General features: G+C 25.5%; 1 protein-coding gene and 2 long non-coding RNA genes across 3 annotated transcripts; 2 read left to right on the forward strand and 1 right to left on the reverse strand.

Annotated features, from left to right (window-relative positions):
• The first annotated feature begins 9,427 nt into the window (after positions 1 to 9,427).
• LOC132927876 (uncharacterized) lies at positions 9,428 to 24,089 on the forward strand. The gene is made up of 9 exons (XR_009661875.1): positions 9,428 to 9,873; positions 10,096 to 10,156; positions 12,745 to 13,672; positions 17,286 to 17,492; positions 17,588 to 17,683; positions 17,761 to 17,837; positions 23,353 to 23,507; positions 23,572 to 23,764; positions 23,954 to 24,089. It is a non-coding gene; the product is annotated as an uncharacterized LOC132927876 (long non-coding RNA).
• Positions 24,090 to 24,857: 768 nt separating this feature from the next.
• Positions 24,858 to 25,588, reverse strand: LOC132923881 (uncharacterized). The gene is made up of 3 exons (XM_060987865.1): positions 25,375 to 25,588; positions 25,086 to 25,245; positions 24,858 to 25,020 (listed from the first exon to the last, which is right to left on the reverse strand). Exons 1-3 carry the CDS (start codon positions 25,573 to 25,575, stop codon positions 24,890 to 24,892), a joined length of 492 nt encoding a protein of 163 aa, XP_060843848.1. The 5' UTR covers positions 25,576 to 25,588; the 3' UTR covers positions 24,858 to 24,889.
• Positions 25,589 to 33,018: 7,430 nt separating this feature from the next.
• LOC132927896 (uncharacterized) lies at positions 33,019 to 46,447 on the forward strand. Its single transcript, XR_009661881.1, has 3 exons — positions 33,019 to 33,200; positions 34,672 to 34,859; positions 46,135 to 46,447. It is a non-coding gene; the product is annotated as an uncharacterized LOC132927896 (long non-coding RNA).
• Positions 46,448 to 72,089: the final 25,642 nt, after the last annotated feature.

The following is a 72,089-nucleotide window of genomic DNA, read 5'->3' on the forward strand; positions in this document are numbered from 1 at the left end:
AGTCGTGGTAAATTATTAATTTATTTTTGAAAATCATTTACAAATGACAAAATTATCAATATACTATTATGGTAATTGCTTAGTAGTCAGTGGAGAGTAGACAATTTGTTGTCATACTACAAATTATATTGTTATTTTTCTGTATTGAAGAGAGTAAAAAATTATTTAAGATCATCATTAGCAAATAAAAATTTGTCAACACTATTCATTTGAATTTTTATGTATTGAAAAAAATAATATTTAGAAAGAAATTGATTGAGAAAACGATATTTATAAATTCACTACAAAAAAAGTTATGAGAAAAAGATAATTTAAAAAAAAATAGTTTGAATTCCTAAAAGGCTTGAAAATTTGTATACATATTATTATTTATTTCTACGGTTTATGTTTTATATTATTTTTTATTATAAAATGTAATAATTTGTTGCTTTTATGTTAAATTTTATTAATTTATCGTAGTGCTTTAAATTTTATATTTAATTTATTAGAAATTTTTCGAAATAATCAATTGTTTTATTTATTAAATATATAGCCTTTATAGCACATTTTTTGTAACGAGTCGTTTTTATTAGTTTTCATAACAACCTATCAAAATATAGATTATATTTTATATGATTGATTTAATTATATAGTATGTAAGTACGTAATTGATTACATAGATATATAAATTCTAAATATCACCTCCCAACACCTATATTGTGTCCAAGGAGAAAAAGTATCTTTACTGTATTCATTTAATCAGTATATTATTATACCAGTTTTTTTTTAATGATTGATATAGTGGAGAGGCTAGTTATGAGGTGGCAAAATATGTGTGTCCCTGCCAGGGGCGGAGGGGGATCTAATTTCAGGTCTGGAAAATAAATTTTTCCGGCCCATTTGTTCATCAGCTGATTGTTTCAGAGGCTAACATGTAGATATAAAATTGAAAAAAATTATATAGTATACCTTGATCTATAAAATATAACTTATAAAATTAACAAATACATTTTTTGTTTTAATATTTTATAAATAAAAGAAATATATACATGGAAATGTCACAAAGTGTACTTAAATATTTAAAAACTATAAGAGTAATTTAGAAAATAATTTGGATTTTTCACCAACTGTATTTATAATCATATTATTATTATCCAAACTTTTGTTTTTCAATCGCCATCAACATGTAACTTGAACGCCAATAAGTGTTCGGTTGTCATTGAATTTCATAAACGGTTTTTTAAAAAATTTAAAGTAAAAAATGACCTTTCACAGGCCTTTTTGGATTACTGGCTAAGTTAGTAAATACTGATAAGCATACTACATACGAATATACGATTCAATTCTATAATTAGAATTGAAAATTGACACGATAGACCGATAGATAGGAACTTTCGGGAATCGAACCTCACCATAGAATATGCGCTGCACTCGCTATTCGTGCAGTCGTATTTACGAATAAGTGGAAATATCATAGATGACAATAAATTATCGACACTTGATATTTCATAATATATTTATATATTTCATAAATCATGATATTAAATTGATACGATAACATCACGTACACTTCATTTTAAGACTAAGATTTGTTTGTAATAAAGCTCATTAAAACATATACTAATTTTGTTACCTCTTTCATGAAATAAATAATTTTTTTTTTTAATGTCGTGGGTCCGGCCCATATAGTATCCGTCAGTACCGGCCCATCTGGAAAATTCCAGATTTCCAGATGGGCTATTCCGCCCCTGGGCCCCATGGTGACATTAAACCTTAACACGGCGCACTGTGCGTGCATATTAACGAAAACCTGATTTATAATATAAATCTATCGATATTAGTGATAATTAAGACATTATTATTGATTAGTAATTATATTATATTAATTATTTTGATATTCTACAGAAAATACGTTTAGTGTACTGTCCCTTAATTTAACTAATAATCAAGGGAGTTCGTTGCCAACAATTTTTTTAAATATGGTCAATCCGGAACAAATCACTGCAAACGCGCGTCATACACGGTTAAACGACTACCGGTACGCGAAGTAAGTATCATGAGGAGATAGTGAGACGTGTTTGTAAGAATAATGATAATTTATGAATTATGATTATAGTTTATAGTTTCAAATTGTAGGTCCGTCAGCCTGTCAGCCTGGCACCCCGAAAAAATTAACCCTTTTTCGGGGCTAAATCTTGTGTTACAAATTCTAATTTTTGCGTTACAAATTGTTACAAATTAGGCACTAATTATCTAAATAGGTTTGAATTCATAATTTTGAATTCCGGGTGCCAGGCTGACGGACCTTCAAATTGTTTTTTATTTTTATTTTTTAACATTGTTCAGTTTAGAGATTAAGTTAGATTCTATACACGATACGTCGATACATATCTACCTATATTATAGTATTGACTATTGAATCGTATAAACATTACACATTTATACATTCAATTCATAAGCTCGAATATATTTTATTATTTTTATTTCAATTACTATTTTTTGTTTAAATTTCAAATGTAATTATAGACCTACTTAGAAAAATCAATAAGATCGACTGTAATTACTTCGGTTAGTCTGCAGGATAATGGATACAGCTATTACTGGACTCAAGACAACGAAAAAATAAACGATAACCCTTCAAAAGTATTATTATATTGAAAATCTAAAAATTCTGTACTATTTAATCATATGTTATTTTTTTGTTGAAATTAGTAATTATCTATGTTTTATTTTATATGTAAACTAATCTGAAAATATTTTAAACGTGATTTATAGTCTACCGCCTGTAATAATACGACTAACGTTATCACCTGTAATTGTGTTATTTGTGATCCAAGTGAATATTATTCGGACGATGAAGTAAGCACAAGATAGCTCTGACACTACCGAGCAAACCGATTTGTTTCAGTACAGCGATGATGAAATAAACACGGTGTGTATTAATTTTATTGAATAAAAATAAGTGTACTACTGTGAATATTTATTATTTAAAATATTATGCGTGACTACATTCCAATGTTTTTATATTTATTAAATTATTATTTATTTTATTTTGTTTTAATTTTTAATTTGATTAGACTGACTCAGAGTATTTGGACGAATCATTAAGATCGACTGTGATTACTTCAGTTAGCCAACAGGATAGTGAATACTACTGCACTCAAGATGAAAAGGAAATTAATGGTATCCGTTCAAAGGTGTGGTGATGTATTATAAATTTATTTACTCGTATTTTGTAAAACTACAAATTTAACACTATTTTATGATATATATATATTTCTTTTTTGCTGAAGTTATCTATTACGTTACATATTATGTAAATTAATCGGAATTTATTCTAAACGTAATTTTTAGTTTACCGCTTGCAATAATTATGATCCTAATGAATATTATTCGGATGGTGAAGTTCAACAAACAGATGACTTTGAAACCGCTAAATGTTTAGATACGTTTAACTGCAGCGATCATGAAATGAACACCGTGCGTATTTTTTTTTTTTAATAACAATAAATGTATAAGTGTAAATATTAAAAAAAATTAAGAGTATGTATGTCCAGTGTCCACATTCTAGTGTTGATATTATTACCATAATAACATAATTATGATTTTTTAAATTTTACGTCTCATTAGACTAGCTCAGACGAATCAATTAGATCAACTATATTTCAACAGGATAATGACTATAACTAGTATGACTCGACCGAAAACGCCGAGGAGATGAATGACACACGTCCAGAGGTATATTGCAAATCTACAAATTCTAAATTACATATTTTTATTACAAAAATTATTTAATACGTTAGATTTATAGAACAATTTTAGTTTTGAATTGTATACAAGTCAAGTCAATATACAAATAAATTTAATTAGTTTAATAATTTCAAATATGAAAATACATTTAATAGGTAAACTCTGTATGATGTGTATATAGTATCATACATATTTATTTACGTAAACTAATCAGAAAATATTTTAAACATGATTTATAGTTTACCATTAGTAATAATACAACAAATGATGTTGGTTGTAAACGTGACGACCTCGGTGAAAATTATACGAATTATGAAGTAAAAATAGCAAATTGCTTTACCACCAACGACAATCATCATTCGATGACCAATTCGTTTCAGTGCAGCAATGATCAAAAAACACAGCAGTGCGTATTATTCTTATTTAATAGAAATAATTGTAAAACGTGTACGAATATTTAAAAAAAAAACATGTTTGGCCACACTCTCGTGCTGAAATTATAATTATTATATTATTTTTTGATTAGTCGAGCTCGAACAAATTAATGGCGTCTACTATACTTACGTCGGTTAGACAGCAGAAGAATGGACGATGCGTTTACGTGACTGAATACAAGGAGATGAATGAAATCCGTTCAGAAGTGTATAATATCGTAAACCCAAAATTTGTAAGCACACTATTTCATTATAATCTATGTAGTTTTTTTTTATTGAAATTTTAAATTCGATTTTATAGATAAGCCCAGACGAACAGTCGTTTATTCTTACTCCGGCTGATCCGCATCTGAATAATGGATACAACGAAGAACGTACTCAGCAACCTTCCGCATCATTCGAGCACCACAAAGATCCCGAAGTACTAATATGCACATTAATTCCAGACAATATACTCCCAAATAACATGCCTAATGACGATGATGAAACCCATCCAAAGGCGTATACTAACCTATAATAGGTATAATATACAAAGCTTTAAAATCTATAGACTTTTATAAAAATAACTTTATTATACGTTACAGACATGACGTCTTTTAAATAAACGAATTAACTAAGTTGTTAATGTAAAATGTTTACTCAGGTATGAGGTAAGTTTGGCGCAAATGGTTAACCCTCGTAGAACATAGCAAAAACTGTCATGTGCAGAAAGAACCGAAAAGGCTACAATCATAATCCATAAAGCCATAACTAAGAAATGAAATTTTCACCACATAAAAAGGAGAACTTTGACTAAGTGAAATATCGTTTTTATTTTTCGATATCGGTATAGCCCCCTCACCACTGAAAAATATGTACGATATAATAAAATCATAAAACATTATCAATTGAGGAATAAATTTAATTTATTATAAATTATAATAATTGAATTAATGAAGTTTGAACAAATAACATCTTTGGTATTTTTATTATGGATTAACCTACTAGTATTGTCTAATAAGGAAAAAATTAACTACAATTTCAATAAAATATGTTTTGAAATTTGTAAAATAAGAAAAAATCTTTTATTTATTTATTATTACCTTAATTGAGTACTAATTACTGGATAAAAATAAACAAACAAATGTATCCCAAATCATTGCATTAAAGTTGAGTCAAACAAATTTATCTGTTCATTACTAAACACAATTACTTTAAGTTTAATTTATATTTATGATATTTAAGTAAAAAAAACATAATCATTCATTCACAAAGGTATGTAATATTAAAGTAATAAAGAAATTATTATCATTTTTGTACATCATTATTAATATAGTTGTTGAAGGTCTATGATTAAAATTTTTTTTACATAAGTTACATAAAAAAATATTTGGCATTATTCTTAAAACATTTTGAACTATTTAAAGTTTGTACTATATAGCTAATAGCTATATTAATATATTATTATGTTATGTGATACGAAAATATTTATAATTTAATTAAATAACCTCATTGATTGTTGAAAAAACCATAGCCCATCTAAAAGAAATATTTGCCCCACTCTGCCCCCCTCTGGAAAAAGTTCTATTAGGGAACTACAAAAAAATTATTTGAGTTCAAAAATAATGGATTTTGAAACAAAAATAATTTTTTTCGTATGAGTGATATCAAAAAAAAAAGCGATATTTCATAGATAATATTCTCAACTATATTGTGTATTAATTCGGATTCTTAACTATCACTACAGCCTGAGTGGTTCTATCTCACGCAAACAGTTTTGCCATGATATACACTTGCAAGACGGACTAGACGGAGAAAACACATTAGGGTGTAGACGTCCTCATAATTTATTAATTTTATTATATAATATATTCTATAGTTCTATACACTAAACACATGATGGCGTGTGTAGTGTGTTGTTGTTTGTCGATTCGGAATTGTCATTTATAATTATTTCGCTGTATCTATACACTGAAATAGTTTAGACGATTCCAGCGAATTATAAAGATAAAGTACCTACTTACTAAGTAGTATGTTTATAATATGTACAGCCGCACAGTAAAAACGGCGGTCTCGACCGGAAAGGCTGTTTGATAAGACGACGCGCATGAAGCACAGAATATATTAATATATATATAAAATAATAAATTAATATAAAAAAAATAAAATATTTATTAATATTAATATATTTTGTGGTATAGGGGAGAATAGTGTGACTCACAATCTATAATGATAACGCGTCTGGTTCCAAACAAACCGTTATCACGGTTCATTCCATAAGAAATGCATTGACTGTTTATTTTTTTTGATTCTTTTGGTTTTTTAACCCTTTAAAATTGATTTCTTATTTTTTAAACTGACTTTATAGTGTTGTATATATCAGAAACTTTAGGTCTTTTAATCATGGTCAACTGCTGGGCACCCCAATGTTCACATAATTCTGTAAGAGAATCGTGTTCTTTTTTTCGTTTTTCGACAGCTGATGTGACACTACGAAATTTTTGGGCGAGTTTAGTTAGGTAAGCTTTAGTTAAATAAGAAGTAATATGTATATAAATTGTATTATTAGATTATAATATAATATTTTAATAATGAAATTGTTTAAACTGTTTCATGTTTAATTTGTATTTGTATTGTTTTTTAATAACCATTGAATGTATACTGAAAAATAAAAATCAATTAAACTGTCAATATTTGTAACCCAGCTAAAATTTTTTTCAATTTCCACAGCTACTATAATTTTAGTAGTCCAAATGATTAAAATACTACCTTCAGATTTAGTTAAATAGATTTGACCTTGAATTTGATCAAAATATTCATGTTTTATATTTAATTTGTAATTATTTATATCTGTATCAAAGTATATTATATAATCTGAGTTGTCTGACAAACGCTGTTTTAAATCTTGATTGCGATACTTAAATGGACATTTGATTTCAATACAATATTTTTTATTATTTATAGTAGCAAGTCCATCAGGACTTGCACCTATTACTCCTGCTTCATGAATCCAAATACCAGTAGATAAAACATCAATTTTATATTTGTTTTTAAATTCATTTAATGCCACTTCTTCATGATTTTTACCCCATTAAATAGATCGTACTGAATTTAGATTGTAATTGCCTAAAAATGTCTTAAATAATGATGGTGGAAACGTTTCGATGAATGCATTTCAGAACTTTGTGGAAATTACTTGCAGTAATTCTATATTGTCTATAAAGGGACCATTTTATATTTTCTGATTGGCTGGTTGTGTATGTAGCTATTTTTTCTATTTTATTTTGGTCTAATTTAAATAAATTCTTTTTTATTGATAGCACATTCAAATTCTTTAGAAAATAGTATAGACTCTAATGGTGGTAAATTTACAATATCATTTAAATGGTTAATAGGTTCGGGTTTCAGTGACCAAGAAAATCCTACTATATGGTTACTTAGTTTAAGCTTTTCAAAACATAGTTTTTTTAAATCGCAATTAGTATTTTTAATTATAGAGAAATCATCTGGGTAGAGATCATAGATAGATTTTACAATATCATCATCAACTTTTCTTTTCTTTTTCCAAGAGCATTCAGAGTCAGTAACCGATATATGTTTATGTCCATGTAATAATAAAGCCATCATATGGCTACATTTAGTTTGTCTCCTACTGCACATGAGCATTTAGCATATTCTACAGAATTATTCTTTATACAAATCTGAAATATTAAGAAAAAAATATCTTTTAAATGTATGATATAATTTAAAATTTTGTAAAATAATAGAGGCACAACTATAAATGTTTGATCAATCTTAAAAAGTTATATAGTTATTTTTACATTAGTAATTGCATAATCTTAATGAAATCTAAATCAATAAATAAAAACTAAGTTCACCTCAACATCATTTAATTTATTTTTCATGCTAGAATGCACATTTCCTTTTAAAATTCCCAAAACAAAATTGCAACTATCGACATTTCCACTTTCAAAATGGTTTTTGCCTTTAGCAATAATCTTAAAATCACTAATAAATTCAATTATCTTATGAATTTTTATTATCGATGCCATGTTTTAAAGTAACTAAAAAATATAAGTAGGTACATTGTAAAGATTTTATGTTATACACGTTAAAAGTTAAATATAAACAAATTCTAACACTAAACAGTAAATAAATAAGTAAAATTAAAATTTTTTTTTGTGCTAAATAATCAATAATTTGAACACTACTGAACATATAATAATATAATGTATACCAATTAAATATCTGGCCAAGAATATTGAACAGAAAACTATGCAAATCAATTGAAAAAACGAACAGTCCGCTCAGCGTTTGACGTGCCTGCTTTAGGACATAAGTTTAAATATAAAAGTGAATCTACCTACATAAATATTGGTTAAATATATATTTTAATATGTATACAATACTATAAAATCAATTTAAAAACTAAAAAAGCAATTTTAAATGATGAAAAAACTAAAAGAATCAAAAAAAATAAAAGGTCAATGCATTTCTTATGGAATGAACCTTGATAACGGTTTGTTTGGAACCAGACGCGTTATCATTATAGATTGTGACATAACGACTAATCTAATCTATTACTTTATAAATAAAAAATAGAATATCTAATAACATAATAAGTGTCGTAAATTACCATTTCTTATCCCGCCAGACGTCAGTCATCACGGGTCATGATATCATGTTATACCACGAATTCATTCGTGTGTGCGATACAACTATGGTAAGACGTCGCGTGTGAAAGCAATAAAATTTAATTTTGTAAATAGAATAAAAATAATCGAAAATTCCGAACGATTATTAATCGTCAATCGTCATAAACTCATAACTCTTTCTTCGTCTGTCCAATGACTCCGACAGTCATCTGCATTCTGCAGTGTCTATTGGTGTTTTATTGTTGCTACGCTTGCTGTCGTAGTTACCTAATGTTAAGTACATTGTACATACCTACTTATAATAATCAGGGCGAAGATTTTTATGCAACACCAGTGTACCATGTGTTATTTGTTATGTTTAAATAGTTTTAATGAAAAAGTAATATGTACGATACTACGATTCATATTTTTCTAACGGAAATGTAACTATTTTTAACTCGTATGTTTTCGCATAATACATTGAGCCTAATGCATATATTTGCATAATATTCTAGTACGAGTGTATTTATTGTGTTTAAGCCGGTAATATAGTTAAATTGATATAAAATATGTGGTGTTCGCGCCATTAGGCAGCGCGAGAATTATTGTGCCGCGACTGCGTACGTTGTCTCACTGTCGGCTCATGATAGTAATATAGCGATATGCTTTTATCGGACTGATGGTGAGCGGCGTGCGTAGGTCCAACGGTTATTACTTTTTATTTATATATTATATTTTACGTCTTCAATGTTCTCTAATGTCTTAAATCGTATGTAATGCTTTCAGTGCCACCGAAAGTCGATATTTCAATGTTTCTATTTGTTAAAGTGGTACTGAAATGCATTTTTTGTTAATATGTGTTTTTTCATTGGTCATTGTGTTTTTATGTAAAAGTTCGGCCAAAACCTCAAATTATTTTTCTACGTTCGCTTTTCTTTCTCTGCCTCTCGAGGTGCACGACAGTTCCCAGCCAGTGGTATTTCTTTTATTTAAGCAGTTTTTGTCAGCATTTTTGCATTGAAACATTTTTCACACCTTTAACCAGCCAGTGATTCTTCTTATTGTTCTCAACGTCTTGTGTATTTATATTGGTTTCTGTAAGTATCGTCATTATTCTTTTATAAAGCCATTAATGTTATTACCCACTTCAGGGCGACGATAGACATACTCGCAGAACCACGTGAATTAGTTGTTTGTATTTTTGGTTTCGTTGTGCGTGTTTTATTTGAGTTATTTGTCTGAGCTAGTGGCCTGTTAGCCATACGTTCTCGGGATTGTCATACATTTTATTTTATATTGTATTATTTTTATTGTGCAAGTTTGGGCATCCCGAGATAATAGCGTTCTGGTTCGAAGCCACCAATGGACATCAGTTCCCAGGTAATCGGCTGACAAGCCACATTATATTATTTATTATATTATTACATGGCTTATTATTATTATAGTGTTGTTGAGCTAGCATTATACATATTATATTTTTATACATTGTTGTCGAGCCAGCTTAGGCCAATTACATACTTTAATTATTACTACTGTGTATTGCACCAGCTTAGGTCAATCATAATAATATTGTTACCATTATTTTTTTACATTTTGTTATTCTTGTACTCTTGTTGAGCTAGTAAAGGCCAACAATATTATATTATTTTATGTATAAGATTATTTTTTGTATTGGATCATAACCATATATTTTTTGTTCATATTAGGTATTTTATGTTATATTTTATATTGTGCCAAACAGGCCAATTAATTAATTTATTGTTTTTATATACATACTGTATTGTGCCAAACAGGCCAATCAATTAGTTTATTGTCTTTTAAATATTGTATGCCAACCGGCCATCAATTATTGTTTTATTTTTAAACTGTTATATAACAAAATCTATTATTACAGAAAGTTATTTCTTGCAATTTATTTTTACAGTAGTAAATTCATTCTGATATCAATATAGTGTATAAGCATATCAGTGCCTTTAAGGCACAGAGGCTGTGTGCGTTCATGTGGTGATCATATGCAATTATAATACATAATCATCTACTGTTGAATGTGAATTAATATAATTTATCATAATTTATGAATATAAATAATTTTTGATTTTTAATGTCAATCATATTATGATGACAATCAGTCAATCACTGAAATATATCAATTAAATAAATATTTTTTTGTGCCTATCAATAATTTTTGTGCGTATCTTATAAAAATTGAATGCGTATTTTTAAATATTTTATAAAAACTAACGTATATTTTCTTGTTACTATTAGCATGTAAATAATACATCCTAGCCCTGTTAATAATATTTAGCTGGTACTTGTTTAATATATATTTTTAAATAATATAACTATTTAAACACTTTGGCGGTTAACCTCAACTTAAAGTTATGTGAATATATTATAATATATCAACAAAATATACCTAGCTAATAAAATTGGTACTCATCTACATTTACAATCAACTTTATACAGTGTACATATATTTTACAAATAGGTACTCTACTAATATACCTACTTATTTTGTTCATTATTTAAACTTTCGAGTTCAGTAACTTTTATTTTTAAAATAATCTATCTATGGTTTTCTTAAATTTGCTGTATTATGTTATATCTATTATTTACTTAGGTTCTAGATTAAATTTTATACTAAATTATATTAATTTTAACTAACCTAATAACCATTTATAAAAGGATCTTATGGTTATTATTATTTAACATATTAATAAATTATGTCTCGCCGAATTCACTATACCTAGTTTGTTGTAGTTTTTGGAATAAATTGAAGTAATTGATGTTAATAGAATTTGTCAACACCCAAATTTATCTAGAAATGATATACCAAATGATATACCAAATCAAGATATAATTGTTAGTAATAATGTTGTTGTTGCTAATGAAAGTCAAATATCAGATTTGATTTCAGATAAACTTAATTTTTCTTCATTCATACAATGTATTGAAGATAATAATTTATCTTATACTATTTCTGATACTGATCAAGAGTTGAATCATTTTAATTATTTTAATGATAATAAAGATTCAAAATTTAAATTAATTACTAAATGTTCAGTCACATTTAATATTACTAACAGCGCCTTATCTGCTTTGTTAAAGTCTTTAAAATCGTATAAATGTTTAAGTAATATTGTAAAGATGCTAGAACTATACTAAAAATTAATTGTTATCATTCAATGGAAATTTGTTCTGTACCCCTAGGGAGCTATCATCATTTTTGTACAATTATTAAAATACTTATAGGTATTGATGGATTACCTCTTACAAAGAGTTTGTGTAGTACATTTTGGCCTATTCTAAAATGTGTTCAGTTATTGAATTATCATTATATTTTTTTAATTGGTCTATATTGGGGTTATGAAAAACCTCTAGAGAGCAATTTATTTATAAAAAGTTTCATAAATGAGCTCAAATAATTGTCTATTAGCGGTATATTTACAAATGTATAGTTAGTGGGTTTTGTACTAAAGTACAGTTATTTAAAAATTATTCAATTTTATTGTTATTAACTATCATTATCATATTATGTAATATTATATCTGATATTTGATAAACACTATACAATATTTTCTTTTATGATTATTTTGACTAATTTAAATATTTCTTTTTTTTTAAATGATTCTAAAAGCCCAATTATTAAGTTATTGTCTTGAAACCGTAAATAAAAAAAGGTACAAATTTTAATGTATTAACTGTCCGGTATTTATTATCAAAATTATTTTTGTAACGCAGCTCTTATTTATTAAGTACTTATAATTGCCAACTCATGGTATAGCGAATTTCAAGTGACACTGAAAAACGTTTTTTATATTGTTATTCGTATTATGTAACGATATATTTAAGGAAACTGGTTTTGTTCATATATCGCGAGGTGTTTGTATTTGTATTCATTGTCTACTAACAGACGTCTCCGCTAATATTATATTTATTATTACATTCATTTTATATTTTTATATTAGATGTCACGCCATTATGATTTGGTAACCCTGTTCAGAGCCTACACTTTGTAAGTCATCAAAGTCAACTGCCATTTCCTAGGAGCTCGACGGTGCAACACTTCATCGGGTCCATCACCCGCCGACTACCATTGCGTCCTTGGTTGGTATGTGGAACATGTCCTATTCGTGTACTATTGGTAACGTATTTTCTTAGGACCATAATTTATAAACAATTTCTTTGGCCGGTATTCTTATTGTACATTTATATTATTATTCTTAGCATACGCTCATAGGCGTAAAACTACCTAGTACTCGTACAGTGCTCGAGTCCATATAAAATTAACTTATTAATGACCCGTAGTAATTATTATTATAACACATAATGAATTATGATATTTATGTCAGAATATATTGGGGGGGAGGGCGTGGGTTAGTGACTCTTTACCTGCTATCTTCAAATGATACTCCATAGTGAATCTGAAGCCTATAAAAGTGTGAGATTTTATAGATTGTGAACTTACCAGGATTTTTGTGAAAAGGGAATGTGAGTAATGTGACATACATGGAATATAATAAGGGTTAATACTCGTCTTAAGGTCGTATCGGGTAGATGGCCAATTTACAAAAATAAAAATATATTATTCACAAGAAATACTTAAATGTCTTATAAGAATACCGATTGCATTAAGAAATAATGAATGTCGAAAGAACAACTGTTGCCTGCGTGTTATTTCAGGAATGATCCAGCAATGATACATTATATTTACCTAGTATATTGGATGTGCTGTCAATAGTAAGCCAGATAGGGCTTGCGTGTATACTATCATTATCACAACTGATATCACCAATGCCTCAGAACTGCATCTGGGAAAGTGGGAATTGTCCAATGTCAACATCATACAAAGTGTTCTCGAGATCGCGTTGGGATTTAATCATTAGCTAATAATAAGTTAATTTTAAGCAATATTTTTGTACATGTCAGTGTGTGTATGTCTAGTTTCCATTTATTAAGTTCACTTATGTAACCGTGCGCAGTAATGATAAACAGTCAACGACAATTGTACAACGATTTGTTAATACATTTTGAGCGAGTGTCGTTTCGGTACAACATTGTAAGAGTTTCTCATTCCTTATTTAACGTACCCTACGTACCTATCGCAAATATAATTCTATTGTTCTGATCAACTTATTATTTTATTTATCATTCGGTTTTCTTTGAATAGCAATTAGTGTATGTAGTATATCATATATGTAATCATCATTCACTAGCCATCTGTGATTCATTACAATAGGTGGTCATTTTGTGTACACCATATAAAATAAATCCTCACACTTGCAGAGTATGTGATAAAATAACAATAATTTTATTTATTTAATTAAATTTAGAAAATTCTGTAAAATGAGAAAAGATATAATTTACTTAAATGTTTATTTCGCTTGCTAAATTAGAAGTCAGGACTATAAATTGAACCAGCACACACACTGATATGTAAGTTTAATTTAACCATTAAATGTACTTTACGTTAAAAACAGAACATGCACGTCATAAGGATTATAAGTTGTCATACGTATATGCTTTCTACAAATAATGCATGCATAAATTCTTAGATATCTAGCAATTACGATGACTAATTTATATTATACCCGCCAACTAGGAAAGAATAAATACTTCATTTGGTGCAAAACGTAGCATTCGTTTTATTTCGTAAAATTTGTTTAATTACAAAGAGATTATCACCATAAAACATGAATAAATAATAAATAAATAAAATAATTTCTAATTAACCATTATTAAATATCATAAGAACATTAAACACAATATCAAAAAATTTTTAAACATGCATTGATATTATAATTTGTTAAATGTATAAAATTAATATTTTTGAATAGTTATAAAATACATAATTCTTAAATTAATGTCTTGAAACCTTGACCATTAGATACAGAAATTCATTTTAATTTACCATTACTAACTATTACTTATACGATTTTCCTGATATTTCATAAATCAATATTTTATATTTTAATGTAGTCGAATGTAAAATATTAAAATTTTTTAAAACAATATAATACAATCAATTATTAAGTTAATGTATTGAAACCTAGACCATTAGATAGAGAAAATCATTATAATTTATCATTACTGACTGTTATTTAAACATTTTTATCTGATACATCATAAAAACTATAATCATGCTTTCATATTATAACTTATCATATGTATGAAAATCATATATTTAAATGATTGTAAAATACAGTTCTTAAGATAATATATTAAACCTAGACCATTTGATAGAGAAAATCATTCAAATTTACCATTACTAACTATTATTTATACAATATTTACCTGATACTTCGTAAAAACTATAAATCATGCAATTAAATGATTATTTTGATAAATGTCAAATATATAAATGTATAAATTATTATAAAATAAACAATTCTAACGTTAATATATTGAAGCCTTGACCAATTGATATATAAAATCATTCTAATTTACCATTATAAACTATTATTTATACAATTTTACTGATATTTCAGAAACCATTATTTTATATTTTAATGTAGTTAAATTTATAAAATTAAAATTGTTTATAATAGTCTAATAGTATCTATTGTTAAGTTAATATATTGAAGCCTTGACCATTTGATATATAAAATTATTCTAAATTACCATTATAAACTATTATTTTTACAATTTTTACCTGATATTTCATAAACACTCTAAATAATGCATTCATTCATTCATATTATAATTTGTTGTATGTATATCATTTATATTTTTATATAATTGATAAATAATCAATTATTAAGTTAATATATTGAAACCTAGACCATTAGATAGAGAAAATCATTCTAATTTACCGTTACAAACTATTATTTATACATTATTACCAGATACTTCATAAACACTATAAATCATATAATTTAATGATTATTTTGATAAATTTCAAATATATATATTTATAAATTTTTATAAAATTAATAATTCTAAAGTTAATATATTGAGGCCTTGACCATTTGATAGAGAAAATCGTTCTCATTTACCATTATAAACCCTTATTTGTACAATTTTCCTGATATTTCAGAAACCATTATTTTATATTTTAATGTAGTCATATTTATAAAATTATAATTGTTTATAATAGTCTAATAGTATCAATTATTAAGTTAATTTATTGAGGCTTTGACCATTTGATATATAAAATTATTCTAAATTACCATTATAAACTTTTAATTACACGATTTTACCTGATATTTCATAAACACTCTAAATCATGCTTTCATATTATAATTTGTCGTGTGCATAACATTAATATTTTTAAATGATTGTTAAGTAGATTCTGTGAGTTTCTAATAAAGTTATGTTCTCTTAAAGTTTCTTAAAGATATAACATGATGTATAGACAGTGTTGTATTCATATTTAAGACAAATTTTCCAAAGGTCATATATTTTATTCACAAAATTAACGATACAATTGTATTTTAAGTTTTTAATATCACATAATGCTTAAATATTGTCTTAATAAATGTTTTAAGATAACAATGAAGACAAATCTGTTAGTTCTGATGATTATAATAAAAAGGATGCTGTCAAGTCTTGAATTTATGACTAAAATATATAATAAAATTGTAAATAATTAAAAGAAAAAATTAAAACAATGATTTACTGTCATTCATTTGTGTACATAAACTCCTATAATTATTAGGGCGGTATAATGTAATTTAGTAAATTATCTTATTTATAGTTACTAATTTATGGTTTATGATTGTTAACTCTAATAATAACGCCCTTAGTAAGTTTTAAAAAAATGAAGAAAGCTTAGTATACATTAAAAGATTTTTTTTCACAATAATTGTTTCTACTTTTTTATATTTAGGTATATCGATTTGTTTTAATTTTTGTAATTATATTAGTTTATTCAGCAGCTGAAACATTTTAAATAAATGGAAGTGATGACGGTGTTATATGAATATTCAACTACAACAAACATTTTTTTGATTTGTGGTTATTAAAGTTAACAATTATTATTTTTTTTCATTTTCAAACTATTTTCATGATTACAATATCAGTAACTTCTGATAAGTATAAAATGTCTATAGTACAGACAAACATATCTTAATTTTCAATCAAACAAATTTTACATGTTTTCAATTATGAAAACTTTTTTTATATAAGGTCATCAACAAATTTACCAAGTCAGCTATTTATAATGAAGTTTTAATCCATTTTTTTTTTTTTTATAATCAAATTTATAATAGGCTTACATCTTATTGGTTTTATTAATTAGTAAGATCATATATAAGATAATAATTTTCAATCGTAATTATGTATTTTATTTTGTTCAATTAAATAACTATACATTTATATTTTTTTTTTGTATAAAACAAAATAAATAATATTTATTACTTCATTTTATAACTATTCTGTGTTATTTAATGGATTTCAATTTATATGTTGGTATTATTTTTATAATCTAATGCATTAAATTTAAATTTATTGGATATGTAATAACAAAGCTTAATCAGATATCAGTTATGTTATTCTTCTATTTTTCCAGTAGCTTAAGTTTCTATAGAGAAAATGAGTTCAGACAAATTTGAGTAGCGTTTCTTCTCTTAGATATACGAAAAGAAAATTAAAGACCTCGTAGATAGACTTAAAAGAAAGCCAGAATGCTTGTCGTCAATTGTAAAATGTTTATAAAAAATACTTAAGAGAATTTAGACAGTTTTATTAGAAATGAAATAAACTCACCTAAAATAGTGTAAGTGATTCAGCTAGTGCTTAAAATAATGAATTTATTAAACTTTCATAATTATCATTATGTAATTTTAATTGTTTTTTTATAATACATAATAGTACAATTGATGACAAATATAATAAAGAAAAATGCAAAAATGAATTATCAAAAAAAGAACTATATGAATCACAATCGATAAATTCGGCTGAACTCAAGTATGTAAATGTGCATTTGTTTAATTTAAGTCTGTAAGGTTTGATTATAATTGAATATTGCTAAATATTTTGCACAGGGTGTCGTGTTCAACTTTTCTCAAAAAAACATGGTATCGTTTAGACAATTGATTTCATACGAGCTAACAGTGAATAGGTTAGTGGATGGTTACATGTTGATGGAATGGATATAAATTCATTCATCATGAGTGTTAAAATTTATTTTTAAAATACATTTTTTATGATCATCTTATTATTAAAAAAATATTAACTATTAAACTTGAACAACAAAATATATAAATTAAACCAAAACCTATAATATAATTTATACCAATATAAGGGTAAATAAAAAAAAAAAATTGAAATTAATAAACCTAATAAAGAAGAAATTATAAAAATAAAAACATTTATATTACTTGGATAATTAACTTCTTTTATCAGTTATGTTATTCTTCTATTTGTCTAGTTCAATCTTTTCCTAACACTTTTATACTTCTAAAATATTTTTATATTTTTCACTTGCTCTTCATACAATTAAAGGACCATGAAACAAAAAAAAATGACTTTGATTCAATTAATAGGTAATTAATTAATATAACTAACGGTGGTATTAAAATTTGTGTACGTTGATTTGTTGAGGCGCTAGAGCTCAAGAGAGATAGGCGCGTGACGTCATAAGATCACACGGCGCGGCGGCGGCCTATACTTTTATACAGAAATCGCCGACACGGCCTAGGTTATTTATTTATATTTTTTGTTATATTTACCAAATTTACAAATCAAGACAATAATCATAAGAATGTGGGTTTTAATACAATTTGGTGTACGTTTGGTCGTATTAAATTTAAATGTATATAATTAATGTTTATTTCCTATAAGTTAATATAATATTAGAATTTAGAATAGCTAATGAAATAATATTTTTTCGATATTTCACATAAATATATATTTAAATATTACATATATATATATATATATAAATAAATATGTATTATACTAAAAAATAAAAATTACAATTTAAACATTTTGAACAGAATTATAAAATTAAATTGAAAATCTTGAATATCTTTTAGAACGTATTTCTTCAATATTTGGTCTTGGTATTGGAGCTATAGACTTGGGAATTTCTATTTCTTCTGGAATTGTTATAATGCTATATTCGTTTGTTTTTTTTTTTAGCTAAATCGAGTACTTCATGCATAATTTGTTTTCGCCAATCAGTATCAATACGCTCATATACATTCTTTATTGTATATTTTCCTAACGGTTTTGAATATACCATTTTATCACCTACTAGTGTTTTATTTGTATTGTAATTATGGTCCAATATAGCCAAAATAGATCTTATGTACATACCTCTATATTTCAGATGTATCCGTTTTGGCATATATTTTAACCTTACATTATGATAAGATTCCAAACGGCCAGTATGCACAAAATTTTTTGCATGTGGCAAATCTTTTATAAAATCTTTTGCAGTTATAACTTTTTTTAATGCATAATATGATTCATCATCAGATTTTAACCACAATTTTTTATTTATTTCTTCATCTGTTAATGGATCATGATCGCATGTTTTTATTACTCCATTTTCTTCCCATTCGTGTTCATTTTTTATATGATGTAGTAGAGACGTGAATTTTTCAACTAATAATTGACCGTCACCTTTGCAGTTTTGCGAAGCCCACCAGAGATGATTATTTATACTACTTTTCCATAAATAAGCTTTTTCATGTTTTTTTTCTAATGTTTTCATTTTTTTCATCAAACTTTTAGATAGGTGCCACACATCAAATTCATGTTGTATTTCAGGATGTTGTGTTCTAATGTAAAAACGAATTCCTATATGTCGATCAGTAAGAAATAATTTAATATTGCAATTTTGATTTTTGGTCAGATCATTAAGTAATAGTTCACAACCTTTTCTTTCCAAGTCACCTTTTACCATACCTTTTTGAACAAGTTTAAAGTCTACTATTTTTCCACTACGTAAATCCATTACCGAATAGATACAATACTTGGCGCAAAAGCCTGGAGAGTCATACTGCCCATCTCCAGCTAACCAAATATCATTTTCTGAATTTTTAATAGTATCAATTGTACTTTTCTTATGATCTTCCCAAATATTACAGATGATTGGTCCAGTATAACGCTTAATTATTTTATCATATACCGGACGAGAAAAAAATGATAGTTTTAACGAATCACAAAAAGCTACCATTTGTGTATATAGAATTCCAGATAAAGTCAAAGCAGATCCAATTAATATATTTCCCAATGGCCGTTTATTAATCTTATTTTGTGAACGCCAAATTAATTTATGGTTTCTATCACATATAGTTATAACAGATAGCAATGCCCCTTGGATATAATGTTGGACGGTTACAACTGTAGATTTACATTGACGGCAACGGTTAAAAAGTGGCAATAAACAATCCCAAAATACAAAAAAACAAGAATTATCTTCAATGTTTAATGATAGTTTTTGCCGTGTCTGTTTACATTCATATATTTCTTCTTCTTCATACTCTTCTTCTTCTTCTTCTTCTTCTTCTTCTTCTTCTTCTTGGTTTTCTATTTCAAAAGATATGTCATTTGTAGGCTTATATAATTTGTAGTTTTCATTGCCTAAATCACACTGTATGCCTTTATCATTCGGATTATCATTGAAGTAAATACAATTTGGATTATTGGTATCTAGTAAATTATCTTCATCGGAATCAGATTCATTAAAATTGTCTACGAAATTGTCAATTTTAAATTGTTTTACCGATGTGCTTGTTGAATTTTGTTTTGATATAATATCTTCTACGTTTCTTTTTCGGGACATTCTTATACTTCGAGATGTTTTGGGTCTAAGATCATCAACTTTGTAAATAGTTGGAATAGAATCGGAATTTAAATATAATTTTATTTTTTCATTTGGCAGTAGCTGTTTTTTTAGTTTACTCGATTCTGTAAAATCTTGTTCTTGAAAATGTTTTGAACATATTCTAGATCCATTACCCGGAACAAAATCTTTACGTTTACAAAACACTAACCATTGTTTAAATCTAAGTGGTGATTTATTTCTTTTTGGAAAACTATAAAAATTTATATTTTCAGATTGACTGCAAGTTGCCCTTTTCTTATCGTTATTTGAATTACATCCAAATACAGAACAAAGAACCATTTTACCCCTAAAATAAATTACACCATTTTGTTTTAATTTTAAATTTTAATGTACGAGTGCCTACTACTTATATGTACCTACCTACTTTAATATCCAAACATAAAGTATATTTTAATATTAATTGATATGGTTATAGGACATAAATAAAATATTATAAAATGGGCTTACATTAAAATAGATATATTTATTTTTTTATTTTTAAAAATTTAATTATAAGAAGTGTTCTTATTAATATTACAAATATTGAAATATATATATTTTATATAGTAATAATAATTTATTATATAATATGTATGATAATTTATTATAACTAATATATTTTGTTTACAGTGTAGATGATTTATAACCAACATAACAACCGTCTTGTTCCGGATATTTCTGTCGTATTTTATTTACAACACAGGATGGAATAACAATGCGATTACCTATACAAAACCAAAAATGTAGACATTTGTATTTATACGTTTCATATTGCATTATATTATCAATGGACTTATAGTCATCCTACCTTTTCCTATAGAATTCCACGAGTTTATCCAATAAGTAAATTGTTTATAACAAATATACCTCCACATCTTATTAGTTGGCTGTGATGAACATAACGATTTTTTTTTGCTTTTATTTTTTGATTTAACAATAATTTGTTGCCGTGTAATATTAAGAACCTAATAAATGTAATAAAAATATCGTAATTTAAATTAAAAAAACTGAATTGATTGTGTTTCTATTATGTAGGTTGTAGGTAGGTCTACCTAATCGATGACTTACTTCTTCGTCTAAAATAATTTTTGAAAAAGAGCTTATTTCCGTTATACAGGGTTTTTTGTTACTATGTGGTAATAACTTATGTAATTTTTCCAACTCAAAACAACAAATACATTCTTGGTCAGTAGTAAATCTAATACATTTATTACATATACACCAATCGTTTACATTCATTTTTGAACGACCTTCTAATCGTACTCCTATATCTGGTTCATTTGTACCTGGCTGAATATCAGCCATATCAATATCGTTCAGAGTGGGCTCAAAACTATATGGACGTATTGACATATTTAAATATTTGTAATACACTGTCAAAAACCAATAAAAATTGTTTTAATACATATTTTGCTTATACGAGAACACTTCTTATTATAAAATGTAACATAATATAAGGTACTTAACTACTTCAACTTTATATAAAATATTTAAGTATGTAATTAACAAATTATTATTATTAATAAATAAAATAAATTTGACTATAGTATTATAATATTATAATTTATAATACATTACTTTACCTCGTAAAATAAGATCCCAACGATAAAAATATAAAAGTTGAAAACTACGTTCGTTTACAAAGACGTGTAAACGTAAAATGCGGTTGATCGTCGTTCATCGACATAGAACACGTTTTATTTTTAATAAAAATATAATTATTCAAATGCAGTATTTTTATTCGTCCGTTCATTGTTGTGACTACGAAGTTATTTATAGCAGAATTTAATATAACAAAATGTATAAATAATAACCTAGGCCGGCGTCGGCGATTTCTGTATAAAAGTATAGGCCGCCGCCGCGCCGTGTGATCTTATGACGTCACGCGCCTATCTCTCTTGAGCTCTAGCGCCTCAACAAATCGACGTACACAAATTTTAATACCACCGTTAGTTATAGTAATTAACTATCTATTGAATAAGTAAAAATCATTTTTTTGTTTCATGGTCCTTTAAGAGAGGAATGTCTGTTTCTATATACAGTGTAGAATAACAAATTTGTTATAACTTAATTAGTGGACTTCTAATAACTTTTGAAAAATTTTTCACGTAAGTTATCAAGTGTTTTACTACAGCAATCTTAAATGCGAAAAATAATATATACCTAGCTAAGGTTTGTAAAGTTTAGATGGGAACATTTAAACCATAAACAATAAAATTCTAAAATTGTATCAAAACTAGGTGAAAACTAGTGCCAACATTATTTTGGAGAGCTAGTTTTCTAATCATGTCAAATAAAGTTTACATAAGACATATGAGTTCTGAAAATTGTTTATACATAATTAGTAGTTGTAGTAATACTGGACAATTTTAAAAAATGCATCAGTGATGTAGCATTTACTTACCTAACAGTTAACACATAGGTATCTATTTAAATACTAATTAGGAATAAACTGGCATTATTATACACTATGATATTGTAGTCTTAGAATTAAACATCATAGAAATAATGTTATTTAAATCATGCTAAAAAATTATAGACTACAAACATGACATTTAAAATTAATACTATTTATTAAAACCCTACACTGTATTACTTTTTTTTTTCTAAAAATATATTAATAAACTTGGTACAGTTTTGGACTATGGGAATGAGGATTATGGGATAAAAATGGATGGGGTTAATACAGCTTATTTTTATTTCGGAATGTGGAAAACATAATTTTCTTAGCATTCACGAAGGTAGCCCAATGTCATGGTAACTTCTATATACTTCATCCCATGTGATTTTATTTTTTAAGGTGTGCAAAACCACCGGAATATGGACGGCGCTTTAAAGGAGTAGTTAATGGTCTTTTTTCTTAAGATTTTTCAATATGTCCGCATATCTTACACATAAATTAATGTCTATTAAATATCCACAAATGTTGCCTACTCATCATCATCATTTGACAAGGTAGAAGATTTTGAATACGAAATGTTGTTAAATTATTCTAATTGTTTCTATATAATTGTTTTAGATAACACAAGAGAAAATAGAATTTGTAATAACTTTTCCGTATGGATACCATGCTGGTTTTAACCATGGTTTCAATATGGCAGGATCAACAAACTTTGCATCGCCCCGTAACTAATATACATTTCAAACTACTTACAATACACTCAATTGTCTAGTTGGTATCATGAAACCCGGAAATATAGATTAAATAAATGGTTCTTATTTACCATAACTAGCTTCCATTTAATTCATTTAAGCTCATATTCATAAACACTATAACACATGCTATCTTATGTTAATTTTAACACATTTTAAAAATTCATACTTTTAACCGCTTATAAAACACTGTACTCTTAAGTTATTCTCCAATCATTATACATATTTAACTGAATACATTTTTTTAGATGGCAGTACAGCAGATCACTCAAGGAATGCTGAGACATGAATTCACATTTCTACCACGTGGTACAGTTTCAACATCCTATGTTTAAAATGGACGAAAAGATACTAAAAATATTCATGTTTTAATTCAATGTACATAGAATGGTTATTAAATATAATTAATAGTAAATCAATAGTAGTGTAACAAAAAGTTAGTGTCATGAAACCCTTAAAATAGATTTAATAAATGGATCTTCCCAGATAGCAAAAAAATATTTATTTGACATTGAAAAAATATTTTGTATGTAATGAACATGATTATATAAATGTTTTTTTTCTACATTTTTTTGATTACAAAAATGTTAAAATAATATTTATAAAATAATGGTTGGCCACTAAAGTTACATTTTATAAATATTATTTTAAGAATATTATAAGAACATTATTATAAGAATATTAAAAGAACATTATTATAAGAATATTATTAAAATGTTATCAAAATAACATTTATAAAATATAACTTCAGTGGCCAACCATTGTTTTATAAATATTATTTTAATATTTTTGTAATCAAAAAAATGTAGAAAAAAATATTTATATAATCATACTTTTTACATACAAAATATTTTATCAATATCATATAAATAATTTAAATTAGTTTAAAAATTATAAATGATTATATTTTTACTTTAGTTCTATTATAATAACGAGTATCAAAATATTATTTCAAATGGTACCTTTTTATTATTATAACACAATATAATAATTTCCATTTTTTTTATGCAAATTAAATATTTTATTATATATTCTGTATTAGAATCATGTGATTAAATATACATCAACAGCACCAATAAATTATAACACTAATAATATAAACTTATATTAACAAATTTATTATTAGAGTAGATATATTTTACTACAGTCATAATCATAAATAACAATGATTACATTTAATATTATTATAATGTATTTGATTGTAGTTCCACAATTTTGTGCTCTCTAAATTTCGCACCAGCTATAAAAATTTTCATAGGTTGTTCCACATCAATTTTATCGTGCTTTTGATAACGTTTCATGTTTTTCACAGCATCTAAAATTTTAAACAAAGTTGTAATATTTCTGTATCAACTTCATAGTAAAATGTCTATAATTTACCAAATATAATAGAGCTAGCTCCAAGAGTTGAAAACACTTTTTTTTTCTTTTGCCCCTTATAACTATACTCTTGTAGTAAAGTGTCTTTGAAAAGAAAACGCATCATAGCCCTTATGGTACTTGGTAATGTATTGCGCACATAACGGGCAAGTTCAGCCACCTAAAGCATAAAATTATGGAAAAATTATACTTAGGTAATTTAAAATTAATTTACACAATTAGTCATTAAACCCATATTTATATTTATTCATAAATAAATATATAAAATTAAATATATATAACAACTCACCAATTGTATCCTATAATTGTTATCTAACAGCTTATTTTCAAATGTTTGAAGAGCATCTTCATCCACTAAAGGAAAATCACTGTTTAGTGATATAAATAAATCTGATACACTTGCATCTTTGTTCAATTCAGCATTGCTGTTCATTGTGTTGTTTCTGATCATTTCTTCAATTTTATCAATCTTTTCATGAAGTGATCTCATTTCATACTTCAAATTTAACACGTTACGGTTAATTTTTTCAAGAGTATCTAAATTCAATTTAAAATATCCGGAATTACTTTATTGTTATCTTGATAATTTTTGGGCTTGACACGAAATATCATAAAAATATAAAATTTATTTTTAACTATATATCTTTATACCATCATAATGTTATTTTAAAAACCATTATTTACCATTATTATGAAATTTACTTGTTTACATTATTATATAATAGTATTTGATAAATACACTTTTAAATTTTATTAGATAATAAATAAAGGCAAAACAATATGATATTCTTTAATATGAATAGATTTAAAATTAAAACTGTAATTGTTATTTAATTTTTTAAATACTATATTATTATTTTAAAATAAACTTTATCACATCATCAGTTTCCTGGCCATACAAATAAAATATTTATTGATTTTTTATTGCCATGAAAGAAGTTTGGGAGTACCTCAAATTAACATAAATAATAAATACATACCACTTTTATCATTGAAGACATTATTTATCTGCTTTTGACTAGATTGAGAAGTACTTGCAATATAATTTTCATGAGTCACCTTAAATGGTGATGATGAAGTATTAATGATTGACGTAGTATGTTTGTTACTATCAAAAATTGAAATTTCTTGAATTTGATCTGAAATAATAATATATTGTAAATTCTAATTAAAATTTAAAATAATTTAGTAAATCAATTTATTTACCAGGATTTTTGAGTTTTTGAATTTTGTTTGACATAATATATGGGCTACGTGAAGAACAATTGCCGAAGTCTAATTTTTTCCTTGCTGAGAAATGTTTTGGCGATGACAATTTACCTGTAATAATATGTTCTAATAAGCATTTAATATTACTAAATAATAAATGTATAAATATCTAATACTTAAAATCATCTAAAAGTATTTATTTACATCATTATCAATATATATAATATGTACAAAGCAAATACTATATTATATTTAAAATATAACTAACTAATTTATAAGAAGATAATGGAGTTATTGAGTTTAATAGAATATTCTATAAGATATTTAAATAATAATAATAATAATAAAAATATTTAAGAAAAATAGATCAGATTCTCACAGATTTAATAACTAGGTAAATCATTATCCAATAGTAATATTAAGTATCAGAAATTAATTTTTATAAATTATTCAATAATGATATCATCAATGAGTATAATATAAATTAATAAAGAATTAAGATTATTATAATTATCTTCCTAGTATAAATTGAATTAAATTAAATGGCCTGGTAAATGTAATTTTAAAGAATTAACCACAATATTAATATTTTATATGGCTATTGGTAATATATATTAATGAAATGAGGAAAACATGATACATTTTCAATTTTTCAAAAATGCAAACATAACATTAATTTTACCTTGAACAGTATTTAATGCTGGAGAGTATAGTGGATCAGTATCACTATCATCTGAAATTACAAAATATAATTTAATTTAATTTATATAATTTAATCTCATAAAATTACAAAAATAAAGATAAATTCAAATTTATTTATTTACCATAAACATCACCAGAATCTGGGCTCCAGAAATTTGCAATGTCTTTAGTTTGTTTATCAAGCGATAGTTTTCTTTTCAATTTAGGTTTATTTTTGTCATTTTCTTGAGAAGATTCATTTGTGGACAAATCAGATGTTAGTTTAGCCAGATTAGCCTTTTCCTCGGCAATTTTATAATTATCTGTATATTGAATCAAAGAAAATAATATAATTCAATTAAATTGCTGAAAATTTAAAAACAAGTTCATACTTAAATCTTTTCCTAGTTTGCGAGCACTTAAATAACGAAAACATTTTTCATTTGGCGATACTTGACTATCTATGTATGATCTTAAATTTTTTTTTGGCCAAGCACACATTTCATTGTTAAACCAATTTGATGGGACAACTTCTACGGAATTGTCTTTGAAAGCAACAATTGACCACATTATACTATAATAAAAATTTTTCCTTTAATAATTTCAAAACCAACAAAAAATTTTTTTTCAAGTTAAAATATAATATAAATAAAAAAAATTAGGAATGTAAGATTTAACACATAATAAATATAAAATTATCTTGATACTTATAATTATAATAAAAAAAAATTATAATAATAATATATTAAGTACAAATATTACAAGTATTACAAGTAAAGTTATAAAAAGGTTTATATTTTGGTAGAATGAATAATTGGTAGAGCAATAAATTTATTGTTATTAGGTAAAAGTATAACTTTTTTTTTAATACTACCAATTTCATACCAATTAAAATTATTATACAATTCATCAACTATATAAATGTCTAATTTGGATGATTTTATAGGATTATTAAACATTATGTGTTTGTTTTTAAATTTTTTACATATTAAAATAACTTCATTTAAATTGTTGTTGCATATTATATTAAAAACTTTTACAACATCATCATCAATAGTTAGAAGGTAGGAATCAGCTTCTATGTTTGTTTTTATTGTCATTGTTTCCAATACGATACAGGTAAATTGGTTTCCTTTCAATGCATTTTCTAATATTGGTCCACGTACATGTGGTCCACTAAGTTGATATGGAGCAATTTGAGTTTGAATTTGAGTTTTTAAATTACAGATTTCATTATACCTTTTGACAATTTGTTGCAAAGGCTTATCCGGTTTCCTCAACATTTTTTTTAGAGAACCCATGAAATTTTCAAACGGAAATGCTGAACAGTTATCAAGTGGTCCAAACTTATCATAGTCGTCACAAATATGTGTCAGGCCATGTACATTATGGGATATCAAATAAGAACCATAAATATTTTCAAAGTTTTTTACAAAATTGTCTAATAATTTTCTGGCAATATTGATAAATTTAGCATGGTCTGGACTGAGCAGTAAAGTCATTGCTATACTCAAACCAAAAAAATGTTTCCAATGTTCAACAGTCAATACATTTTTAGTCACAGTTGTACCAACATATAACAAAAACATGCGAAACTCTGTTGCCTTCCAACGGTTTACTTCATCAAGCTTACGAGTTTTTCTGGCAAACTCGCATGGAATATTAACTTTAATATCTTCAAGATGTTTTGATATTTCTCTGATTTTCCATGAAGGATATCTAATACTTACTGGACCTTTGATCCACAAAAGAATCAATTTCCTAACAACACCAAGACACACTAAATGCATGTAATCCAGTGAAAAATTGTTTACCACATCAAATGAAGGTAATGTTGATATGAGAGATACATTACCAACATGATGGTCTTCATTGGATTGCATTACATAATTTTCATGTGTCCTCTTAGATGGACACCTTGTAGGCGAAGTAAAGGGAAAACACAATCTATTTGATAAATATAAACCTTCATGTTCGCACCTTGAACACGAAAAAAATCCACTGTGTCCTTTAGTTTTTAATAAAAACGATTTTGCTGGTGCATCACAGCAAAATGTGTCTATATACAAATTATACACTTTATTATTAATACAAATACCAGTATTATTTAATAAATGTGCTTCGTCAGTAAATGATTTAATAAAACTGTTGCTATCAGCAGGTTTTTCTTTGCCACAATAAAGTCCAACTAGAAAAACTTTGTTATTTTCCGGACGAATGTATGCTAGTATAGGCCAAAATTGTTCTGGATTACTTTTAAAAATTGGTAACCCATCAACTCCTACCACAATATGGATATCATTATTATTTTTCAAACATTCTGGAAAATTGTTTTTAATACCATTCAATATACCAAAATGGTGATATATTCCAGGTTCAACAGTTTCAAAATTATAGGGCTCAACAGTTTTTGATTGCAAAATAGTCCTTGAATCTTTAGGCAAATCTTTAAAACATTTATGTTGTTTTAAAACAACTAATAGTTTATTTAATGCATTTTGTGGAATATTAAAATCAACAGCCCACTTAGCAATTAATGTACGGAAAAGAAAAGTTTGATCATATGTTTCATTTATAAAATAATCTTCATCTTGTTCAGATTCTGATGAAGATGAAGTAAATATTACGCTTGATTTTTTATTTAAAAACTCAAAAGTTAAATCTTGATTTTTTACTATTTCTTGAGGGTTCTGATTGGTAGAAGATTTGTCAATTGTTGCATTTAGTGGTTGAAAGCCTGATTGATTGTTTGTTTGAGAAGAAAAATTGCTATTTATTGTAGTAGGACCATAATTTGAATCACCCATAACAATTCCATTATCCCTTTCTAATTCTTCTTGAATTCGTCTTCGTTTTGATCGAGCACTTAAATGAGATTTTTTTTCAAAATCCATCTTACAAAATCTAATAGAAATTAAAGCAGAAGTTCCCATAAAACCGCAATAATATATATATATTATTGTTATTATCCATAAATAATAATTGAATAATTTGTGTCCAATAAGTATATAATTATAGTATGAATAAAAAAATATGAATAGTTAAAATTGATAGAATTTATGATAAATATTAAGTTTTAAACAAATGTCTAAAAATTATATGTTTAAAATAATATTTTTGGGATATATGTACTATATTATGTACCTACTGCACTGGGTATAACTTTCACGATTTAAATATTTTATAATATGTAGTAGGTGCATTTGGGTATATATATTATATATATATAATGAGCTTACACCCAATAGTACTAATGTGTGATTTAATAATATTTCACAATTTTATACTTCATGAAATATTATAATACTATATGCATATGTAATATATGTACCTAAAATGTGTGCATATATTCTTCTATGAGTATTTAGTTGGATAATACATATAATAGAATAAGTGAGACAACTTTTTATTTCAAAATGTAAAACAAAATAAAAATAAAATCTAGTAGTAAATAGTACCTAAAATTAACTACCTATAAAATAATAGTACCTAGGTAGGTACTCAACTTTTTAGATACCAAATAATTATTAAATCAATGACAAATAATTTTACACTAATTTCTAACAAGAAATTAATTAACATTCTCTTCTCCATCACTGAATATTAATAATAATAATAATAATAATAATACAATCGAGTAAACAGTTGAAATAACTATATAGTGTTATGTTGTGTAAGAACAGTTTATGAATTAAATAAAAACAAAATAAAACATAAAACATTAAAAATTTAAGGATCATATAGGTACCTAGGAATTTACTGTTTCACTCTATTGTGTTATATATTTATATAACAACTAATATGTTAGTTAAATACAATTGATAACTTATTAAAAGAAAACTTTATCCATTATATTATACACATTAAAACTAAAATAAGTATGTTGTACGTACTACGTGCAATATATTTTAAGATTACTTACACATTACTAATGGATAGGAATAAGTATATTAATTGAGAAATGTATATAATAAAACATTTTGAATAGATAGAAATCAGATTTTTAAAGAATAATAATATAGGTACGTACCTATTATTAATACTATATATTATACTATATATACTATTTATACTATTTGTACCTACTACCTACCTATAGTAACAACTTACAATTGTATTTAAATAAACAATAAAAAAAATTAAAAATATCAAAAAATTAAAATTTGTATGTACCTTATTATATTACTTACCTATAAAACAGTTGTCTGGGTAGACACTTCTGTAGTTTATTGAAGACTGAAGTTATAATAATATAATGATAATTAATAGCCAAAGTGCCAAAGCCAATCGTAATATAATAATATTATTTCACCAAAGTAAAATGTAATGTGCACAATACCGTAAAATCTGAACAATATGATACATATAGACACGGAGTATTTACGAGTAGCGGCTATACCTTCGACGTTCCATGGAAAAATAACAGTGAGAAGATATGTGTTTATTGTGACTGCAAGACACACGGACGGTTATTACTGGGAAAATCCTAAATCGGGTAAATGCATTCGTTATCGTCGTCTTCGCCATCGTCCGATAGCCGTATTTCTAATTTTAAATCAAAGTGGGGAATAATTTTATACTTAATAGTTAATACAGATAATATTTTAGTCGGTGTCTGACGACTATTATTATATATTTATATAACAATGGTTACTATATTGTTAACACTATTTTTTTTATAGACCAACTATGCGATTTTATTCGCTTAAACGTTACAACACAAAGCATTTAATATAATCAATAATCATTTTACGCAATTAAAAGCCGCAGCAGATATCATCATTACCTATTTTAATTATTTGATATAAAAATTAAAACAATCGTGGAAACACGCACTAATACATTATTACATATGTAATGCAGATCGTGGACGCGCGAATAATAACTTCAATTGATTTGAATATCTTATTCTTTCAAAATTAGTAAGAACAGTATTTAAGTATTATAAGAACTACGATAGAAAAAGATGCCTTAAAATCCATTGTAAATAAATAGGTACTCCAAGAGTAAAAAAAGCTAGAGGTCCTCGGGAGAGGAAGAGGAAGTCTAATATAAGACCATAAAAACATAAAATCTATTGTCTTATACGCATAAAAATACATATAAAATTTAAATAGGTACTTTAAAATTAAAATCCCAGTCATAATTATTATAAGACAATAAATTTCTTAATATCTTACAATATAAAAATAATATATACTACCTATCAATATTATTTTAGTATTTCATTTTTAATATTATATTAATCAAATATTAAAAATATAATTTAAACAACCCATTTTTGATAACGTAATGATAATATATTAAGAATATTATTTAAACAATCCATATATATAACATAATAATAATATATTCAGAATATTATTTTATTATTTCGATTGTGATGTCATATAATTAATACATTCATAATATAATTTAAACAATTCGTTTTTAATAACATATTAATAATATAAACAGAATATTATTAAATTATTTCATTTATAATTTCATATTAATAATATATTCATAATATTATTTAATGAACGATTATTTAATGTTATATTAATAATATATTCATAATATTATTTAATGAACGATTATTTAATGTTATATTAATATTTTTCTTATAATATAATAATTTTAATGAAAATATAATATTAATAAAATATTATCATTCCGAAAATGCTATCTGGGTTATTTACCATAACTAACGTCTATAAAATTCATTAAAGCTCATACATCTACTATAAAATATGTTTTTGTATGATAATATTGACGAATATTAAAAATTCATATTTTTAAATATTTATAAAACACTCATTTCTCAAGTTAGTGTCATGAAATCCTAACAATTAGATCAAGTTATTGAATTTTAATTACCTTAACTAACGACCAAATAATTTGATTAATCTCATACTTCATAAACAATATAAAACATGCTATCATATGTTAATTTTAACTCATATTAAAAATTTATAGTATTTATTACTTATAAAAAACAGTATTCTTAAGTTATTCTCCAATCATTATACATATTTAACTGAATACATTTTTTTAGATGGCAGTACAGCAGATCACTCAAGGAATGCTGAGACATGTATTTACATTTCTACCATATGTGAAAGTTTCAACTGCCTATGCTTAAAATGGATGCATATATAACGATAATATTCATAGTTTTATGCATTGTACATAGAATGGTTATTGAATATAATTAATAGAAAATTAATAGAAGTGTAACAAAAAGTGAGTGTCATGATAACGAAGCCTTGACCTTTTGATAGAGAAAATCATTCCAATTTACCATTATGAACTATTATTTATACAATTTTATTGATATTTCTTAAATCATTTTTTTATATATTTATGAAATCAAATGTTAAAAATTAAAATTTTTTAAAACAATATAATACAATCATTTATTTAGTTAATGGATTGAAACCTAGACCATTATATAGAGAAAATCATTCAAATTTACCGTTACAAACTATTATTTATACATTTTTACCTTATACTAATATACATAATTAACACTATAAAACATGCAATAAGATGATTATTGTGATAAATGTATACAATTTTTATTTATTAATGATATAAAATAATCAATGCTTAAATTAATGTATTGTAACCTTGACCTTTAGATGGAGAAAATCATTCTAATTTACCATTAAAAACTAATAATTATACAATTTAACCTGATATTCAATAAACTAATATACATTTCTAACTACTTACAATACACTCAATTCTCTAGTTGGTATCATGAAACCCGGAAATATAGATTAAATAAATGGTTCTTATTTACCATAACTAACTTCCATATAATTTATTAAAGCTCATACTTCATAAAAACTATAAAATATGTTTTTATATGATAATATTGACGAATATTAAAAATTCATGTTTCTAAATACTTATAAAACACTCATTTCTCAAGTTAGTGACATGGTAACCCTTACAATTAGATCAAGTTATTGAATTTTAATTACCTTAACTAACTTCCATATAATTAATTTAAGCTCATACTTCATAAACACTATAAAACATGCTTTCATATGTTAAATTTAACTCATATTAAAAATTTTTATTATTAATTATTTATAAAACACTCATTTCTCAGGTTTGTTTCATGAAACCCTAACAATTAGATCATGTTATTGAATTTTAATTACCTTAACTAACGACCAAATAATTCATTTAAACTCATACTTCATATACACTATAAAACATGCTTTCAAATGTTAATTTTAACTCGTATTAATAATTCATATTTCTAACTAATTACAATACACTCAATTCTCAAGTAAGTGTCATGAATCCCAGAACAATAGATTAAATAAATGGTTCTTATTTACCATCACTAACATCTGTAAATTCATTTAAGCTCATGCTTCATAAACACTATAATACATGCTTTCATATGTTAATTTTAAATTATTAAAAATTCATATTTATAAATACTTATAAAACACTAATTTCGCAAGTTAGTGACATGGTAACCCTAACAATTTGTTCTAGTTATTGAATTTTAATTACCTTAACTAACGTCCATATAATTCATTTAAGCTCATACCTCATAAACAATATAATACATGCTTTCATATGTTAATTTTAACACATTTAAAAAATTCATACTTTAAAACGCTTATAAAACACTGTACTCTTAAGTTATTCTCCAACCATTATACATATTTAACTGACTATATTTTTTTAGATGGCAGTACAGCAGATCACTCAAGGAATACTGAGACTTGTATTTACATTTCTATCACATGTGAAAGTTTCAACTGCCTATGCTTAAAATGGATGCATAGATAACGATAATATTCATGGTTTTATGCATTGTACATTGAATGGTTATTCAATATAATTAATAGAAAATTAATAGTAGTGTAACAAAAAGTGAGTGTCATGATACCCTTACAATTAGATCAAGTTATTGAATTTTAATTACCTTAACTAACTTCCATATAATTAATTTAAGCTCATACTTCATAAAAACTATAAAATATGTTTTTATATGATAATATTGACGAATATGAAAAATTTATATTTATAAATACTTATAAAACACTCATTTCTCAAGTTAGTGACATGGTAACCCTAACAATTAGATTAAGTAACTGATTTTTAATTACTTAAAACTAACGTCCATAAAATTCATTAAAGCTCATATTTCATAAACAGTATAATACATGCTTTCATATGTTAATTTTAAATCATTAAAAATTCATATTTATAAATGCTTATTAAAACCTCATTTTTCAAGTTAGCGTAATGAAACCCTAACAATTTGATCAAGTTATTGAATTTTAATTACCTTAACTAACGTCCATATAATTCATTTAAGCTCATACTTCATAAACACTATAATACATGCTTTCATATGTTAATTTTAAATCATTAAAAATTCATATTTATAAATGCTTATTAAAACCTCATTTTTCAAGTTAGCGTAATGAAACCCTAACAATTTGATCAAGTTATTGAATTTAAATTACCTTAACTAACACCAAATAATTTGTTTAATCTCATACTTCATAAACAATATAAAACATGCTATCATATGTTAATTTTAACTCATATTAAAAATTTATAGTATTTATTTCTTATAAAAAACAGTATTCTTAAGTTATTCTCCAACCATTATATATTTCATAATTAACTTCCATAGAATTCATTTAAGCTCATACTCAAAAAAACACTATAAAACATGCTTTCAAATGTTAATTTTAACTCGTATTAATAATTCATATTTCTAACTACTTTAATACACTCATTTCTCAAGTTAGTGACATGGTAACACTAACAATTAGATTAAGTAACTGATTTTTAATTACTTAAAACTAACGTCCATAAAATTCATTAAAGCTCATATTTCATAAACAGTATAATACATGCTTTCATATGTTAATTTTAAATCATTAAAAATTCATATTTATAAATACTTATTAAACACTCATTTTTAAGTGTAATAAAACCCTAACAATTTGATCAAGTTATTGAAGTTTAATTACCGTAATTAACGACCATATAATTCATTTAAGCTCATGCTTCATTTACACTATAATACATGCTTTCATATGTTAATTTTAAATCATTATAAATTCATATTTCTTAATACTTATTAAACACTCATTTCTCAAGTTAGTGACATGGTATCCCTAACAATTAGAATAAGTAACTGATTTTTAATTACTTTAACTAACGTCCATAAAATTCATTAAAGCTCATACTTCATACGCAGTACAATACATGCTTTCATATGTTAATTTTAACTTATATTTAAAATATTTATTATTAATTACTTATAAAAAACAGTATTCTTAAGTTATTCTCCAAGCATTTTATATTTCATAATTAACTTCCTATAATTCATTTAAGCTCATGCTTCATATACATTATAATAAATGCTTTCATATGTTAATTTTAAATCATTAAAACTTCATATTTCTAAATACTTATTAAACACTAATTTCTCAAGTTAGTGACATGGTAACCCTAACAATTAGAATAAGTAACTGATTTTTAATTACTTTAACTTACGTCCATAAAATTCATTAAAGCTCATACTTCATAAGCAGTATAATACATGCTTTCATATGTTAATTTTAACTTATATTTAAAATTTTTATTATTAATTACTTATAAAAAACAGTATTCTTAAGTTATTCTCCAATCATTTTATATTTCATAATTAACTTCCTATAATTCATTTAAGCTCATACTTTATATACACTTATAAACATGGTTTCATATGTTAAATTTAAATCATTAAAAATTCATATTTATAAATACTTATTAAACACTCATTTTTCAAGTAAGTGTAATGAAACCTTAACAATTTGATCAAGTTATTGAATTTTAATTACCTTAACTAACGTCCATATAATTCATTTAAGCTCATACTTCATTTACACTATAATACATGCTTTCATATGTTAATTTTAAATCATTAAAAATTCATATTTCTTAATACTTATTAAACACTCATTTCTCAAGTTAGTGACATGGTATCCCTAACAATTAGAATAAGTAACTGATTTTTAATTACTTTAACTAACGTCCATAAAATTCATTAAAGCTCATACTTCATACGCAGTACAATACATGCTTTCATATGTTAATTTTAACTTATATTTAAAATATTTATTATTAATTACTTATAAAAAACAGTATTCTTAAGTTATTCTCCAAGCATTTTATATTTCATAATTAACTTCCTATAGTTCATTTAAGCTCATGCTTCATATTCACTATAATAAATGCTTTCATATGTTAATTTTAAATCATTAAAACTTCATATTTCTAAATACTTATTAAACACTCATTTCTCAAGTTAGTGACATGGTAACCCTAACAATTAGAATAAGTAACTGATTTTTAATTACTTTAACTTACGTCCATAAAATTCATTAAAGCTCATACTTCATAAGCAGTATAATACATGCTTTCATATGTTAATTTTAACTTATATTTAAAATTTTTATTATTAATTACTTATAAAAAACAGTATTCTTAAGTTATTCTCCAATCATTTTATATTTCATAATTAACTTCCTATAATTCATTTAAGCTCATACTTTATATACACTTATAAACATGCTTTCATATGTTAATTTTAAATCATTAAAAATTCATTATTATAAATACTTATTAAACACTCATTTTTTAAGTTAGTGTAATGAAACCCTTACAATTAGATCAAGTTATTGAATTTTAATTACCATAACTAACGTCCATATAATTCATTTAAACTCATACTTCATAAACGCTATACAACATGCTTTCAAATGTTAATTTTAACTTATATTTGAAATTTTTATTATTAATTATTTATAAAACACTCATTTTTCAGGTTAGTTTCATGAAACCCTAACAATTAGATTAAGTAACTGCTTTTTAATTACCATAACTAACATCCGTAAATTCATTTAAGCTCATGCTTCATAAACACTATAATACCTGCTTTCATATGTTAATTTTAAATCATTAAAAATTCATATTTATAAATACATATTAAACACTCATTTTTTAAGTTATTGTAATGAAACCCTAACAATTTGATCAAGTTATTGAATTTTAATTACCATAACTAACGTCCATATAATTCATTTAAACTCATACTTCATAAAAACTATAAAACATGCTTTCAAATGGTAATTTTTTACTTATATTTAAAATTGTTATTATTAATTACTTATAAAAAACAGTATTCTTAAGTTATTCTCCAATCATTTTATATTTCATAATTAACTTACATATAATTCATTTAAGCTCATACTTCATAAACACTATAAATCATGCTTTCAAATGTTAATTTTTACTTATATTTAAAATTGTTATTATTAATTACTTATAAAAAACAGTATTCTTAAGTTATTCTCCAATCATTTTATATTTCATAATTAACTTACATATAATTCATTTAAGCTCATACTTCATAAACACTATAAATCATGCTTTCAAATGTTAATTTTAACTCGTATTAATAATTCATATTTCTAACTACTTACAATACACTCAATTCTCAAGTAAGTGTCATGAAACCCAGAACAATAGATTGAATAAATGGTTCTTATTTACCATAACTAACTTCTTTAAAATTCATTAAAGCTCATACTTCATAAAAACTATAAAATATGTTTTTATATGAGAATATTGACGAATATGAAAAATTCATATTTATAAATACTTATTAAACACTCATTTTTTAAGTTAGTGAAATGAAACTCTAACTATTTGATCAAGTTATTGAATTTTAATTACCTTAACTAACGTCCATATAATTCATTTAAGCTCATACTTCATAAACACTATAAAACATGCTTTCAAATGTTAATTTTAACTCGTATTAATAATTCATATTTCTAACTATTTACAATACACTCAATTCTCAAGTAAGTGTCATGAAACCCAGTACAATAGATTGAATAAATGGTTCTTATTTACCATAACTAACGTCTTTAAAATTCATTAAAGCTCATACTTCATAAACACTATAAAACATGCTTTCAAATGTTAATTTTTACTTATATTTAAAATTGTTATTATTAATTACTTATAAAAAACAGTATTCTTAAGTTATTCTCCAAGCATTTTATATTTCATAATTAACTTCCTATAATTCATTTAAGCTCATGCTTCATATACATTATAATAAATGCTTTCATATGTTAATTTTAAATCATTAAAACTTCATATTTCTAAATACTTATTAAACACTAATTTCTCAAGTTAGTGACATGGTAACCCTAACAATTAGAATAAGTAACTGATTTTTAATTACTTTAACTTACGTCCATAAAATTCATTAAAGCTCATACTTCATAAGCAGTATAATACATGCTTTCATATGTTAATTTTAACTTATATTTGAAATTTTTATTATTAATTATTTATAAAACACTCATTTTTCAGGTTAGTTTCATGAAACCCTAACAATTAGATTAAGTAACTGCTTTTTAATTACCATAACTAACATCCGTAAATTCATTTAAGCTCATGCTTCATAAACACTATAATACCTGCTTTCATATGTTAATTTTAAATCATTAAAAATTCATATTTATAAATACATATTAAACACTCATTTTTTAAGTTATTGTAATGAAACCCTAACAATTTGATCAAGTTATTGAATTTTAATTACCATAACTAACGTCCATATAATTCATTTAAACTCATACTTCATAAAAACTATAAAACATGCTTTCAAATGGTAATTTTTTACTTATATTTAAAATTGTTATTATTAATTACTTATAAAAAACAGTATTCTTAAGTTATTCTCCAATCATTTTATATTTCATAATTAACTTACATATAATTCATTTAAGCTCATACTTCATAAACACTATAAATCATGCTTTCAAATGTTAATTTTTACTTATATTTAAAATTGTTATTATTAATTACTTATAAAAAACAGTATTCTTAAGTTATTCTCCAATCATTTTATATTTCATAATTAACTTACATATAATTCATTTAAGCTCATACTTCATAAACACTATAAATCATGCTTTCAAATGTTAATTTTAACTCGTATTAATAATTCATATTTCTAACTACTTACAATACACTCAATTCTCAAGTAAGTGTCATGAAACCCAGAACAATAGATTGAATAAATGGTTCTTATTTACCATAACTAACTTCTTTAAAATTCATTAAAGCTCATACTTCATAAAAACTATAAAATATGTTTTTATATGAGAATATTGACGAATATGAAAAATTCATATTTATAAATACTTATTAAACACTCATTTTTTAAGTTAGTGAAATGAAACTCTAACTATTTGATCAAGTTATTGAATTTTAATTACCTTAACTAACGTCCATATAATTCATTTAAGCTCATACTTCATAAACACTATAAAACATGCTTTCAAATGTTAATTTTAACTCGTATTAATAATTCATATTTCTAACTATTTACAATACACTCAATTCTCAAGTAAGTGTCATGAAACCCAGTACAATAGATTGAATAAATGGTTCTTATTTACCATAACTAACGTCTTTAAAATTCATTAAAGCTCATACTTCATAAACACTATAAAACATGCTTTCAAATGTTAATTTTTACTTATATTTAAAATTGTTATTATTAATTACTTATAAAAAACAGTATTCTTAAGTTATTCTCCAAGCATTTTATATTTCATAATTAACTTCCTATAATTCATTTAAGCTCATGCTTCATATACATTATAATAAATGCTTTCATATGTTAATTTTAAATCATTAAAACTTCATATTTCTAAATACTTATTAAACACTAATTTCTCAAGTTAGTGACATGGTAACCCTAACAATTAGAATAAGTAACTGATTTTTAATTACTTTAACTTACGTCCATAAAATTCATTAAAGCTCATACTTCATAAGCAGTATAATACATGCTTTCATATGTTAATTTTAACTTATATTTAAAATTTTTATTATTAATTACTTATAAAAAACAGTATTCTTAAGTTATTCTCCAATCATTTTATATTTCATAATTAACTTCCTATAATTCATTTAAGCTCATACTTTATATACACTTATAAACATGGTTTCATATGTTAAATTTAAATCATTAAAAATTCATATTTATAAATACTTATTAAACACTCATTTTTCAAGTAAGTGTAATGAAACCTTAACAATTTGATCAAGTTATTGAATTTTAATTACCTTAACTAACGTCCATATAATTCATTTAAGCTCATACTTCATTTACACTATAATACATGCTTTCATATGTTAATTTTAAATCATTAAAAATTCATATTTCTTAATACTTATTAAACACTCATTTCTCAAGTTAGTGACATGGTATCCCTAACAATTAGAATAAGTAACTGATTTTTAATTACTTTAACTAACGTCCATAAAATTCATTAAAGCTCATACTTCATACGCAGTACAATACATGCTTTCATATGTTAATTTTAACTTATATTTAAAATATTTATTATTAATTACTTATAAAAAACAGTATTCTTAAGTTATTCTCCAAGCATTTTATATTTCATAATTAACTTCCTATAGTTCATTTAAGCTCATGCTTCATATTCACTATAATAAATGCTTTCATATGTTAATTTTAAATCATTAAAACTTCATATTTCTAAATACTTATTAAACACTCATTTCTCAAGTTAGTGACATGGTAACCCTAACAATTAGAATAAGTAACTGATTTTTAATTACTTTAACTTACGTCCATAAAATTCATTAAAGCTCATACTTCATAAGCAGTATAATACATGCTTTCATATGTTAATTTTAACTTATATTTAAAATTTTTATTATTAATTACTCATAAAAAACAGTATTCTTAAGTTATTCTCCAATCATTTTATATTTCATAATTAACTTCCTATAATTCATTTAAGCTCATACTTTATATACACTTATAAACATGGTTTCATATGTTAAATTTAATTCATTAAAAATTCATATTTATAAATACTTATTAAACACTCATTTTTCAAGTAAGTGTAATGAAACCTTAACAATTTGATCAAGTTATTGAATTTTAATTACCTTAACTAACGTCCATATAATTTATTTAAGCTCATACTTCATAAACACTATAAAACATGCTTTCAAATGTTAATTTTTACTTATATTTAAAATTGTTATTATTAATTACTTATAAAACACTCATTTCTCAGGTTAGTTTCATGAAACTCTAACAATTAGATTAAATTATAAAATTTTAATTACCTTAATTAACTTCTATATAATTCATTTAAGCTCATACTTTATATACACTTATAAACATGCTTTCATATGTTAATTTTAAATCATTAAAAATTCATTATTATAAATACTTATTAAACACTCATTTTTTAAGTTAGTGTAATGAAACCCTTACAATTAGATCAAGTTATTGAATTTTAATTACCATAACTAACGTCCATATAATTCATTTAAACTCATACTTCATAAACGCTATACAACATGCTTTCAAATGTTAATTTTAACTTATATTTGAAATTTTTATTATTAATTATTTATAAAACACTCATTTTTCAGGTTAGTTTCATGAAACCCTAACAATTAGATTAAGTAACTGCTTTTTAATTACCATAACTAACATCCGTAAATTCATTTAAGCTCATGCTTCATAAACACTATAATACCTGCTTTCATATGTTAATTTTAAATCATTAAAAATTCATATTTATAAATACATATTAAACACTCATTTTTTAAGTTATTGTAATGAAACCCTAACAATTTGATCAAGTTATTGAATTTTAATTACCATAACTAACGTCCATATAATTCATTTAAACTCATACTTCATAAAAACTATAAAACATGCTTTCAAATGGTAATTTTTTACTTATATTTAAAATTGTTATTATTAATTACTTATAAAAAACAGTATTCTTAAGTTATTCTCCAATCATTTTATATTTCATAATTAACTTACATATAATTCATTTAAGCTCATACTTCATAAACACTATAAATCATGCTTTCAAATGTTAATTTTTACTTATATTTAAAATTGTTATTATTAATTACTTATAAAAAACAGTATTCTTAAGTTATTCTCCAATCATTTTATATTTCATAATTAACTTACATATAATTCATTTAAGCTCATACTTCATAAACACTATAAATCATGCTTTCAAATGTTAATTTTAACTCGTATTAATAATTCATATTTCTAACTACTTACAATACACTCAATTCTCAAGTAAGTGTCATGAAACCCAGAACAATAGATTGAATAAATGGTTCTTATTTACCATAACTAACTTCTTTAAAATTCATTAAAGCTCATACTTCATAAAAACTATAAAATATGTTTTTATATGAGAATATTGACGAATATGAAAAATTCATATTTATAAATACTTATTAAACACTCATTTTTTAAGTTAGTGAAATGAAACTCTAACTATTTGATCAAGTTATTGAATTTTAATTACCTTAACTAACGTCCATATAATTCATTTAAGCTCATACTTCATAAACACTATAAAACATGCTTTCAAATGTTAATTTTAACTCGTATTAATAATTCATATTTCTAACTATTTACAATACACTCAATTCTCAAGTAAGTGTCATGAAACCCAGTACAATAGATTGAATAAATGGTTCTTATTTACCATAACTAACGTCTTTAAAATTCATTAAAGCTCATACTTCATAAACACTATAAAACATGCTTTCAAATGTTAATTTTTACTTATATTTAAAATTGTTATTATTAATTACTTATAAAACACTTATTTCTCAGGTTAGTTTCATGAAACCCTAACAATTAGATTAAGTAACTGCTTTTTAATTACCATAACTAACATCCGTAAATACATTTAAGCTCATACTTCATAAACAATATAATACATGCTTTCATATGTTAATTTTAAATCATTAAAAATTCATATTTCTAAATACTTATTAAACACTCATTTCTCAAGTTAGTGACATGGTAACCCTAACAATTAGATTAAGTTACTGATTTTTAATTACTTTAACTAACGTCCATAAAATTCATTAAAGCTCATACTTCATAAACTGTATAATACATGCTTTCATATGTTAATTTTAAATCATTAAAAATTCATATTTATAATTACATATTAAACACTCATTTTTTAAGTTATTGTAATGAAACCCTAACAATTTGATCAAGTTATTGAATTTTAATTACCTTAACTAACGTCCACATAATTCATTTAAGCTCATACTTCATAAACACTACAAAACATGCTTTCAAATGTTAATTTTTACTTATATTTAAAATTGTTAGTATTAATTACTTATAAAACACTTATTTCTCAGGTTAGTTTCATGAAACCCTAACAATTAGATTAAGTAACTGCTTTTTAATTACCATAACTAACATCCGTAAATACATTTAAGCTCATACTTCATAAACAATATAATACATGCTTTCATATGTTAATTTTAAATCATTAAAAATTCATATTTATAAATACTTATTAAACACTCATTTTTTAAGTTAGTGAAATGAAACTCTAACAATTTGATCAAGTTATTGAATTTTAATTATCTTAACTAACGTCCATATAATTCATTTAAGCTCATACTTCATAAACACTATAAAACATGCTTTCAAATGTTAATTTTAACTCGTATTAATAATTCATATTTCTAACTACTTACAATACACTCAATTCTCAAGTAAGTGTCATGAAACCCAGTACAATAGATTGAATAAATGGTTCTTATTTACCATAACTAACGTCTTTAAAATTCATTAAAGCTCATACTTCATAAACACTATAAAACATGCTTTCAAATGTTAATTTTTACTTATATTTAAAATTGTTATTATTAATTACTTATAAAACACTCATTTCTCAGGTTAGTTTCATGAAACCCTAACAATTAGATTAAGTAACTGCTTTTTAATTACCATAACTAACATCCGTAAATTCATTTAAGCTCATGCTTCATAAACACCATAATACATGCTTTCATATGTTAATTTTAAATCATTAAAAATTCATAATTATAAATACTTAATAACACTCATTTTTTAAGTTAGTGTAATGAAACCCTTACAATTAGATCAAGTTATTGAATTTTAATAACCATAGCTAACGTCCATATAATTCATTTAAACTCATACTTCATAAACACTATAAAACATGCTTTCAAATGTTAATTTTTACTTATATTTATAATTGTTATTATTAATTACTTATAAAACACTCATTTCTCAAGTTAGTAACATGGTAACTCTAACAATTAGATTTAGTAACTGATTTTTAATTACTTTAACTAACGTCCATAAAATTCATTAAAGCTCATACTTCATAAACTGTATAATACATACATTCAAATGTTAATTTTAACTCGTATTAATAATTCATATTTCTAACTACTTACAATACACTCAATTCTCAAGTAAGTGTCATGAATCCCAGAACAATAGATTAAATAAATGGTTCTTATTTACCATAACTAACTTCTTTAAAATTCATTAAAGCTCATACTTCATAAAAACTATAAAATATGTTTTTATATGAGAATATTGACGAATATTACAAATTCATATTTCTAAATACTTATAAAACACTCATTTCTCAAGTTAGTTTCATGGTAACCCTTACGATTAGATTAAGTAACTGATTTTTAATTACCATAACTAACATCTGTCACTTCATTTAAGCTCATGATTTATAAACACTTTTAAACATGCTTTCATATGTTAATTTTAAATCATTAAAAATTCATATTTATAAATACTTATTAAACACTCATTTTTCAAGTTAGTGTAATGAAACCCTAACAATTTGATCAAGTTATTGAATTTTAATTACCTTAACTAACGTCCATACAATTCATTTAAGCTCATACTTCATAAACACTATAAAACATGATTCCAAATGTTAATTTTAACTTATATTTAAAATTTTTATTATTTATTACTTATAAAACACTCATTTCTCAGTTTAGTTTCATGGTAACCCTTACGATTAGATTAAGTAACTGATTTTTAATTACCATAACTAACGTCCATACAATTCATTTAAGCTCATACTTCATAAACAATATAATACATGCTTTCATATGTTAATTTTAACACATTTTAAAAATTCATACTTTAAACCACTTATAAAACACTGTACTCTTAAGTTATTCTCCAACCATTATACATATTTAACTGACTACATTTTTTTAGATGGCAGTACAGCAGATCACTCAAGGAATGCTGAGACATGTATTTACATTTCTACCACATGTGAATGTTTCAACTGCCTATGCTTAAAATGGATGCATAGATAACGATAATATTCATGGTTTTATGCATTGTACATAGAATGGTTATTGAATATAATTAATTGAAAATTAATAGTAGTGTAACAAAAAGTGAGTGTCATGATACCCTTACAATTAGATTAAGTAACTGAATTTTAATTACCTTAACTAACGTCCATATAATTCATTTAAACTCATACTTCATAAACAATATAAAACATGCTATCATATGATAATTTTATTTGTTAATATATTTATACATTTTTACCTGATCCTTCATAATTAATCTAAATCATGCAATTTAATGATTATTTTGATAAATGTCAAATATATATATTTATAAATTATTATAAAATAAACAATTCTAAAGTTAATATATTGAAGCCTTGGCCATTAGATAGAGAAAATCATTCTAATTTACCATTATAAACTATTTTTTATACAATTTTCCTGATATTTCAGAAACCATTATTTTATATTTTAATGTAGTCAAATTTATAAAATTAAAATTGTTTATAATAGTTTAATAGTATTAATTATTAAGTTAATATATTGAGGCTTTGACCATTTGATATATATAATTATTCTAAATTACCATTATAAACTTTTAATTACACTATTTTACCTGATATTTCATAAACACTCTAAATCATGCTTTCATATTATAATTTGTCGTGTGAATAACATTAATATTTTTAAATGATTGTTAAATAATTAATTCTTAAGTTAATGTATTAAGGCCTTGACCATTTGATAGAGAAAATCATTCTTATTTACCATTATGAACTATTATTTATACAATTTTATTGATATTTCTTAAATCATTTTTTTATATATTAATGAAGTCGAATGTTAAAAATTAATATTTTTTAAAACAATATAATACAATCAATTATTTAGTTAATGTATTAAAACCTAGACTATTAGATAGAGAAAATCAGTCGAATTTACCATTATCAACTATTATTTATACATTTTTACCTGATACTTCATAAACACTATAATCATGCAATTTAATGATTATTTTAATAAATGTCAAATATATGAATATTTATAAATTATTATAAAATAAACAATTCTAAAGTTAATATATTGAAGTCTTGACCATTTGATATATAAAATGATTATAAATTACCATTATAAACTATTAATATAACGATTTTACCTGATGTTTCATAAATACCCTAAATCATGCATTCATATTATAATTTGTTGTATGTATACCATTTATATTTATAAATGAATGATAAATAATCAATTCTTAAGTTTATGTATTGAAACCTAGACCATAAGATAGAGAAAATCATTCGAATTTAATATTACTAACTATTATTTATACATTTTTACCTGATACTTCATAAACACTATAAATCATGCAATTTTATGATTATTTTGATAAATGTCAGATATATATACAGTCAACTCTCGATAATTCGAAGTTGACGGGACTGTTGAAAAACTTCGAATTACTGATAGTTTGAATTGTTGAGTAGTTCGAAATAATGAGAGGGCAAAAACAATTCGAATTATAGAGTAAAGATAAAAATTTTGTTTTTTATTATTACACATATCAATTATTTCAGTAACTTAGGCGGTACATATTAGAGTTGTTTATTGTTTTTAAATTTTAAATTAAACTATATAATAATTATACTATGTAAATTTAATTATTATTATAAAAGATTATTATTTTTGGAAGAAATCCGTAATGATTTTCTGCTTCATTGAATTTAGTTTCATTTTTAAATATTTATACTTCGAATTTCCGAGCGTTGAATGAATGATACTTCAAATTGTCAAGTGTTAGTGCCCAATTTTCCCAAAAATTCAATTTCGAATTACCGATTGTACTTTAATGCATTTATTTTGTTCGAATTACCGCGTGATTTTCAAGGGACCGAGTATTTACTTCGAATTACCGAGGGTTTCGAATTATTGAAGGTTTGGATTATCGAGAGTCGACTGTATTTATAAATTATTATAAAATAAACAATTCTAAAGATAATATATTGAAGCCTTGACCATTTGATATATAAAATCATTCTAAATTACCATTATAAACTATTATTTATACAATTTTTACCTGATATTTCATAAACACTCTAAATAATGCATTCATATTATAAATAATCAATTCTTAAGTTTATGTATTGAAACCTAGACCATAAGATATAGAAAATCATTCTTATTTACCATTATGAACTATTATTTATACAATTTTCTTGATATTTCTTAAATCATTTTTTTATATATTATTCAAGTCGAATGTTAAAAATTAAAATTTTTTAAAACAATATAATACAATCAATTATTTAGTTAATGTATTGAACCTAGACCATTATATAGAGAAAATCATTCGAATTTACCATTACTAACTACTTTTTATACATTTTTACCTGATACTTCATAAACACTATAAATCATGCAATTTAATGATTATTTTGATAAATGTCAAATATATATATATTTATAAATTATTATAAAATAAACAATTCTAAAGTATATATAGTTTAGCCTTGACCATTTGATATATAAAATGATTATAAATGATACTTCAAACACTATAATCATGCTTTAATATTATAATTTGTCATATTTATAACATTTATATTTTTAAATGGTTAATATTATAACTAATAACATGACATATTGCTAATTGATATTATAAATTTAACATTTTCTATTTTTTCTTTTTTATGTATTTTTATTACACGGATTAAAAAAATGAAAATTACAGATAGATATGTTTGATACAGATTTAAAAAAACAATTTACTACGTGTTCCATAATACTATACTACACAACTTATCAGTATCGTAATTATGCGTTGGGTTGGGTGGTAAAAGGGTAACATTTCATTTTATAATTTTCGGATTAGTAGAAAATATTTATTTATACATGGGTATTTGTATAGTACGTTACACGAGCCCATTTCATACTTATCGCAAGTAATTATTTATACTCAACACTCAGACCACAGTGCTCTTTTTAATGGTTTATAATTTGAATTAATAAACATGAATGCCTTCAATTAAATTTATTGAATTATACTTTTATCCGGAACTATATGTAGCTAGCTGTTAAGGTGTTGGATGTTAATGGTCTCTAGCCGATTACAAAAAAACAGAGAAATTAATTTTATTAAAAACACATTAGAGTGATCACACACACACACACTCAATGTTTGCATGTTGTATATTAAAGTGTATAATGTATTGTAGATGACAACGACAAGGCAGATTCAATATATAGTATCATCCCTTTTAAACACATAAATAAAAGCACGCAGTACATCTGAATTGCACTGATAATACATAATATATATCCATAATCTCTATTTGTATACAATAGTCTTAATATAATCCATCATAAACGCTATTTCCGATGAGTTGATAAGTCATCGTCGATAATTAATACACAACTAGGAGCAGCCAATAAACTATTGATAGTGACTGTGATTATCAGTTTAATTCATAAACCACCTGTAGATTTATGACAATGTGTAGATGTATCATAATAATATTATGTACCTAATACCTACAACTATAACTTAGTGTGACACGGAGATTATTACCAAGATGGTATGAACTACCTGTAGGGCAGTTCATGTAAATTAGTCAGTAGCCATAAGACATGTACATGTCCAATGTATCTGCATGCAGTTTTTTTTTTATAAAAATAATAATAAATAATTTTAATCACTTTGATTGTGATACTGTTGAAAACATCTTACCCAGTAGTCATTTTCTTTATTTTTTCAATATTTACTTAATACATTTCCAGTACACAACACTTAAATTCTATTTTAATATATCGGAACTGATGCAAAAACCAATATTATGAACCAGAACTCTATTCCAACGCGTTCCGGTCAATTTAGCATTCTTAGAAACAATTACTCTCCACTATAAAATCAGAAATATAACCATCAGCCCTAGACTAAAATAACAATTATTTCAAGATGTCTTTCTATAAAACTCAAGAGAACCAATTAAATAATTAAAAACATTTAAATTTACAATGCCTGTCACAACTAATTATTAAAAATCCTTATAATTCTTGTAAATAATGATACTTCTATATTGTATAACATTATCAATCTATAAACTTGTAAACTAGTTATATTGTCAAAATACTAAGTGTATTAAAACAATAAATACTTAAAAATAAATCTTTTAGACAACTTTTAAAATTTATTTTGTTTATTAATTAATATTAAAATTTCATTACATTTGATAAAATTATAAAATTATTTACATTATTAAATTAAATACATATATACAGCTAATATTAATTTACAAAATATACAAAATTTTCAGGATCTGAAACAGAATAAAATAATAAAATATATAATTATAATAATATACAACCATTCATAATCTTATACAAAATTCTATGAAATATTTAAACTAAGTAAAATAAGCAAACATGTTAAGTATTTTAATTCAATATTTGTCCGTCCTGCATACATTTTTATTTTTTATAAGCATATGCAGTGACAAGGGTAAGTAAAGATTTATTTAGCAAAGAATGCACGGAAAAAAGTTTATGGTGCATTTTATAGTTACATCATATTAGAAGATATGATTCACATATCTAGGAAAGATTTATCAAAAATATAATACAAAAGTAATTTATTATTGTTTAAATCTTGATATTTAAATTTTTTTGATTATTGGCGAGTAACTAACTTTTTTAATATAATTCTAAAATAAAGATTGCTTTTAACGGTTTATTTGTTTACTTGGTCATGCAGTTTTTCCCATGTAAATGGTTCATAACTGGAAAAGGTAATTTTGTTTAACTTAATGATGTTTTATAATAAAAAATATCATTAACCAATTTCTTTACATTATACTTAGGTTGTCTAAAGTTGATGTCTATGACCAAATTTTAAATTTTAACCATAATAAAATGGTTTTAAATTTATTAAAGAATCAGTGTACAGTATTTTGAATTTGAACATATTTTTTAATATTCTAAGAGAACATGAGATGTATATTTTAAGGTTTTCAATGCATAAATGTGTAGTATTATTTGTATTTTTTGAAATCTTCTGAAATGCAACAACTTTTTTTTTTAACAATTTCTAGCATTCACTGTTTTAAATCTTTGCTTGAAGAGTAAAAATTGATATTATATACCTAGTTATAAAAACTTAACTTAATTATTAGTTTTAATATGTTGAATGCTTGTAGTATTTGTAGTACACTATCTATTGTATACACTATAATCACGATTACATAACTATGTTAAAAGTAAAGTTAATAATCATGCATAAAAATGGAAGTATTACTTTGATAGGTACTTGACTGTATTAAAGAGCCGTATAATATATTAATATATACCTATTAAATGTGTTTATTAGGACAACGTCATAGTGATTGACCACGACAATAAGATTAAATTATAAATACATTAATAAATAAGTTCATACAAAACAATTTTATATACAAATTTAAATACTTAAGTGATTATATGGCTCCAGATTTACCTTAGGTTTATCTCATCGTCCGTTGTTCACCACTTGGTGATGTGTAAATCAGTCGGGCTTGATAATACTCCAATACCAAGTTGGGCCATTTTTCATTAAATTCCTCGGAATCAATTAAATCCACCTCATCATCCGAATTTTTCCATTTTACGATAAACATTAATCTAGTGTTTATTTTGGTTACCGTAAGAATTTGATTGGGTCCACGTTTTAATCTGTAACTCCTTTTTTTTATTTTATATGATTTGCCATCATATAAACATGTTTTTTTTTCAATTTTTACCACTTCTTTTAAATAAACATTAATTTTACTGTAAAAAAAAAAATTGTATTAATACTAATTGAAAATAATTTTCATAGATTTTATTTTGTAAATCTAAGTTATGATTAATTCATTTTTGTTTTTTATATATTTTTACTTAAATGCTGGGAGCAAAAATTAAACTTTTAAATCAGACGGGACTAGGTACCTAAGTTGTTTTAAAATAATTCGAATATTTTTGTTTTAATTTTGTTGTCCCTGTGTGGACTTGGTCTTATGACTAATGTTTTTATGCATTCAATTATTAAATGTTAACTAATATTATAGGCACTTTTCACATGGGTTCTGACTATTCTGATATTAAGAGACTCAATAGTCAATAGAAACATAGGACAGTGTGGTATTGGGATTTTGTATAATATGTATAAATAAGTATAAATAATAATAAATTTGTGAAATCATCACTTCGAATTCGATACATACAACGAACATAATATATTATTTTATATTCTTAATTCAATTCTTAATTATTTAAAGAAAAATAAATTTATATTGATGACCAAGGTAACATCTATAAACTATATTATTATAGTTTAAGAGGACGTTATACCCGCATGTGTTGTCTCTGTTTTATTAATGTAGATCATAGCAAATTTTCATTAACATTTAATTTTTATGTGAATTATGGTTATGTAAAATATTAAAACTTTAAAATGCTCGTAACTCGCTTAAAAATTAAAATACCAATAAAAGCCTATGAGATGCCCCAGATAACATTATTATCTTTAAGTTTGATAATAGGTAAGTAAATTGACTCTAATATTAAAGTAAACATCATAAAAAGTGTTATGCTGAACGAAAAGTTACTATGATCAACATTAGTGAGACAGAGACAACACATGCGGGTATAACGTCCTCTTAAATATATTTGAAATTCACAGATGTGCTATTATTATGAAAAAATTATAAAGGAAATAACATGCAAATGCAAAGAAATCCTAGCCCTAGTTATTATTAGTTTTAATAATTAATTTTACCTTCATCATTATTTTTATTTATGTTTAATTTTTCTATACAATTATTTAACATATTTCATTAGTTTAAGTATATTGAGGGAATAGAATTAAATGATAAAAATTCAAAATATAAATTTATCTAAAGGATAACATTTTTTTCTTAAAATGTTTTTATTATATAATATAGGTAAAATTAATAATATTAAAACAATTACCGCTCTTAATTTATTAGGAATTGCTCGTAAAATTTAATCTTATGATATTAAAAGTCAAATTTTAATTTTAAATGGGATATAAGTTACCTAATATTTAATTTATTTATTTCAATATTAATCAAAAATTGTACAATTAATTTCATCTATAAAACAAAGAAAATGAAGTGAAGGTATAGCAATAATAATAAGAATTATGGGAGGTAGTTCAAATAAATTCAATTATAGGATTTTCAGAAATTTGTATTATAAAAGTAATTTTTATAATTATAAAAAAATTGTATGATCATGAAAAAAAAAATTGTTCTATTAGTGGTGAATTTCTATTTTGGAATTTTAGTTTTAATCAATTTATAATTTCAAAAAAAAAATTATTCCTTAGAAATGAATATTAAGTTTATTGCATAGTCATAGTGATTGACCAAGACAATAAGATTAAATTATATATACATTAATAAATAAGTTCATACAAAACAATTATATATACAAATTTAAATACTTAAGTGATTATATGGCTCCAGATTTACCTTAGGTTTATCCCATGGATAAACCTAATATAGCCCATTAAGCTGAGGTATTTTTTATTAAACTCTTTGGAACTCCTTTACTGTAAACAAAGTTTAATATATTATTTTATATTCTTAATTCAATTCTTAATTATTTAAAAAAAAATAAATTTATATTGATGACCAAGGTAACATCTATAAACTATATTATTATAGTTTAAGAGGATGTTATACCCGCATGTGTTGTCTCTGTTTTACTAATGTAGATCATAGCAAATTTTCATTAACATTTAATTTTTATGTGAATTATGGTTATGTAAAATATTAAAACTTTAAAATGCTCGTAACTCGCTTAAAAACTAATATACCAATAAAAGCCTATGAGATGCCCCAGATAACATTATTACCATTAATATTAAAGCTAACATCACAAAAAGTGTTCTGCTGAACGAAAAGTTACTATGATCTACATTAGTGAGACAGAGGCAACACATGCGGGTATAATGTCCTCTTAAATATATTTGAAATTCACAGATGTGCAATTATTATGAAAAAATTATAAAGGAAATATCATGGAAATGCAAAGAAATCCTAGCCTAGCTATAATTTATGTATTTCAATATTAACTAAAAATTGTAATTGTAAAAATTGGACATTTAATTTCATCTATTAAACAAAGAAAATAAAGTGAAGGTATAGGAATAATAATAAGAATAACGGGAGGTAGTTCAAATAAATTCAATTATTTGATTTTCATAAATTTGTATTATATAAGAAATTTTTATAATTATAATAAAAATTGTATGATCATGAAAAAAAAAATTGTTCTATTAGTGGTGAATTTCTATTTTGGAATCTTAGTTTTATTCAATTTATAATTTCTAAAAAAAAAATTATTCCTTAGAAATGAATATTAAGTTTATTGCATATTAATTCTGGCTTATTAGAAATCAATAATTAATGGTAATTCTGAGTATGAATGTTTTAAAGGTGGTTTATTATGAATTGATTCAATAAAGTTACTTAAATTTAATTTAAAAATAGTTATTAAAAAAAAAAAAAATGTATTGTAAATTAAAATTATAATATAAATTATTAATCTTATGACATTTTTGTACATAGTAAAAAGTTAAAACTAAGGGAAAAAAAGTTATATTTACTCTAAAATATATTAGAATAATAAAAATATTTATTTAAAATCTAGTAAAAATAGTTTCATTGAATTTAACTAGTAATAATAGCAAATACAATTCCTATAGATAAAACATAGTGAAAATGAACTACCTACTAGATAGTAAGTATCATGAAGAATAATATCAATAGATAAGTCAGCGAGAATCACACCTGGTAAACATTCAATTGTAAACAAAAAAAAATTAACCTAAAGATCAAACTGTTAATGGTAAAAAATTAATTTTAAATCCATACATAGTAGCTAATCATTTAAAAATTGTAATTTATATTGAAAGTCCAAATATTATTGTTGGTGTATGCTCTTATATCAACGTCTATCCTAATTGTTAATTTATGATGCGCTCAAACAATACATTCTAATAATCCAATCAAATAAATAAAAAAATTATTAAATTATTCTATTTTTGAATGTTTCTGTTTCATTATTATAATTATTATAAATCTACATGTCATTATTATTAATGATGGAGATAATAATCAAAATTTAATGTTTTTAATCATACAAAAGATAATTTATCAGGACATTCTATTATCATAGAAATTAGTTTCCAAAACCACCTACAACATAGGTATGGTTATGAAATTTTTTTTAATAAAAGCAACAATTGTAACAATTACATTATATAGTAGATTATTATTAATGATTGAATTAATTTGACCTAATTTTAATTGACGTAAGTTACCAAGAGTAGATTCAATTTTACTTGATCAAATACCAAATAAGAAATATAAAGTACCAATATCTTTATGATTAGTTAAAAGATAAAATGGCTGTTAATTGGTTATAAATTGTAAATCTGTCTTTATATATATTTAAAAATATTTTGTACCATTAACTCTATATTCAAATTATATCATATTAAATTGAAAATTTAATGGTATTAATTATTTAAGGTTGATTAAATAATTAAGTAAGGTTATTAAGGATAAAAAATATTTTTAATTTTGAAGATTAATAGTTTAATTTAACTTAAAACCTTAATAAATGTAATTAAAAAATAATTGTTATTATTTATTTAAAATTAAGATATCATTTGTTAAATAAATTAAAATTAAATAATGTAAAATAAGGTATTTTAGTAAAAAAAATTACAGATTTAAGATAGTTAATATAATAAATATTATTATGATTTTCTATATACTGTTATTTATTAAAGTTTTAATTAGGGACCTAACCTATAGGAAATCGAAAATTTGCTATTTGACATTTTGACGCAACACTGTTCCGGACCGGTGTTGACGGCCGACTACATGCGACGTGTCAAACGTGAGAACGGAAACCAAAAATGTATTGTCATGCGCAAAATACAGATTGTTATTAGTTATTACTAACTTATTAGTGTTATAACTTAATAGTTATTATTAATAAGAACTCTGATTTTAAAGCATAATAAATAACAAAAAAAGCACAAAATTAATTTATAAAAGAACTCTACTTATTTTTTAAAAAAACATAGCCAAAAATTAAGATAAACTAGCTATAATAACTTATTATCATTATTATTAATTATCACATTAATATTAAATTGTATTACCCATCGACAATGTATTGGAATAGCACGCAATCGGGAAAGTTTTCGCGGTCGTTTTGCGGAATTTCAGATTTATCTGGATAACATTTCCAAACAGCCATAGTTTATGTTTGACTAAACTGTAAAAGACGATCAATGTTAATAATATTGTAAATCTTATTAAAAACAAAATAAAAAAATATAAATGTAATAATTATTACCGTTTTGTGAGCGATGACGAAGTGTAGAGTCGGATGAGATGCACGAGGTTCTGTTGTCGGGGATACGTTAGGTACTGTAGCTACGCGTGAAATGTCTGTTGGTTGTCAGTAGTGGCGATTGCAGTACACTGGGACTTCGTGCGTTATTGTGAAGGAGTGTAGAAACAGCAAAACAACTAAGATAAAGAAAATCGGGGGATAGCTTAGGTAGGATAAAGGTCTGAATATACCTACATGATACGGGATACAATATTCTAGGTAAACGAGCCACGGGAGCGTCCTGCACAATCATTCTATTGTATCCATTGGCGGGCGTGACAATAGTAGCTATCTCTCCGCAGTCCGCATAGTAAAATATAATGTTATAGTAAGTTAAAATGTATATCATATAATATTGTATAGAAGTGTGTTCAAAGAATCTGAATTAAATTGATCTGAAGATATTGACTCTGTTCCGTCGATACGAGTTTGTCCGATGATTATTTAAAGTAAAAAAAATATTTAAATCACTAGTACGTAATTTAAGAATGGATGTAGACGATTAATAGTCAACCTCATGTAAATGATTTGTTACGTATACGTTCAACCGTTGTTTTTAGAAGTAAGCTACTTATATAGGACAACGTATTGCGTGAAAAAATTTTAATATTTTTATCCATTGCAATGGAGTGTCAAATTATACATTGATTTATATACTGAGGGCCGCGAGAAGAAAAAAAATTGTACAGTGAAACCTTCCCTAACGGACACCTATCATAAGCCGACGATTTCTTGGGGCAGTGCACACGAATTGCATACCAAAACAGGTAGATGAACCTTTTTGAATGAATCGCGTCCCGGACGTATTCGTGTTAACTTTCACTTAACATTTTTTTTAGGTTTACAATGGTTTTCAAATTTATTTTTAATTTTGATATTTTTAAATTTTTAAAAAAATAATAATAATTAAATATTTATCATTAATATAATATTATTATATGAAAACTTGTTTTTAGCAATTTGTATTTTTAGGCCGGACCTATACATGATTTATTCGCTGCGTTTCGAACGTTGTGTATATCGCGGCGTTTTCCATTGAATTAAAAATAAACCAATGCATTTATGGTTTGACGGACAACCTCCAGCCTTATAAATAATTTCGATAAAAATATAAGAACTAGGGTTGGCTTCAGACTATATCCTAAATTTCTAATAAATAATGAAATAGGCAAGTACTTAGAAATTATGTTTAAAATTTTAAATTGTATTTCCTAGAACCAGAGTTTGCGAACTATTTAGTAATTAGTAGATACAAAAAATAAATAAAAAGTCAATATTTCCTCCGGAATTATGGGCAGAAAAAAGTTCTAACTCACAACGAACAACTAACTAACTAATGTGATTGATAATGACTTATAGTTTTTATTATTATATTTTTAAAATTAAATTTCAATTTTTTATATAACCTGGCATATCTTTATTAATTATTATGGGAATATCACTTTAGGAGCTACTTACAATAATTAACTGTAAATGAAAAAGTAACACGAATCAAAAAGGTTCGTCTACCTATTTTGGTACGCAATTCGTGTGACTTCAAATTTGAAATTATCATTTTCATCATGATTTAATGTGTATTCTTAATTTATTTAATTTTTTTATCCCATTGATATAATTAAAACTATTATTGGAATGATCTATTTTCATTTTTAATCAGTTTAAATTAAAAGCTTATTGAAATGTATGGTGACTAATTATAATAAAGCAAAATAAATGTTTTATTATTCTTAAAGAACACCACAACACTAAAAACAAGTTTGCTTAGATTTATAATTGTATGTAATTATCTAAGAAATATGGTGTGGTCTCGCACTTAAACTCTAATTATTCAATGAAATACAGGCATTAAAAAATATGCGTGTGACGTCATAGTGCCGAAGTCGAAACATCGGCGTATATTTACGTGCAAAAGTGTCCAGATTAACACAATGATTTCAATTGTTAAAATCTAATATTTTAAAATTTTTTTTATGTAACCTTAAGTGTTTTTTGTGTTTATGACACTGGTTTGATTATAATATTTTAATATACTTTGTGGTTTTTTATAGTAAATAAAACTATTAGTCAATTTCGTAAAATTTTGTTTGCGCGGTAATGCAACGCGACTCGCGAGTCACGAACTCAATAATTTTACTAAATTATAATTTATAATATGTAAAATGTATGCAACAATAAGATATATTATATTTTAAATCACACCATCGTCCTAAGTGCATACATGGGATTTTGAAAAAAAAATTCAGAACTACTATTTAAGTTTTTAAAATCATTGTATAAATCAAACTACTTTTACACGTAAAACTACATAGGCCGATGTTCGGTCGTCGGCTGTATGACGTCACACGGCTATTCATCAACCCTCATTATCTTGTTGAATAATCATTTTTTTAACTTGGGATTTTCATAATATAAATTTATATTTATATAATTATAAATAGAAATATGAAAATAAAAATAAATATAATAATATAATGTCTGTAAACATTTTTAAATTTTTAAAATATATATTAACAATTAATATATAAAATATTTTGTATTTTGGACTTTAAAAATGTATACTCGTACTAGTCGTACTTAACTATTTTTTACCCGAGTGTTGTTCGACCATTACTTTTTTTTACCTAAGTGAAATTCAACCATTTAATTTTGGTAAAAAGTGCAATTCGACTTTCCTGGTCTTTCCCGTGACCGCAACTTAGATATTATTACCTATAATTACAGAAACTGCAACTATTGTATTACCTATAAGTGGCGTGACCGCAACTAGTGTGCAGCGGAACACTAAGTTATACTACCGTCTGCCAATATTATTCGTTAAAAGTCGATTGCTTGTGAGTTGTGACGTATATATATATTCTAGTTAAAGTATTGAATTCCGTTATTTTATGAAATATCTAGGTAGTTCATGAGTTACCTACGAATCTTAGGAAGTAAGAAATCATACATGAAAATTATGCTTTAACTAGTTATTTCATAGAATATCTATTTATTCTATACATTTTAGTTTGATATACGTCTAAACATAAAATACATAAATTTAAAATATATTATAATATTTTATTTATTTTAAATTTAATTAATTATTTATTTGTACACGCAATGCTATTGTGGCATTTAGAGTTACACAGTATTTCTTTTTTTCTGCAAAGACACCGCTTTGTATCCCATTTTTTGGTACAAGTGCACTTAAAGAAACCCTGACCAGTCCCCAGTGACTGTACAGTTGCCGCACGACTAACAAGATTTATTTTTTATTTTTATTCTTTCACGTCTATCATTAAATTTGTATATGTTTTTTTTTGTTTAAGTTACACTTTTTGTTTTCAATGAACGATTTTTAACAGTCATATAAAACTTTCTTTCATCAAATATTATTCATTCGAATTAATTGTAAACTACTTATATTGGCTATATTTATACTTAAAATAATATGATAGAGACAGACGAATCATTCAAACCAACACTGAATGCGTGTGACTGTAAAACTATTACTAAACTTTAAACCTTACCAATTGGCAATTCTAATGACAATATTAATTATAACAACGATAATCTTATCGATCTATTTTAATTTATTACTATGCTAGACAGCTAGACAGCAAAATAAGTAATAACGATATTGTATGATATTATATTATATTATATATTTTTATTTACCTATACATGATATTTTGTTCAATTTGACACATTAACGAAGTGATGACAGGAAGTCAGGAATACATAAAATAACTAGTTTAAGTATAAATTATATACATTACCTTTAACGTTTTAATTATTTTATAAATTACCTAGTAATTTCATAAACTAACTAATTTAACATTTTAACTGTAACATATATAAATTAATATATGGTGTATAAAATATACTAATAGATATAAATATATTGAGTTAGTTATCTGAGTTATATTTACTAATAGGTTTGCGTTTGGGGGGGGGGGTGAATCCCAAAACCTTTTCACATTAATCAAATGTTCAATGATGATTTAAATGACAACAAATATTTTTGATTAAAAACACACCAATAATGCACTTACGACTTACCCACATATACCTATATCTCAATGGTTTCAAAAACTACATACTTACTAGGCGTAAGTACAATATTTTATGAATTATGGTCAGTTTTTGGTTGTTAATAATTATTTATTCAATATTATATGACAATCAAACTCTACACATTATCTCTGACTTAAATTATTATACATACTATGTTGAAATAAATTATACCACTAAAATTCGTATGTGGCTAGTTCTCTAGTTATATTGCGTGGGATGTCACGGATTCGTTCGTCGCGGCGGCGGCAGAATTTAATACGCGGCAGTATTTATCGGTTTTTGGTTAATCTATGTTTATTTTTCATAATTATATAGGCCTATCGTTGTATTAAAATTGTAAATATCTATTTTATTATAATAATAATAATAATAATAACCAAAATTATATTAAATACACTTGCATATTATTATAATAAGCAAATTCATAAAATTGTTTAATACAATCCAATAAGTTTTGAGTTTTTTTCGTAAAATTTTAACCACCTAATAGAATATCAGAAAAATAAATACCTAACACGCCTAGTATTTATTTTACAAGAGCTAAAAACTTCACAGTCAAAAAGAATTTTTATTTATATAGGAACATTTTACATTTGTACATAATTGTTAAACGTGTTGTTTGCGTCGGTATGCCGATGAAGTCCTCCCATACACTATTATACTGCTGTACCCATTTATCATAACTGTATTATAACATGTGGGTATTATATTATAATAGTTTTATTTGCATGTATTGTACGTATTGTTTTATTGTAGTATATAAAATATATAATACGAGTATTTCAAGTATTTGGTTATAGGTTATAGCGATATCGTATAGTATATGAATATGGGTTTGTCGTTATACAAAAATATATCCACAGTTCGTGTTCGACACCCGACAGTGCAACACGTGTGTTTATCGCAATTTACGTTTTATAGCTTTCGATAGCACAACATTTACGTCGCCGATTGGAAAGGTAATATGTTTTAATTAATATAACGCCCAACCGTCGCATATTCACGCAATGAATAGAAACCAAACGGGCAATATGCCCAAAAATTTCACACCAAACCGTTCTAATACTTCTACCTTAAACAAAACCAAAAATAATATCTTACCTACTACAACCTCAACTTCTTCTTCTAAAACACTTTACAAAACCGCGTCGAATCTACAATCATCTAAATATAAAGTCGGGCCAGGCACCGAACACAATACCGGCGGCCCCTCCACACCAACGAGTAATCATGCCTCACGCATCGCAATCAAGACCCCTTTACCACTCTCCGCTACAACCACATCGTCAACCGATAATACACACACCACAGACACTATCGCTTCTCGGGCAATTAATAATACATTTACTAATGACCAGCCGATAATGGACCGATCGACAATATCTCCATTAAATACCACGAACATTATAAACTTCGCAACCGCTGTAGCCACGGAAAAGATACCAAGCCGCGAACAAGCCCTAGTGTTTAATTCAATTGATGGTATACCTCAAAAAGAATATATTTTAGCAATAGGAAAAATCGTCTCTCCTAAGAACATAACTTTTATTTCTAGAATATCTAATAACCGGTTCTGCATATTCTTGTCCAGCAAACAAATACTCGATAATCTAATCCAAACAACACAAACAATCAATATAAACGAACATACGATACAAATACGTAGATTATTAAACCCGGCCAAAAGATTCATCATATCAAATGTATGCCCATCTATTCCCAATCAAGCTATTACAGACGCCCTTAAAAACCTCGATATACACCCCATATCACAAATAAATCATCTTAAAGCTGGCATCAATATAGCAGGCTATGAACATATTATGAGTTTCCGACGACAAGTATTTTTAAAACACGAAGATATACACAAACTTCCAAATTCGTTAGTAATCTCACTAAATGAAACACAGTTCAGAATTTTTTTTACCGATGATGTATTAACTTGCTTTTTATGCAAAACTACTGGACACACAACAAACAATTGTAAATTAAATATCGAAGACAAATCGGAAAAAAATCCCCTATCCAACACAAATGACTTAAACAAGTCTGATGTCACGACTGAAGACGTAACAGAATTAATTGAAAATATCCCCCCTCCCTCAAACCCATCCCTAGATAATATACAACTTGACCAAACTGAAAACGATTTGAACGAAGTTTTAGAAGAAACTGAAGTTTTCCCTTCAACCCAAAGCCACATTGCGGATCCTTGCAGTGCGTCCTGTACACCTAAGGAAACACATAAAAGACTGAAATCGGACTCATCGTCCTCTAAACCTCCAAACTCTCCAAATTTTTTACTATCATCTTCCACCACTAATAAAGAAAAAAAAACCAAAAAACCCAAACTACAATCGCGTTCAAATTCTTCAGAGAGCATAGATACAAAGCTGGATGAAGGACTCAAACCAATCATAGAATTCTTCACGGCCAATGACCCTCTACCAGTCACTTATCTCCAATTCAAATATATCTTAAACAACTTCAACAATAAAGCCATGAATATACACACACTTATTGAAAATGCAAATACAAACATACCAACTCTAATGGACTTGCTTGATAAAATTAGGCATATAACAAAAGAAAGATCAATGAAAACACGATTGACAAAGCTTTCAAATTTGCTTTTCCAAACCCAACCTCTCCAATAAAGTGCAATTTAAATTTAAACACCTAATAAAACACACGCGCCAAAAAATCACCCAAATCTTTTCTATACCTTTTATAAAATTTAATCATGGACTCAATTATTCAATGGAATATAAATGGACTAACAAAACACTACACCGAAATCCACCGTGCCAAAAATGTCATCCAACCTATAGCCTTCTGTTTTCAAGAGACTAACCTAAGACCTGACACCACCTTTCCCATACGAGGATACAACGGATTCTTCAAAAACCGTCAAACGAACCTTCGAGCCAGCGGCGGAGTCGCGATTTTTACCTCTGATCTCATCGAAAGCACGGAAATACACATTCAATCTCCACTTGAAGTTATAGCTGTCTCTATACGCCTAAAAACTCCCTTATGCATTTGCAATATTTACCTACCGGACAGTACCAATTTAACACTAAACGATCTCAATGATATCATCAAACAATTACCTAAACCTTTTATTTTTCTCGGAGATTTTAACAGCCGCAATCAAATGTGGGGATCGCATCACACAGACCAAAGAGGCAAAACCATGGAAAAATTCATAGAAAATGAACACCTAATTTTATTAAACACTGGAGATTACACCCGTCACAATGCAGCCCATAACTCTTTTTCAGCTATAGATCTCACAATAACAAATAGTTCTTTTGCCCCTAAAACAGAATGGAACGTACTAAATGAGTATAGCAGCAGCGACCACTGGCCAATTTCCATAAAAATCCTTGAACAATTAACTTCAACCCCTTCACTCGACCGCTGGAACTTAAAAAACCCAAATTGGGAACTTTACCGAGACATCATAAGCCAAGATCTCATTGATCACCCAATTAACCTAAGAAATTCATCCAACCAAACCGAAATAAACTCAATGATCGATAATTTTTCTAACATTATATTAAAGGCCGCTAAGCTGACCATTGGCAAAATAAATACCACAAAACAAAAGAAAACAGTTCCATGGTGGAACAAGGAATGTAATTCAGCTATTAGAGCCTACAAAAAATCATTAAACAAATTTAAAAAGACCAAATCTATCGATGACCACATAACTCTCAAGAAATTTCGAGCACAAGCAAAATATATCACAAAAAAAAGTAAAACTGAATCTTGGCAAAAATACACAAACTCAATAAACTCAAGCTCATCTCCAACGGACATGTGGAACAAAATCAAAGCCATCAAAGGAATACCTCACCAATCATTACCCTTCAATTTAAACCATAATGGTATCTCACTATCATCCCCCACGGATATATCCGAGGCATTTGCCCATCACTTTACTAAAAATAGCTGCAACTCAAATTATGAATATGAATTTATAAATTTCAAACAAAAAACAGAAGCAAATATTAAAAGGGACCTCGAACTCAATTTCCATCATCAAGAAAACACGCTCAATCAACCCTTCAATATAACGGAACTACACAACGCTCTATCAAGATGCAAAAGCAAAAGTCCAGGTCCAGACGGGATACCATATTCTTTCATTCATAATCTTCCAAAGTTAGGTCACGAAACTCTTCTTAAAATTTATAACAGAATATGGGATAAAGGAGTATACCCAGACCAATGGCGCAAAGCAATCGTTATACCGATCCCAAAACCGAATAAAAATAAATTTGACACCGCTAACTATAGGCCCATATCCCTCATCAATACGCTAAGCAAAACAATGGAAAAAATGGTAAACAAACGCTTCGTTTGGTACTTGGAGACATCTAACATAATAACAAACGAACAATGTGGATTTCGCCGTAACCATTCAACCCTTGACACTCTTTCTTCTTTACATACGGACATAACTAACGCCAAAAACCAGAATCAACACCTAATACTAATAGCCTTAGATCTGGAAAAAGCTTATGATATGGTATGGCGAAATAGAGTCCTTAAAATCATTCAAGAATGTGGAATAAATGGTAAAATGTTCCAGTTCCTCCAAAATTTTCTAAATAATCGTACAATACAAGTCAAAGCCCACAATAAACTATCAAACAGCTACCTAACTGAAAATGGCCTCCCCCAAGGCTCAGTAATCAGTGTAACAATGTTTCTGCTAGCCATCAATAATATATTTAAAGAAATACCTAAACCTACAAAACATCTATTATTTGCCGATGACTGCCATATTTATTGCAGCGGACAAGACATTAAAATCACAGTGGAAATACTGCAACAAGCACTCAACACCCTCCAAAGCTGGTCAAATAAGACTGGCTTCAAATTCTCCCCAGGGAAAAGCCAATGTATATCTTTTCACACTCGTACGATAGGGAATCACAAATTATTCCTCAAAGACTCCGAAATACCCTTTTGTAAATCACTACGCATATTAGGTATTATCTTCGATCATAAACTAAAATGGACTCACCATCTCAAAAAACTCAAAAGCTCTTGTAAAACCAAGATGAACATAATGAAAACACTTTCCCACCACACTTGGGGGGCTGACACCAAATGCCTTCTAAACATATATAAATCACTAATACTATCACAAATAAATTATGGGTCAATCATTTATAACACAGCCAGTGAAAATCTACTCAAGATATTAGATCCAATCCACAATGAGGGAATTCGTATATCAATAGGTGCATTCAGAACAAGCCCCATCGACAGCATTCTATGTTACGCCGGAGAATTGCCCCTTAAATTCCTTAGAGAAAAAGATATACTTAACTATGGCATCAAAAGGAGAAGCACCCCTAATCATATAGGATACAACCACACGTTTAACAACCAAAATACAAATCCAACCAACATGATCAGAAAACAAATTCCATCCATACAGGACACCTTCTCCCTCTTATGCAACAAATTCAAAATCCACACATCTGTCAAAAATAAAATAACATTCCCAAAATGTCCACCTTGGAATTGGAAAATTCAACTCAACACAGAGTTAACAATGTACAATAAACACGAAACAAACCCATTAATTATCACGTCCCATTTTAAAGAAATTATCCAAAACAAATATCCTAACTTCTTACAAATTTACACCGATGGTTCCAAATCCACCCATGGAACAGGCTTTGCAATCATCATGGATGAAACCAAAATCTTACATAAACTCCCTCCAGAAAGCAACAATTTCTCTGCAGAAAATTACGCCATATTAGAGGCAATCAAACTAACAAAGCTGACAATCTCAAATAACTGCATACTCATAATTAGCGACTCTCTAAGTGCTCTCCAGGCTCTTCAAAACCCATTTTCGTCCAATGAAATAACCCAAAACATCCAAAATGAATTATTCCTTACAACAAAAAAAATTGAATTTATGTGGGTTCCATCACATATGGGTATTGCCGGTAATGAAATGGCCGACATGTCAGCAGATAAAGCAACCAAAACAATCGCCCTCCCAACAATCACTGACATCCCAGTTAATGACATAATACTATCAATTAGACAAAAAACAAACATGGTATGGCAAAGCCACTGGGATTCCGTTCCACCTTCCAATAAACTTAAAAAGATTAAAAAATGCACAAAAAAGTGGCACATCCCGCAAAACCTAAGCAGACGACACGAAGTTGCTCTAACCAGACTAAGAATTGGACATTCTTTTCTGACACATGCTTTTCTAATAAGTAAAGACCCACCACCTATTTGCGAAGAATGTCATGAAAACCTATCCATACAGCATATCATCCAAGACTGCCCATCATTCCAAAACATACGAAACTCACTATCGATACCAGGCAACCTAGAAGAAGCACTAAATGAAGACTACAGCACAAAAACATTAAATTTCCTCACAAAAATTAATATTATAAATAACTTATAAATCATTATTTTCAACATGTACATTATGAAAATTTTATATGTCTCAAAAATATTTATATGCTATAACTTGTATTTTATAATTCAAAATTAATGTAACACTCACTATGTAACACCTACAAGGCTAATAACCTCAGTTGTTGAAGCCTCTTTTTTTTTTCCAATAAAAAAAAAAAATAATTACGGGAAAAAAAAAAAAAAAAAAAAAAAAAAAAAAAAAAAAAAATATATCATGTCCCATAGTCTTGCCAAAACGTCATGATGTTGCTGTGTACTGGTATACTAACTTAACCGACCAGATTTTTAATCAACATTTCAAAATGAACATTTATAAAATCAAATTTAACTTTTAAGATTTACCTATAGGAATTAATAATCAGAACAAATGGTTTTGAAATTTTTATTATAGTATCCGATATGTATATCGGATTAATTAAAATTTTTAATTATGAAATTAATAACAATAATTATTATTATGAATTTTTAAATTTTAAATGAATAGCTATTAGGATGAATTAAATATACCTATAACACTTCCAAAGGTGGGTGGCTAAAACATCTTAACACGCCTTTCCTTGGAACCGTGACTGAAAATAGTTAGGTCTTAGGTACACGGTAGGTACTCTACAAAAGTACAAAATTATATTAAATATACGTTCTATATACAAGTCAATAATCGATAATTGAATAATAATAATGTAATTATATGAAATAATTTAATAAAGATTTGAAAAGTAAACACTAGTCTACGAAATAAGATAATGGTAAGAATAAATTGTCGTCCAAACGGCAAACGAGATACAGTCAAATAATATTTTTATTGTGAATAGGATGATGCGGTACTATACACTATTCAATTGCGTTCTCTTACTCTCACTCTCTCACACACTCTCACTCACTCTCACTCTCTCTCACTCTCTCTCACTCTCTCTCTTTCTATCGTTTTCTCTATCTCTCTCTGACCCATGCGTATCATGGACGTAACACAATCGTCTAAAGTTATTATTTTTTATGTTTTTGACTAATCATTGAATAAATTACCTATTAAACAGTAACGTGCGGTGGATTACAACAAGTCCACTTGGTGGGAGAAATTAGCGAAACCGCGGATTGACTTCGGCGCAAATTGTAGTGATTTATGAAACTATTATTATGCGAATGGTAGATAAGAGGCCAAAATTATCTACTCCACGGGTAAGTGGTAAATTTTTTGGTCTCCACTACTCCACTGAATACGTACTCTTTAAAATCTATTCTATATTTCTATACAGCATATGGAGATTCCAAGTTTTTATTCAATTCAGTCGATGTTTTGTGAAAATAAAATCAAAAATGATACAATTATAACAATAATATACGAATACATCGAAATCGACTTATTTCGATCTCCTTCAGAGTATTCACTATAGTCATTGAATTGTACACTTATATTTTATAAATGTAAAAAATAACTGTAGATACAATAGTATACGACTCTGTAGCCGTCGAATAACACTATATAATATAGGGATTAATATTCCACCACTGCTTTTGAATTATCTCCTACAATAATATACTGCAGTTTTACAATAAAACACGTACAGCGGACTATATGTCTATATTATCGTCTCAATTCTGAACCCAAAAACCGTTAATCATGTCAGGCGATGGCCGCCCGCCGGCGCCAATGGTGTTGAATTGACCAATTCACTAAAGAGTTTCAGTATTATAGTTTGTACAGAACAAACATTTTAAACGTCCATATTATTGTAATAATGTTCGAAAATACGTAGTTTGAATTCAGTACAACCAACCTTAGCTAAAATGATAAAAATACAAACATACAATAATATTATATTAACAGCATATAAATTAATAATTATTGTAAACATCCGAAAATGACGATAGCAACACTAATAATAATCAAATAATTTAAATGTTCATAAAAGAGCAAATTTAATTTAATACTTATTAAAATTGAATACACTTCATGGTATACTATTATTCAAATCCGTTATCTATCAACAGTAAAAAAATACTTGAAATATATTAAAATTATACGGCCGTAAGAATTTTAGAAATTGCAAAAAGAATTATAATAAATAATAGTATATTTAACTATTTAAATTTTAAAAGGTATTGCACACAATTTTAATCTCTATATATAATATAGACATATATTATTATAATTATTTATACAAATTACGCATTAAACAGTGTTATATTCAGGTTTAAGATATTTACTAATTCATTTAAAATTATAATTATTTTTCAATTCATTTTACGGGCACAATTATTTGTAAGCCACTGTGACTCATATACTGATTCTTTTTATTATTATAAAGATAACCCTGTGGCATCACTCATACTGATTATTAAGGTCCAATGTGTGTTTTTAATCAAAATACCGTAACGTTATTAATGACCTTTGGCTAACGATAATATAATTACGAATAGATAGTTTTCAATATCTAAGAATTTGGATGTTATCTAAACGATTAATACACACATTAAGACATTCATGATGAAAAAACTAGTCTTATAATGTGTCACACAAGAATGTAAAATAATTATAATTTTTTTTTTTTGTATAATATGTTTATAAATTTATAATATAAAACAATTATGTGAAAAAGATATTGTGTAGGAGTAAATATTGATATTATTAACTTCGGTGTATCAATTTGCATCAATTCAAAACAGATTCTATAGTTTATAAAGTTAAACTTACAAATATGAGAGCTTTTTTAAAAATGTGTATTTTAAAAGCGTTTTTATCATTACTTTGTTTTTTCTAATGATAACTAACATTTTCTGCCCATATAGCCACAGCATATATAGTTATTTTTCGATTTCAATGTTTTGCTTTAGCCAATTTATTTAATCCAAAATTTATATTTAATTAAGAATTATCTAAGTAAATAATAATTTAGTAGATTGATAAAAATAGCTATTTTAAACTGTCAGTTTTGAAGAATTCAAATTAAAACATAATAATTTAAATTTAAATTTAGTTAATTAAAATGTAATAATTAAAAAAAAAAAATGTGTACTTTTGTAGTTTTAGAAAATTGAGAACTGTTTATTTTATTTCCACCTTCAGAATTGTATAGAGATTTAGTACTCCACAAATCCGGTTTCTCATTTTTCGGTTCAACATCACATTTGAAGTATAATATAACATCATCCTGATTTTTGGTATTTTTTAAATATTTGTTTAATACAATCAACTATAATATAACTACAATATAAAATTGTTTGTCATATAATATATCAAATATTACATTGCTTGAAAATATCCTGCTTTATAGATGTAGGTAAGGTACCTATAGCTAATACGTAACATGGATAAGATATTCGGCAAACGTGGACTGGCCTGGCACTTGTATTATATAATTTAGCCAGAAATTATTTCTAAGAGGATGTCAGTGTACAGTTTGTTTTCTCTCTCTCTATGCTTGCGTCAGTGCCTACTACTATTTTGTATCGTTATAATATACCACTATCAACACACACACAGACAGACGCACGCAGCACGCTCCTCCGAAATTGGTAAATTGGGTCCAGGGAAAAAATAGGTAGTACATAAGTTGAGTCCTGGAAAAAAATTAAAATATATGTGGTTTTTATAGTATAATGTTCTAAATAAATAATATATAGTATAAATAATTAAAATTTGAGTCCTGGAAAAAATTTTTGTTTAAATAAATACATTTAACAAATTCTAATCTAACAATATTATTGGTATACGAGTATTTAGTAATTTGTTCCCTTAAGGCTTAAGTATTTAAGGTTGTTCCCTTAAGGCTTAAGTATTTAAGGTTGTTGTGTTGATAGTCCAAGAAGTGGTGGTACCATTAAATGTTTAATTCATAAGTATAATTATTTACCTTGAACTTGAAATGTACGATCATCTTTGACTTACCTCAATTACTGTTTACAATTATCATAGTTAACATTGATTATATTATCTTAGTCGACTGTCTTCTGACAGGCATCAAATTTTATAAGTTTATATATTCATATGATTATTAAAAATCAATTTTGGATTGTGTATAATAAGTGTTTCGATACAATAACAATAGCTTGTTGTTGTATTATTATTTTATCAAATTTTGTAAAATTAGAACATTAATTACTGAATTAATTTGTTAGTTTTTAAACATCAATTATTACTAAATAGTACCATTAGTAACAGTAACTTAATTTTTGACTTAATATGCTTACATTTTTTTTTAAATTGAATATATTCAAGCAAATATGTATTCATTTAGCCATTGATTTTAATACAGCCTAACCATGGTTGTAAAGAAACTGTAGTTACTAGCTTGAATTTTAGTAGCTATATCAATTACATAAAACAATTACACTAACTCAAAGAGTAAAATTACTGACCAGTTGTAGACAATTAAAGTGATCATCCACTTTATTTGTCTATGAGTATGCAAATATAAGTTAGGTGAATTTTTACCAATTAAATGTTTAATACTTCCACATCATTTTAAATTAATACCGAGAGGTGTAAGTTAATACTAGCATTTATTTACTAACACATCGATATGGCAAATTATAACCATATGATATTACTTGCATTTTACTCTAATTTGTAATTTTTTTCACTAGTGTCCCTATCATAATATACTGTTGTATAATATGTAAAAAAAAAATATAACTTGGTGTTATAAAATTAATTTATTACATAATTAGGTTTTAGGTAAATCACCACAACTATTAATTTTATTCAACATTATGTATATTAAATAATTCATAATCTATTATTTATAATATTATATATAAGCATATTTTAATATACATTTATTTATTATTTTAAATTATATTCAAGTATAAATAGTTTTGAAATAAAAAATAAAAACCAATTAAAAAAAAATTAGATGAAAATAAAGTATCTATGAATCTATGTAAATGTAACTA

This window comes from Rhopalosiphum padi, chromosome 3 (assembly GCF_020882245.1).
Source record: "Rhopalosiphum padi isolate XX-2018 chromosome 3, ASM2088224v1, whole genome shotgun sequence".
Lineage (NCBI taxonomy): Eukaryota > Metazoa > Arthropoda > Insecta > Hemiptera > Aphididae > Rhopalosiphum > Rhopalosiphum padi.

Excerpts from the sequence above, each read along its gene's own strand:
- LOC132923881 (XM_060987865.1), bottom strand. The coding sequence starts at position 25,575 with ATGAGATCACTTCATGAAAAGATTGATAAAATTGAAGAAATGATCAGA. Across the intron at positions 25,246-25,374 it reads ACAATTATAGGATACAATTG|GTGGCTGAACTTGCCCGTTA; the intron begins GTGAGTTGTTAT and ends TTTATGCTTTAG. Across the intron at positions 25,021-25,085 it reads AGCTAGCTCTATTATATTTG|ATGCTGTGAAAAACATGAAA; the intron begins GTAAATTATAGA and ends TTAAAATTTTAG.